The sequence below is a fragment of the Sus scrofa genome, chromosome 1 (assembly GCF_054392235.1).
Source record: "Sus scrofa isolate SSC_HxYL_T2T_F1_AM1 chromosome 1, Sscrofa_HxYL_maternal_Yorkshire_Landrace_v2.0, whole genome shotgun sequence".
NCBI lineage: Eukaryota > Metazoa > Chordata > Mammalia > Artiodactyla > Suidae > Sus > Sus scrofa.
Window position 1 is genome coordinate 16,011,911 of NC_139383.1, and position 60,948 is coordinate 16,072,858.

Consider the following 60,948-nt stretch of genomic DNA (forward strand, 5'->3'; position numbering starts at 1 on the left):
GCCAAGGAGTTCTGCACCCTGGCTTTAAAGAGCCCTATCCTAGCAGTGGCTTCTGGTGGAGTCAATGTGCTAGGAGTCAGGGTGTGCTGTAGAGTGGCCTCCTGGTCCAAGGTGACATGAGAGACAATTCATGAAGCCAAATGTGTGGGCAGAGGGTGACTGATGGTGCAGTATTTCTGGTGTGAGGTCTGGACCACCTGCTGGTGCAGCTTCTTTGTTCCCTGCAGCCCAGCCCATGGCAACTGAGAAGAAGCATCTTTTGTCTTATGACCATTAGGGCCATCTGACCTAATGAGTAGTGGGTTGAGGAGCCCAGATCTCAACGGCAGCTCTGGGCTGCATGGTCACTTGATATCCTGTGGCCAGAAGCCTCACCTCTACAAGGTCCCAAAACCATACCAGGAGCCACTTTTATTTGTTTGCTTATTTATTTATTTTTATTGATGGATTAGGCCCACAACTGCAGCATATGGAAATTCCCAGACTAGGGGTAGAATCAGAGCTGCAGATCTATCCCTACACCACAGCCATAGCAATGCTAGATCTGAGCCGAGTCTGCGATCTACACCAAAGCTCATGGTGACGCCGGATCCTTAACCCACTGAACAAGGCCAGGGATTGAACCCACAACCTCCTGATTCCTAGTTGGATTCGGTTCCACTGCACCACGACGGGATCTCTCTCATGTGCTCGCTCTCGCTCTCTCTCGCTCTCTCTCTCTCTCTCTCTCTCTCTCTCTCTCTCTCTCTCACCCCCTCTCTCTCTTCAAGGCTTCTGGGTTCTGAGAACCAGCTCAGTCTGGAACCTGGGCAGAGGATTCAGACATTGTGTTGGGATGGCTGCTTTCAGCCTCCTGATCCTCCAGCCTTGTGGTCTGTCTCTGTATTTCTCTCCATCAGGCGGGCTGGCTGCCCCTCTGTGGCCTCTGGGAGCACCTCTCTGGACTCGGGCCCTGGCTGGCCTTCCCACCTCTCTGGTCACTGTGACCAGTGCACCTGCTGTGCTCCTGGCATCGAGCCCCTCCTGTGGCATTGACTCCTGCCAGGTTTTCCCATCCCTGTCGCTGCTGGAAGCCCCTGGGGAATGCCCTCTCATGTCCCCATTCCTGCCCTGCAGCAAAGTCAGGCCTGAGCTTCCCATCCGAGCTCTCCTCGTAGCTCCATGGAGTCCTCAGGCTCTCCCGGGGAGCAGGGCTGACCGCACACGCTCCTGCCCTTCCGTGGCATGTTTGCCCTGGCACATTCGCGTCTCTGGGCCTTTCCATCTCCTCCTCTACCAGGTGCCTCAGAAGCTCTGGACTTCCTGTTTCAGGCAGTGTGGACCAGGCCGCCCTCCACTTCTAAGACCCAGCCTAGTGGCTGAGGAGCGGCCTCTCCCTGGGCCTGGCTGAATCCTGAGCCCTGTGACTGCAAACTGTGCCTTGTCCAGCTCCAGGTTCTCTGCTCATCCATCCCCGCTGGGAACCCCCCTTCCTCAGGAGCAGCCCCTACACGCTCTCCATCTCCCTGCATCTTCCTCCTCCTCCTCCTCGAGCAAGGGAGGGGCACTAGCTTAACTGGTGATGGGGAGGGGAGGGCCGGGCATGGCGGTCCTTGCTCTGCCAGCCCAGCCCTTCAGAGATGCCCCGGATCTTTTTCTCTGAACCCCAGGGCTCACTGCATTTTTTAAAATTTTGTTAGAATGTAGTCAACTTTCGGCGTACAGCAAAGTGAATCGGTTATACCTATACATGTAGCCATTCCTTTTCAGATCCTTTCCCCATATAGGTTATTACACAGTAATGAGTAGATTTCCCTGTGCTGTATACTAGGTCCTTGTTCCCACCTATTTGATATATAATAGTGTGTATATATATCAATTCTAACCCACTAATCGATCCCTACCCCCCTCTACGTTTCCTCTTTGGTAAATGTAAGTTTGGATTGGAAATCTTTGAGTCTTTGTAAGTTTTACTGTATTATCTCTATTACATTGAATACATTAGTGATCTCATTCCTGTAATGTTTCTCTCTGACTGACAGACTTGAGTAACTAGGATCCCTTCTAGGTCCATCCACGTTGCTGCAGGTGGCTGAGCAAGAGTCCACTGAGTCTATGGCCTGTGTCCTCTTTAGCCAATCCTCGGCTGATGGACATTTATTGCACCTGCATTTGTCCTTCACAGACTCTCACCCTCTTTGCTCTGACGTCATTGTCAACCCTAAATCCAGAACAGGACCACCATGGGCTGAGGTCCAAGCTCAGGTCAAGGAAAAGACCTTTCTTTACTGTCACTGTGTTAGTGAGAAGCTCAAAGTCTTTGGGCCTCTGAGCCGTGAAGGTGAAAGGCCTGAGACGCAGAGGAAACCACTTCCGTTACACTGGAAATTATCCCAAGCAGCGGTAAGTATGAAAGGGCAAACCTAGAGGAGTCGTCGGAGGGGTCGGGAGCTGTGTGTTGATGAAAGAACTGGAAGCTGGTCCCAGCTGAGAGGCTCGGCAGCCAAGGCGGGACGGAGAAGACGGAGCAGGACGAGGAGATTCGAGGAGAAGCTGAGGAGTGATGGGGGCATTGGGAAGGGTTGTCCAGACCACAGGCTGACCTCCACCCCCGGGGGCAGGTCCTCCCGCCCTGTGGGCAGGGTGATGTGTCCCTGCAAAGCCAAGGGACCCTCTAGCGGATTCTGGCACTTTGGCTTCCAAGGACAGAAAGCCTCTGCTTATTTTTCTTTTTGTCACTGCACCTCTCGGATAGGGTAGATCCCAGGCTAGGGGCTGAATCAGAGCTGCAGCTGCCGGCCTGCTCCACAGCCGTAGCAACACCAGGTCAGAGCTGCATCGGCGACCTATTCTGCAGCTTGGATGCTTAACCCACTGAGTGAGGCCAGGGATGCAACCCACATCCTCGTGAATACTAGTCCCATTCTTAACCCCTTGAACCACAATGGGAACCCCCAAACCGTCTTCTTTTGACTCAGAGACCAGAAACTGGACAGTGGCTCATGCTAGAGGCACAGTGGAAAATGACAGGCCTATGACCGAAGTCACAAATGGAGAGGGTAAGAGCTGCCTGAGCAGGCGGTGGGCCCTGGAATAAAAGGCTGATGTAACAGGTCACAGCCAGTGGGGCTGGAGGGGCAGTTCTCTTGAAATGAGTAGACTTCCCCCAATCTGTGTGTGTGAGTGTGTGTGTGAGAGGGAAGGGACTTCCCCTAATCTGTGTGTGTGTGTGTGTGTGAGAGAGAGAGAGAGAGGGAGAGAAAGTGACTCCTCTGCCAGGAGCTGTTCCTGGGAGGCCCAGGCCCCAGGCACGTTCTCCACCCCCTTTCTCCTCTCACCCCCGGACGTCTCTTGCTCGAAGCACAGGCCTCGGGACCATTCACCATGCACTCCTGCCCAAACATCAGCCAGCGTCCTGATCCCAGAGATTTACCTTGTACTGTTCCCTCTTCCACAATCATTCGTTTTCCCTTTTTTTTTTTTTTTTTTTTTTTTTTGTCTTTTCTAGGGCCGAACCCATGGCATATGGAGGTTCCCAGGCTAGGGGTCCAATTGGAGCTGTAGCTACCGGTCTACACCAGAGCCACAGCAACTCGAGATCCGAGCTGCATCTGTGACCTACACTACAGCTTACGCCACGCTGGATCCTTAACCTACTGAGCGAAACCAGGGATAGAACCTGCAACCTCATGGTTCCTAGTCGGATTCGTTAACCCTGAGCTATGACAGGAACTCTAGAATCATTTGTTTTTCAACTCACCTGTTCTCTTTCTGGAAACGCTTCAATACCCTCTCAAACTCCCTACCACCCTCCTCGCCAGCCACCTCCTCTTCTGTCACAGCAGCAGGGACTAGGTGTTTATAACCCTGGCCTCCCCCATTAGCTGTAGGAGCTGTCTCGGCCCAACCCCTAGACACCAGTGAGTCCAAAGTTGACAGGCAGCAGCAATCTGCACCCTTAGCTTCCCTGGGGCAGGAGGAGCCGAGGAGACACCGCCTCGGAATTGGAGTCTCCACAAGGACTTTCATTTGTGTGATTCCATTTCCAGGCCAGCAACCACGGCCCCAGGCACAGCCCTACCCAAAACCACAGCCATCAGGCCCACGGCCTGGATCAGCTCCGTGACGCTCGCCTGCTCAGTCCGAGCTGGCATCCAAGGCAGACGTCTTTCCACTAACAAGCACTGGGAACAGAACTGAGAGCGACGCAAGGGGAAGACAGGCTGGGGTGGGGACAGGAACAGGGGAGCTTCCAGCCAATTCCAACCCCATGGCCTGAAACGTCTCATCCTCGAAAGGAGACCAGACCAGGCAAGTAAGACTGTGTTAGTCAAGGTTCCCTGAGACACAGAATCATTAGGAGACAGACAAACACACAGACAGATGATAGACAGACAGACAGACAGATAGGTCGGTATTAAGCCTGTCTGCCTGACGACAGGGCATCGGTGGTGTGAGTAACCAGCTGGTCAGAAGGCCTGAAAGGCAGGACACTGGTGACCAAGAAGAGGAGGAGATGCTGCCCCAGCTCCTACAGCAACTTCGCTGTTTCTCCACCTTTCTGTGCAAATCAAGGCCCCCGGACTGGCTGAGAGCGCCTTTCTACTGATTCTAAGGCTCATGTCAGCCAGAAGCACCCGCGCCCACAAGCCCAGAAATAACGTTTCACCAGCTCTAAAGGCGTCCCTTAGCCTAGGCAAGTTGACATGTAAAATTATCTGGACAGAGGCCCCATATTGCTCGACAGAAGTTCCTTAGGCAAGTTCAGTGCTGAGTTCTGATAACTCCTCTGGTCAAAGGTCTGGGAAAAGTACAGAAACTCACACCAAGGTTTATGGCCTGCTCATGCTGTAGGGATTTAGCAAAAGCAAGCCTGACTCAAACCAGATTTTCCCCTTGGGAGGGGCCTCTGCAGTGGGTGCTGTGGAGACATCGGGGATACAAGGAATGGACAAATGCAGCTCTGGGTGAAAGCAGAACCATGGACCACAGCCTGGACACGAGCAACCTGCGTGTCCACTGATGGATGAAAGGGGAGCAAAGTGTGAGATATATGTGTATATCCATGTGCGGATGTGCCTGAATAGTCTCCCTCCAAGAAAGAGAAGGAGATCTGGTCACTTGTGAGAAGACAGAAGGAGCTTGAGGGCGTTAGGCCCAGTGATTTCAGATAGAGAGGGACAAATATTATATTATCTCGCTTATATGGAGACTGATGACAATTTTCCTCTTTTTTTGATTTTTTCCAGGGCCACACCTTGGGCATATGGAAGTTTCCAGGTAAGGGGTCGAATCAGAGCTTCAACTGTCAGCCTGCGCCACAGCCACAGCAACTTGGGACCCAGGCCACATCTGCAACCTACACCACAGCTCACGGCTACATCAGATCCTAAAACCACTGAGCGGGGCCAGGGATCAAGCCTGCATCCTCATGTATACAAGTCATGTTGGTAACCCTTTGAGCCACAGTGGGAACTCCTGAAAATAATTTTTTCAGACCCTCATGGATAGAGAGAACAGAGTGCTGGTGGTTGTCTGAGGTGGGGGTTAGGCAGGGGGGAGGAAGGGGTGAAGACAGTACAAGGTACAAACTTCCAGCCATAAAATAAATAAGTCCTGGGGACATGATGGAGAGCATGGCGACTGCAGTGAAGAACACGGTGCAGCCACCCTTGCGCAGCCCATAGGTCTGACCTGGGTGGGTCCACCTTCATGCAGATTTTTGGTATCCACTGTCCCACGCCATTGGCCATGGCACGCATCTGAAGGAGTCGAATCCTTCTGTGGGTCCTCGGATGCGGGGGGCTGACCATGGGCCCCGAGCATCCCAGGTGGGTCTTGGAGCCAATCCCCGGGGGGAAACCAAGAGACCGCTCTATTCTATCTTCCAACACAGCGAAGAGAGTACATCGCAAGAGGCAAAAACCTGAACTACATGTGTGGTGCTTGGCAATGAGACGGTTCTGGTTTTCCTTTCATGATATATACAAGTACCACATCACTGTCCTCTACACCGGACACTAAGGGCGTGGATGTCACCTGCATCTCAATAAAACATCATTGCAGAATTTTGTTCTATAACCCAGGAGAGATGTAACGGCCTTCACTCTGCCTCAGGTTACAGAGTGAATAAAACCACGCAGTCTGCCAGATTTCTTGTGGAAACAGACAATTTAAGGATCACCTGAAGTTTTACTACCACGTGGTCCATCTGTCAGTCTCAGATAGTATCCTGACACTGTGCATGCAAACAAATGTTTGGGAATTTAAGCAATGAGGACCTTTCTGATTTTGCCCCAGGCCCTCCCTCCTGGCAGGGACCTCCCTGTGCCCCCTCCAAGGTCACTCACCTCCTTCGGTGGGCAGCGCACATCCTCGTGGCACAAGCATCTCCACTTGGAAACGTTGCTCGAATCCCCCCACTCACAAAGCATCAGTATCCAGAATATAGAAAGCGCTCCTGCAAATAAATTGGAACAAGTGTGATTCTCAGAGACACAGGACAAATGATATCAGGACTCAACACTCAGCCAATCAGCCTATGAAGAGACTGAACCTGGCACATCTCACAAATAGTCCAGAAAACTAATCAGAAGGACACTGAATTACCCTCACAGGCCCAAGAAAGCAGAAATTTTTTAAAATATACTGAGAAGTACCACTGGAGTGAGGGGTCAAAAGGGAGAGGGTAGGAAATCCTCCTCAGAAGCGACGTCATTTGGGGGAGAAGCCTCAGGTCGCCTCCAGGTGGCGCTCTGACAGCTTCGGCTCCTGCCTCCCCGCTCCACACGAATGAAACTTCCAAGTAGAAATTGCTGCCTCAGTTTCCAGGGTTGTTTTTTTTTTTTTTTTTTTTTTTTTTTTTTTTCTAAAAAAACAGTTGTTGTGGTTCACAAAAGGTCTTGGCCTCCACTGGCACAGAAATTACTAGAAAAGATATCGCTGTTGACACCACAGATGCCGGCCGGCTTCAGTCCCTTTCATTAGGCGGCAGAGTTCCCCGGAACGAAAATCTTGAGTCTCTTAGGAGAAGCAGGAATGACTGAATTGAGGACTGGAGTCGGGAAAGCTGAGGGGCGGGGAGAAGCGGGTCCAGAAAAGAAAAGCAGCGGAGCAGGAGCAGAGCCCTTGAAAATCGCGGGGAAATCCACGTGGGCTGGCAGGGGCGGGGCCTGGTGACGCGAGGTGACGCGATGCGACTCGCCCCGCGGCAACCTTGCGAAAGAGAATCCCGGGCAGGCTCTCTGCAAAGCGGGGTCGCCTGCAGGATCCTGGTGACGATGGCGCGGACCGCTGGCTTCAAGGCGGGTCCGGTCCTCCTGGAGCTGCTTCTTTGGTTGTGCCAGACGCTAGTCGGTGAGTTCGGGGCTGAACCCGGCGGGGACGCCGGGCGGCGCCCACTGACCCGGCGGGGGAAGGAGTGGCGGCTGGGTTTTGAGAAACTTCAGGCTGGCTTGGGCCCCGCCCCCTCCTCTTTCTCCTTCGCAGGTTCCTTTCCTCCTCCACTTCCCTCCAGGTCAGAAAAGAGGGTAATGCCAGGAGGACGGAGGTGAGCAGGTGATAAATGGACGATGCAGGCAGGAAACGCCAGACAGCAGCCCTCGCAGCCACGAGCCCGCCCCTGGGGAGGTGCGAGCCCCTGGAGCAGGGCGGGGAAGGACAGGCGGCCATCCCCACCGGCCGCGATAGGAACAGGTGGCCATTCTGCCAGGTGGAACCTGAAAGGGTGGGCAGCGGGGGGGGGGGGGGGAGGAAGCTGGGGGGGGAGGTTGGGGGTGCAGAGTAGTGATGGGGTGCAGGGTGGCTGGTGGGGTGGGTGTCCTGGGGATGGAAGCAGTGGGGGAGGGAGTGAAGGCTACGTTTGTGTGGTGGGGGAGCGAAGGAGAGGAGGGTATAAGTATTTGGGGGGAAGGAGGTTGGAGGGGGCATCTAGGGGGTTGGGAGGGAGGGGGATGGGGGGGTCCGGGTGGCATCTGTCCCCAGAACGCCCCATAGGGTCCTGCTTGTGGTTACAATACTCTTTATTACCCATCTCCCTGGGGCCCCAGGAAGCCCAGGACCTCCCACACTTTCCCACCTATGAAGGGGCCCTATTTCCTCTCCCCACCAACTGGCCCCTTATCCCTGGCCTGAGGACACAGTCCAGCAACAGCCTGGGAATCTGACCCACGACTGCTTCAAGCAAAAGGGACTGGAAGCACTTTCCCAAAGTGTGAGGCAGGGAATGAGAGTGAGGTGGGGCCCCACACCTTCATATTGGTACCCCCTGGGGAGCCCCCAGCCTTTAACAGGTATTCATTAGGACAGGGGTTTGCAGGCTTTTTCTCGCAAAGACAGAAGGGAAATCTGTTGCCTTTACAGCCCCCACTGTGGTGGCGAAACAGCAGCCATGGACAAGATGCAAAGCAGTGGGGAAGTAGGTTTGGCCACTGCCCTAGTCTCTGATCTCAGTCCTGGGGGACCCGCCTCCCAGGGAATGGTCCTAGGGGAGCCCCAGCTGCTGGGTGCTGAAGAGCCAGAAACATGCCCTGTGCGGCCTTGTAGCTTCTGGGTGCTGTGAATGGGTCAGGAGCGTGGGGGCGGCAGCTTCAGGCTAAGGCTCCCTCCTTTGCTGTGGGGTGGCTTCCTTGGTCCAAGGAGCACAAAGGGACACTGCCTGAACCATAAGCGTGAGCAAGGATAGTGGTGGTACAACAGTTCTGGTGTCAGATCTGTGCCACCTGCTGGTGCATCTCATTGGTTGCCTGTGGCTCGGCTTATGTCAAACCAGAAAGTCAGTCTATCTTATGACAGCTGACCTGTCTGACCTGCTGATGAGGGGCTGGATGAGCTCATGGTGGGCAGCTCTGACATTCCTTGGCCAAAGGCTCCATCTCTACCAGGGCCCAGAACCAGACCAGGAGCTACACCTAAAAAGTGTGGATTTCCCCACCGCAAGTGGTGTGGCCTTGCTTCAGAACAGGAGGGGTCTGTGCTGCGAGCATCCAAATAGAAATGCCATATACTGTATGTAGCACCTTCGCAACCACACATGCCGCTGAGGTCCTAGCTTCTGCTGGGGATCTGCCTATAACAGGTTCAGCCTTATGCATTTAGTCAAGTATTGTCAGGGGCCAGGTGCCTTCCAAAGATGGGAAGGCCAGAAGGACTTTTGGACTTGCTATGGTAATAAAAGGGCCTTCCTTGCTGGAACCCAAGGAACTCTCTCCCTCCCTCTTTCTCTCTGGCTCTCTCTCTCTGTCACTGCAACCCACCATCCCTCTCTCTCTTGTCAAGGCTTCTGGGTTCTGAGAACCAGCTCAGTCTGGAACCTGGGCAGAGGATTCAGACATTGTGTTGGGATGGCTGCTTTCAGCCTCCTGATCCTCCAGCCTTGTGGTCTGTCTCTGTATTTCTCTCCATCAGGCGGGCTGGCTGCCCCTCTGTGGCCTCTGGGAGCACCCTCTCTGTACTCGGGCCCTGGCTGGCCTTCCCACCTCTCTGGTCACTGTGTCCAGTGCACCTGCTGTGCTCCTGCATCGAGCCCCTCCCCCTGGCATTGACTCCTGCCAGGTTTTCCCATCCCTGTCGCTGCTGGAAGCCCCTGGGGAACGCCCTCTCATGTCCCCGTTCCTGCCCTGCAGCAAAGTCAGGCCTGACCTGCTGTGTGGACACGCTTCCCATCCAAGCTCTCCTCGTAGCTCCATGGAGTCCTCAGGCTTTCCCAGGGAGTGGGGCTGACCGCGCACGCTCCTGCCCTTCCGTGGCACGTCTGCCCTGGCACATTCCCGTCTCTGGGCCTTTCCATCCCCTCCTCTACCAGCTGCCTTGGACTCTCTGGACTTCCTGTTTCAGGCAGTGTGGGCCAGGCCCCCCTCCACTTCTAAGACCCAGCCTAGTAGCCACGCAGCGGCCTCTCCATGGGCCTGGCTGAATCCCGGGACCTGTGACTGCAAACTGTCCCTTGTCCAGCTCCTGGCTCTCTGCTGGGACACCCCCCCCCCCTTCCTCAGGAGCAGCCCCTACAGGCTCTCCACCCCCCCCCCCCAGGACCCGGGTTGGATTCTGCTCCAGGCCTTTCCTCCCATAGCCGACATGGCACGTTCCTAGAAAGGTTAGGTGCTGGTTGTCGCTGGGTGCTGGCCCTGTGAACAGAGCATCATAGGGCGTATCCCGGGATGTGTGGTTTCTTGCCAGGTGGAGGCCTCCTTCTCTTCCTCAAGCAGGGGATGGACGCCCCCCTGTACCTGGTGACAGGGAAGGCCCACAGGGGCGATGCTTCTCTGGCCAGCCCCGCCCTTGCTCTCACAGACTGGGAGGGCAGTGGTGTGTGTCCCTTCTTTCCCAACCCCAATCCTGACCTGTGCATTTTCCTTCGCAGACTCTTACTCTCTCAGCTATAACTTCACCATCAATCCTAAGGCCGGACTAGGGCACCCATGGTGTGAGGTCCAAGGACAGATCCATGGAAACATGTTTCTTTATTATCAGTGCGGTAGCAGGAAAGCCAAGCTCTTTGGTCCTCTGGGGATGAAGGTGAACAGCACCAAGACCTGGGAGAGACAAATGGAAACTCTGAACTACCTGATGGAGGAGCTGAAAAAGAAATTGCTTGACGTTAAAGCAGGAATTTTCACAAAGAATGGTATGTGTCACTCCCTGAGGCAGGAGTTCCCCTCGTGGCTCAGCGGGTAAGAACCCAACATAGTCTCCATGAGGACACAGGTTTGATCCCTGGCCTCGCTCCATGGGTTAAGGATCCAGCATTGCCACAGGCTGTGGCATAGGTTGCAGATGCAGCTCAGATGTAGCTGTGGCCTCAGCTGCAGCTCCAATTCGACCCCTAGCCTGGGAACTTTCATATGCAGCAGGTGCAGCCATAAAAGAAAAAAAAAAGAACTTAAAAAAATAATAATAAATAAGAGTTCCAGTTGAGGCTCAGCAGTAACAAAGCCGACTAGTACCCATGAGGACGCAGATTTGATTCCATGGCCTCGATCAATGGCTTAAGGGTCCAGCCTTGCCATGAGCTGTGGTGCAGGCCAGAGGTGTAGCTTGAGTCTCGTGTTGCTGTGGCTGTGGTGTAGGCCGGCAGCTGCAGCTCTGATTCGACCCCTAGCCTGAGAACTTCCACTGGATGCAGGTGCGGCCCTAAAAAAATCTACATCAATAAATAAATAATACCCGAGGCAGAAAGAGAGCAGATTTTGTAGGAGCAGGAACTTTTCAGGTTATGATAATATTGGCAGTTGGCCCCACCCACGAGCCCAGCATCCAGCGCAGAGCAGGGGGACCAGAGGATGGACGGCAGGTGGGGTTAAGGACTTGTCAGACTAACAGCTGAGCTCCTTCCCACGTGGGGGCAGCCCCTCCCACCCTGCAGGGCAGGATGATGTGTCCCTGGAAAGAGGATGGGCGCTCCGGTGGATTCTGGTGGCTTAGCATCAGTGGACAGATCTGCCTCCTCTTTGATGCGAAGAGTGGAAACTGGACCGTGCTTCGTTCTGAAGGCGGAGTGTTGAAAGAGACACTGGACAGTGACAGAGAGATGACTGGCTTGCTCACCAGGATTCCGAATGGAGACTGTAAGAGCTGGCTCGGGCAAGTCTTGGAGATCTGGAAGAGAACGCTGGAGATGACAGGTACCTGAGAAGAGGGAATGAAGGGGTTGGTCCCTGAAATGAGATCTGCCTGCCCCACCCTTGTGAGTGGGTGTGTGCGTGTGTGCGTGTGTGTGTGTGCGCATGTGTCTGAGAAAGTGACCCTTCCGTGGCCAGGCCTTCTTGGCTGAATAATCAGCACGAGGATGTCCGAACAGCCTTCCTTTCTCTTCTCACCTCCTTCGCCGCTTCCTCGCTGCACATGAACTTGGGTCTTGCTGTTCCCGTATGCGAGGGCATCATTCTGTTTCTAGAAATGGACTTCTTACGCTTTCCTTTTCTGAGACTCGTTTTCTCGTCCTCTCACCTGGCCTCGTGAGTTCAGTCCATCGCTGACACCGGACATGTCAGCAGAGGACTTGTGTGACCCCGTCCTCGTGTGTCCCCTTCCCTCCGTCCCAACAGAAGTGAGGGGTGACACGGAAACCCTTGCTTTCCTCAGGAGCCTTATGAGCTCCTCGAGGCCAGGGCCCAGGCCCTGTCTCTGTTCCAAGCCCAGGACGTGTCCTGGCAGCCGGCACACCGTCGATGGGTCAGAAGTGTCTGCGCTGCAGGACAGCCTGGACAGGAGGGCTGAGGTGCCATCTCCCCGGACCTAGGGTCTGGATGAAGGCTTTCACTCTTGTGTTCCCATTTCAGCACCACCAAGCACGGGCCCAGGCACCCCCCGCTCCCCAGCCACAGCCCTTACCCCCAGCTCCTGGATCCTTGGCAGCGTCCTGGCTTCTTCAGTCTCCCTTCGAATTCTTGGGCAAGTCCTTTAGAGGAGCAGGTACCGAGGGCCGTGTTGAGAGGGAAGCTCGGGTCAGGGCGCCTCGTGTGACGGCGGGAAAGTGAAGGCCCCGCTGCCCCCTGAGCCATCACCCGACCTTCTCATCCCAGAAGTGAGACCAAGCATCTAAGATGGGGGTGGAGGCTCCTCCTGAGAACCGGAATCATGAGAACATAGAGGGATGAAGGTAGCTCTGGACAAGTACTGGGGGGGACTGGTTTCCATGGTTACGGAGGCTGAGATGTCACAAGCTGCTGGCCGCAAGCTGGCAGCCCGGGAAAGCCAGAGATGTGTTTCCAGTCCAGACCCGAAGGCCTGGGCTCGAGGGGAGGCGATGGTGTCTGTCCCGGACCAAACCTGAAGAGCTGAGAGTCAGCGTGCGGGGGTCGAGGCCTGGGCAGAGAGCGGGTATGTGGATGCGCTGCCCTCCACCCGCTCGCCCCTCCCCGCCCCTGCAGAGAAGCACAGCAGCCTGGCCCCATCCACACAACGCGCCTTCTGTAACCACGGAGGCCAGCGAGCGGGGCTTGTGTCTGTGCAGAAACTCTGTGAGGATCAAATTAGAAAGAGAGAGCTCAGTATACTCGGAAGCAATATACTAGCATTAGTTCAGATTGGATGGTGGATGTGTTGTAGTTAATTGTGGTTGTTAATGATTTATGATAACCTATTTATCACAAGATTCACTGACACCTCTCAGGGCCATTTTCACCCCAGGTGAAAGGTTTTTCTCAGAACCAGTCTGACCTCGGCTTTCCCAGGCCAAGCAAGTCCTTTTGCTGCTTCAATAGCACTAAGGACGCTGCAGGTGTGTGGGGTTGGATCCACTGTGGGCAGAGGAACCAGCGCCCCGCAATGGCACACTCCACACACCTGCCCCAGGGTCAGGAAGCAGCCGCCTTCCTTCCCCACCTCCCAGGCCACTCAGAGATCCCGCCCCCATCACTCTGCAGTTCCTCGCATGCAAGGAAGTAAGATTGGCCCCGTTATTTCCCCTAGGTTTCTTTTCTGAGATGTTTCACCTCTGGTGTCTGCCACTCTGCTGTGGACCTGAACTAAACAGGGCCCTCCATCTCAGCTCTGGAGGGCAGCAAAGCACTGCCAGAGATGCTGGCTGTCCTCCCATTATCTGATGGCCACTCTTTCTTGATAATACAACTCAGGTGTAGGGGCAGGACACTGGACTTGGCATCATTGCAATGCCCCCACCCCAGCCATTTTCCCTGCAGATCAGTATAGCTGTTGAACAAGGGTCTCATCAAAGGCCTGACAAAGGAATCACTGGGAGGAAGCTTCTTAAAGGACCTCTGGTGTAAGCCCTTTCCCCCTTCCTTACTCTCCTTCCAGATCCTGAAATAAAGACCTGACGGCAGAGTTCCCCCTGTGGCACAGTGGGTTAAGGGTCCAGCTGTGGTATAGGTTGCAGAGGCAGCTCAGATTCAATCCCTGGGCTGGGAATGTTCATACACCAAGGGTGCAGCCGAAAAAGAAAAAAGAAAAAGAGAAAATGTCTTGAGCTCACAAAACCACCAAATTCTTCCAGGAGTTCCCATCATGGCACAGTGGAAGCGAATCTGACTAGGAACCATGAGGTTGCAGGTTTGCTCCCTGGCCTTGCTCAGTGGGTTAAGGATCCAGTGTTACGTGAGCTGTGGTGTAGGTTGCAGATGCAGCTCGGTCCAGAGTTGCTGTGGCTCTGGCGTAGGCCTCAGCTGCAGCTCCGATTTGACCCCTCGCCTGGGAACCTCCATGTGCCGCAGGTGTGGCATGGGGAGCAGGTGTAGGGCGAGTGGCCTTGGCACAGACACAGGCTTGGACGTCAGAGCTCAGCCTTAGTCCTGTGGTCAAGGAGGCCCCCTGCAGGTGGCAGCCTAAGGGGTACATTCTCAAGGTCAACCAGCAAAAGCCAGACAAAGCCCTCAACTTTAGAATGCTTTTTTAAATGTTTTTATTTAAGTATAACTGACATACAACGTTGTGTTCATAATTTCTGTTGTACAGCAAAGTGATTCCAATATATGTACGTATATACATATGTTCTTTGACATATTCTTTTCCATATGGCTTTTCATAGGGTATTGATTCTAGTTCCCTGTGCTATACAGTAGGACTTGTTATTTCTGAATTCTATGTCTAATAACTTGCATCTGCTAATCCCAAGAGAATGATTTTTTTTTAAATATGTGTATTCTGTGGAAGGAAAAATAATTTTCTCCCTACCCTTCCGAGTTCTTGATTGTGATAAAAGGCAAATGAACAAAAGAAAAGGAAACAAATTTACTGATATGTATATCTCATATATACCTGAGAGAACCCAGAGGAAAGTGTGTAAACTCCCAAGTTAGCTTAGAATTCAAACTGAAATACCACCTTCATCGGGAAAGCACAGGGAATACGGCCAGCATTTTATAACATCTATAAATGAAGTAAAACGTTTTAAAATTATCAATCACTACCTTGTACAGCTGAAACTTAGTATGTGCATCGACTATACCAACATTTTTTACATGTTTAAATAAATAAATAAAAATTAGTTTACATCACACACACAATACTGCCTGAGGAGAGAAAGGGGACAGAGAGGGCTGCAGGCTGAGGGGAGATCAGTGATTTGGGGACAACGAATGGCCCCTGCAAGAGCAGCTGGGAGGTGAGGCAGCACGTGACAAAGCTGCTCTGGGTGTGGTGTCAGCTTCTAGTCTCCTCTCGGGTGAGGTGTCCGCCTTCCTCTGGTCCCACTTCACAGATGAGGAAGTCAAGGTGCAAAGACTGGCTGCTCGAAGCCCGGGGACCCTGTGCTCTGTTCTCTCTGGACGCGTCTGGGGACACTGACTCCCTGGCTGCCGCGGGATCCTTCACCAAAAGAGCCCTTGGGCCTGTGCGGTGGTTTGCGTCTCTCTTTGGAACTACAGCCTCCCAGGTCTCAACAACGGTGACCAGAGCCCCATGAGCGGGCAGCCTGGTTGCTACTGGACTGTAGCTGGGCCTGTTCTGGTGGGGGCTCATATGCCTGGCAGCTTTTCTAACTTTGGATGTGCATGGAATACATTCCCATGGATTTGTGAAGAAAGCCAGGAAGGTGGCTTCTTGGAGCACCTGAACTGGAGAGTCTCTCCTATTTTCTTTCTAAAGTCATGTGGTATCCGATAGACATCTCTCTTTTTTTTTTTTTTTTTTGGTCTTTGGTCTTTTCAGGCAGGGCTGCATCTGCAGCATATGGAGGTTCCCAGGTTAGGGATCGAATCGGAGATACAGCTGCCAGCCTAGGCCACAGCCACAGTAACGCCAGATCCGAGCCGCATCTGCAACCTACACCACAGCTCATGGCAACACCAGATCCTTAACCTGCTGATCAAGGCCAGGGATCGAACCCAAAACCTCATGGTTCCTAGTTGGATTTGTTTCCGCTGCGCCACAACAGGAACTCCCCAGTAGATATCTGAGCAGAAACCCAACCACACATGATACCATACTTTTTGACTATTGTCTGAGCTGACACAGCCTTGGTGAAGCTGAGGAGTTGGTAGCTATTTGTTACACAGCAATAGAAACAAATGCATATACTTTTAGGCCAAGGAGAAAAGTAGAAATGGAATAATTTCATGCTTAAAATAATTTCCCGTGTACTAGCTTAGGCGCCGTACTTTTCAAATTATATTTTTTTTCACTCCCTTCATATTTACAATGGAATACTACTCAGCCATAAAAAGGAACAAAATAATGGCATTTGCAGCAACATGGCTGCATCTAGAGATTCTCTACCATGTGATATCACTTATATGTGGAGTCTAGAACATGGCACAAAGGAATCTATATACAAAACAGAAACAGGATCACAGACATAGAGAAGAGATTTGTGGTTGCCAAAGAGGAGAGAGAGAGAGTGGGATAGACTGGGAGTTTGAGGTTAGTAGATTCAAACTATTATATTTAGAATGAATAAGCAACGGGATCCTACTGTACAGCACAGAGAACTATATACAGTCTCTTGGGAAGGACCATGATGGAATATAATATCAGAAAAGGAATGTATGTGTATATATATGCATGTGTGTGTATGTGTGTGAGAGAGACTGGGGCACTTAGTGGTACAGCAGAAATTGGCACAACATTGTAAATCAGCCATATTTTAATTTAAAAAAATTCAAGGTAAAAAACCCCTGAAATAACAAAAGTTGTGAAGAAAAAAGTGTAAAGGTAATTTCATCTTAACATCCAGAAGTTAGCATTATTAACCATCTATTGAAGCTTGAATCTGTCAAACAGAGTGCTGGGTAGATTAATAATACCTGACTTGAGTGATATTATGTATGTGTATATGTGGGTATAAATATATTTTATGTATATGTGTAAATGCACACATGTATTATAGTGATAAATACATTCCATTCTGTTCTACATGTTTGCATACACACTGTTATATAAAACCAATTTTATAATCTGTTCTTATAAAAATTTGGGAAAACTAAAAACATTTTTTGTTCCCCCCAAATAAATAAATAAAGATAAGAAATGCTTGATTTCATTTCCCCAGAAGCCTTGTACTCATCAAATGCTATGAGAATTAGAAATACAGCCATTTCTCTAGGTGATTTCTCTCTTACCAGAGAGCAAAGGATACAGCCTGAATTTTGACCCTGGGCTAAGCCCTAAAGTGCCAGGAAGACTGGATGGAGGGCGTGCTCTCCAGCTATTTCCATTTCAAAAGGTCTGAGGCCCAGTTCTACGGACCGTCTCTAAATCAGAAAAGCCCGGCTGGGGGTCACGGGAGAACCTGGCCCCTGGAGAGATTGTGTCTTCACAGCAACAGAGTCAAGGTGGAGAAAGGAGAGAAATCCATTTTCCGTGTTTCTCATCTCGCACACAGCTTCAGGGTTTGCTTGCCTGACAACTTTGCGCTGTCTTGCATCAAGTGGCCCCAGTGGCAGGAGCTGGAACATGGAGCCACATAGTCATTCTCCATTTTGAGTAAAGGCGATTTGTCCCTGATCCAGGGCACCTTGGGAGCACATTCGAGATAAACCTAACAAGCATGAGTATTTAAAGTCCATGAGAAAGTGACTGTGAACCCAGACAAATATATTTCATTAAACCAAAGTTAATGCTTTCCTAACTCAGAGTTCCCGCCATGGCTCAGCGGAAACAAATCTAACCAGCATCCATGAGGACACAGGTTCAAACCCTGTCCTCGCTCAGTGGGTTAAGGATCCGGTGTTGCCATGAGCTGTGGTGTAGGATGCAGACGTGGCTCAGATCCCTGTTGCTGTCACTGTGCGGTAGGCTGGTGGCTACAGGTCCGATTTGATCCCTAGCCTGGGAACCTCCATATGCTGCAGGTACAGCCCACAAAGACAAAAGAAGAAAACAATATTTTTATTTAAAGAGTATTCCCAACTCATCCCTCTTAACTGGATTCCTATATTCATTCTTCTAACGGGATCCTGTAGCCATTCCAATTCCATCTGACACGAGGGTCCCGAGGAGAAGAAAATTGAGGGTGTGATGGGGTTCAGAACATGCTACCCCGTAATACCACACCTCAATGTCTTCAATATTTTGATATGAAGGATTTTGAGAAAACAGCAGAAGCAGGAAAGTTGCTCTCAACATTCTCCACCTCCTCCCCTGAAAGAGATCCAAAAAACCCTCCTGGGAGAGGTGCCCCCCCCCCAGATCCAGAGGAAGGGAGCACCCTTGTCTCAGGGGGACTCTGAGAAGAAGCAGTTCCCCGCAGTTCACCACACTGACCCATAGTCTGTGACCATCATATTTCTACGACTGTTCACGCTTCATCAAGCATAGCACAGAAATACTCGCGTGTAACTGAGTTTTCATTTCCTGATGCAGTCTTCATGCCACATCAAACGTACATTGAATACTTTTGCACACTTTTCCCCCACTAATCTGTCTTTATCAGTTTAATTTCCAGACCCAGCCGGGAACCCCAGCAGGGCTGAGGAAACATTTCCTCCCCTCACCTCCAGAAGCACCCCCAAGCATTCATGGCCAATTGATTTGGGGGGGGGGTGCCCGGACAAGTCATGGGCAAAGAACCGTGTTTTCAACAGATGGTGCTGGGACAACTGGAGAATCACTTGCAAAAGAATGAGGTTGGCCCCTGCCTGACACCGTGGACATGAACTCAGAATGGATCTAAGACACGAGACTATGCATGTCTTACAAGGAAACACTGAAGTATATCTTTGTCTTTGGGTTTGGTAAAATCTTCTTAAATACACCACTCACCACAAATGACAAGGCAAAAAATAGACTAATTTCACTTCCACAAAATTAAAAAAAAAAAATTAACGCTTCAAAGTGTTCCTTGAACACCATCAAGAAAGTGAAAAGAGGGAGAGATGGAGTGGGGATTTGGGATTGGCACACGCACACGAAGGTATATGGAATGACGGTGCAACGGGGACCTGCTGTATGTGGGAAATTACAGTAACTCTGGCTCGGGTCGTCAGTGTCAGAAAGTGAGACACGGGGACAAGGAGAAATCTCGACAAGGCGCTTTACTTCTGCAGAAGGGCGCGGGCCCTCCCAAAAGTGTGCGCGCCAAACGAAGGACCCTCCCCTCTTTATCCCCAACGCAGGTGATGCACCTGCCCCCTTCCCAGGGGTCAGGTCGGGGCGCACCCTCTTCCCGGTTGGCTAATTTGAAACACATTGTTACTGGGAGAAGGGGGAAAGGGGAGGGGTGGGGGTCGCAGGAAGGCGAAACCGGAGCAAAATGGAGTCACCAAGATTTCCTTTGATAGAAAAGACGTTGTGTTACTTTCCACATGTAGCGCACAAAGCATTCTACTTAGTATTTGGTGATAATCTATGTGGGAAAAGAATCTGAAAGCGAATGAATGTCTGAATCACTTTTTGTACAGCAGAAATTATCACAACCTTGAAAATCAACAATACCTCAATAGGGAGTTCCCGTCCTGGCGCAGTGGTTAACGAATCCGACTAGGAACCATGAGGTTACAGGTTCAATCCCTGGCCTTGCTCAGCGGGTTAAGGATCCAGCGCTGCCGTGTAGGTTGCAGATGCGGCTCGGATCCCTTGTTGCTGTGGCTCTGGCGTAGGCCAGCTGCTACAGCTCCGATTAGACCCCTAGCCTGGGAATCTCCGTATGTCTCAGAAGTGACCATAGAAAAAAGGCGAAAAGACAAAAAACAAAAAACAAAACAAAAAAAAGTATACTTCAATAAAACTAAAATACAAAAGAAAATTCAAAAGGTGAAAAACAACCTACGGAATACGAGAAAATATTTGCAAATATTTGTGGTAAGTGACTAGTATCAAGAATATATAAAAACTCACGCAATTATATAAAGGCATTAAATTGAAGCAAAGAATTTGAATAGACACTTCTCTAAAGTATACAGATGGCCAATAAACACTTGAAAAGGGCTCAATATTAGTCTGGGAGGATGGGCTTGGAAATGCAAATCCAAACCGCAGAGAGCTAGTTCTTGTGCATAAAAAGGCAGATAGTTGAAAGCACTAGCGAGGAGAAACCCGTGCCCCCCTCTAAGGCTGGGGCTGAGTCTGTGCAGATGGGGAGTATTTTGTTTGAGCGCAAGGGGGGCACCTGAGGCTCAGAGATTGCGACCAATCCTTTATTTAACATGGGTTTACCTCGGGAATTTCACAAGCGAATCACATGCAGGTTAATGTCGCTTCATTAGCCTATAAAGAGATGACATATTCTACACAGAAATGGTAGATAAACTACAATAATGTTCTAGGCAAGTGGAGATGACAGAAATAAAGTCCAAAGTCAGGTGAAGTGTATCTTTTATTTGACGGTTCCTCGGGAGCGGGGAAATGCCGGCTTGACCAATACCGGGGTTGGGTAGGAGGGTATCGGTTGCTGACTTTCGCCCGCCAGCGTGAAATGAAAAACAAAACCCCTTTGTGGCCGAATGAGAAGGCGCAAGGATTGCAGACTGGCAGGTTGCACGGAGGAAATGTAGGAAGTTATTCGACGACGACGAGTGCCTCGCCCAGGTAGGGATAGCTGTCCCTTCTCTTCCTGAGGCTGCTGCACCTCTTTGATTCCCGTGCCCACCTGGAGGAGCCTGGCCCAGGCAGAAACAAGCATGTCAAGACCTCCAGGAAGCTAGATCTGCTTTCGCCCACACTGAAATTCTAACTCTCGCTATTTATAGTGTAAGGGTCCCTCTGTCACAGCGGCTTCTCCACATGTTCTCATGACCGGCTGCCAGAGGAGCCCCGTGGGACAGCTATTCCTACCTGGGCGAGGCAGTCATCGTCGAGTAACTTCATAAGCTGCTAAGGGCTTGTGAACCGCAACGGATGAGATGACGTTATCCTGACACATCTTACATCATTCTTGTTTCAAAACAGCTTTTCTTCTAAAACCAGCTTGTGGGTCTTTGTCATAAACAAGTGGACTAGGGAGTTCCCTTTGTGGCTCAGTGGAAACAAATCCGACCAGTATCCATGAGGATGCGGGTTCCATCCCTGGCCTTGCTCAGTGGGTCGTAGATCCAGCGTTGCTGTGAGCTGTGGCGCGCATCGCAGTTGCAGCTTGGAACCCCCCCCCCCCGCCCCCGTGGCTGTGGCTCCCATTGGACCCCTAGCCTGGGAACTTCCATATGCCGCGAGTGTGGCCCTAAAAAGCACGCGCGCGCGCGCACATTCCCCCCCCCACACACACAGACAAAAAACTGGATTAAGACAACTTAAAGTCATAAGCAAGTGGGAATTGTCCAGTGCAGCAGCAGGTTAAGTATCTGGCATTTCAGCGGCTTGGGTTCAGGTCCCTGGAACTCCCTATGCCCCCAGCAGCTGAAAAAGAAGAGAAAAGAAAAGAGCCTTAATCTGACCTGTGAGATAAGATGCAGCCAATACACAACACAGCCTCAGTGTGGGTGGCAGTGTGAAGTGAGTAGTTGGGATGGATGTGGGCTGCGGAATACCTGTGCGGTCGGTGGTGAGTGCTCAAGTTCAAGATCGGAGCGCGATAGAAGAGCAGCGCCCTAGAGAGGGTGGGTGGTGTCCTGCTCCCGATGACCTGTTCTGGCCTTGATCACAGACAATCTAGAAAGTCATCACTGTGAGATCAAAGGAGCTGAAAGGGGGGAGGGACAGACAGAAGAAGAATTTAGATGACCGGTGCCAGGTACTTTTATTTTTATTTTATCTATTTATTTCGTCGGACTGACACGGAGTCCATCCGAGAACGACTGATTTGTGGTGGCTGCCAGCTCGGTAGGAAGCAAAGTCGGTTTCGGAAGCGTGGTGGGGGGTAGCAGGGTAGACAAGGCAGGCGCCGCCTGCGGGTTCGGAAAGTGGGAGTAGCGAACTGTGACGTGCGCCCGACTCCTCCCGCCGAAGGGAGGTCGGAAGGCGAGCTGTGCCCTGGGGACAAGTTCTAATTGTCCGGCGAGAGAGGAATCCTCCAGAAATAGCTCGTCTGTCCAGTCCCCGCCCAAAGTCCTGCCCAAGTGGGAAGGAGGAAGGAACCGGCGCGCTCGCACCATGAGCACTTCGAACTCAGAGACGCCGACACCGGATCCCTCCCTGAGCGTGGTCTCTGAGCGCAGAGACCTCGGCCAAGGGGCCGCTTTGCAGCCGCAGCCGGGGACGCCAGAAATCGAGAGACGATTAAGGGGTGGAAACGGAAACCCCGAGGAGGGAGTTCTCGGAACTTTTCTCGTGGATCCAAACACCTACGATCTCCTAACCCGTGAGGGCAGCACTGGGCGGACACACCCCGACGGGGATGCTCTTAGCCTCCGGGAGGCTCTAGGCGGGCCCCAGGCCTCCCGGGCGGAGGACCGCGCCCCACCGACCGCAGGCCTCAGAGCCCAGAGACGGGTGAGCAGGGAAGGAGAGGGCATCGGTGTGTGTTAGACCTCAGGGCAGATCGCCTCCGGGGGGGGTCCTGCTCTTATCCCGCCGTCCCAAAGTCGCCGGCTGCGAGACTGGGGTTTTTGGCCCACCTGAGCGGCGGATGGCGGGGGTGAGGGGCAGAAGGTGGGGGTGGGGAGAGTGCGAAGGTTGGGGGTACCTCTGGGGAGGAGGTGGTAGGGGCAGCAGGTTGAAATTTATGCAGCTTGGCTTTGGCCGAGCTTCTCCCAGGGGCTTGGAGTGTGCGTATCAGCTCTGGCGACAGCCCTGTGGGTGTAGCGTATCAACTCCAACAGCTCTGTGGCCGCAGTGTCTCAGCTTTTACCTGGTGTGAGCATGGAGAGTTGGAGAACTCAGGTTTATGACACAGCCGGGCTCAGTGGAGATCGCTCTCCGGAGCCTGAGCCCCGAAGAGGGGTTTCACAAGGCTTTTATGGGCTACCCCTTGCCGGTCCGTGCTTGGCTGGTGGGACCGGAGTGAGGTCAGGCAAGGTAGTAGATGCAGAAACAAGTTTACAGAAGCAGGTGTGTGGAGGAGGGGTGGTGGGGGCAGTTGGCTGGACTTGGCTTAGTCCTCATGGCCGGGGTCTCTCCGTTCTACCTTTTCATGGGGCCATTTTCTCCTACGGGAGGAGTTTGCAAAGTTCAGGCGAACTGACGCTGGTAATAACCAGAACCTCGGCTTTTGTTCAGTCTTGGCTCCAACAGGCTGGTTGGACCTACTGTACACTCACCTTTGAGGGCAGGCCAGGTTCGCTGTGTCTGCAATGAGTCGGATTAACACTGGGCTGTGCTTGGTGAGAGTGAATCTTAATTATTAGAGAGAAAGTTGGAGAGGTTAGGAGTGGGAGACTGGAGGTGGGAGAAAATCTGGGCACACAGACCAGGAGATGGGAGCCCTGGCCACTGGAGGAGGCCAAGGAAGCGGTGGGAGGAGCAGCAGGAGAGGACGTCAGCGGGAAGGTTTGGAAGAGGAAGTTGCGGGGCGGTGCGGGCTGGGGGGCGGAAATCAGGGAGGGGGAGCTCACAGAACCTCCACAGTGTAGCTCACTCTGCAAAGGGGGGTGGGGTGGGGGAGGGGTGGAGGAAAGTTAAGTGAATTTTGTTTTTAAGGTCTTTTTTTTTTTAATGAGGAATTACATTTTGCAAACTTGCAAACTTGCAAAACGTCCCTGGTCTAATTGTTTTTTTACATTGTTGTACAATAATAGGGCTTCCTCAGGCTTGGACAAAAGACTTTGGAAGGTACTCCGTGGTGGAAGTGTAGACACAGCCCAGGCTCCTTTTTTCTGGCTAGTCTCCTGAGACTGCTGCGGGGAATGTCACTGACTCACACTACAGGTCTACTTTTGCTGACACTGCTGCTGCTGCTAAAACCCGGGGAGACTCTGCGCTGTGAGTGTCCTGGGATCTGGAGACCTGGCAGGCGGGTGGGGGGGTTCCTGGCAGGTGGTTGCCTGTCCACCTCTTCTTAGGAGGACAGTGATGTCACTTACAGCCAGTATTCAGGGACCCAGCCTAAAGCACTGTCCCTGGTCCTATGTTCATGCGACAGCTCTCCCTGTCCTGACAAGTGCCACCTTCTATCCCCAGAAGCCTTTCCTGAGTACCTGGACCCATTATGAATGTAGCATATGTGCCATGGTGTCTTTTTTCCCTTTTTGAAACTTTTGTCTCTTCATACAAATTTTAAGTCCCTGGAGGATAATTATGTTATACTTTTGGAACCTCAGTTGTTACACGGACTAAAAACATTTGTCAGGTGAAGCTTCCTGGTAACATTTTGTATATGTGTTGGGATCATAGTGGCCTCCCAGCCTCTCCCTAAACCTGAGACCGTTAAAGGGGAGGCAGGACAAAGGCCACAGCAGCCACAGGGAGACCCCACATGGAGACCCCACCTCTGCAGCCAGGCCCTTCAGGGGGGTCTCCGGGGACACACCTGTGCTTTTGTCTCACAGATGCTCACTTGCTCTGCCTCAACTTCACTGTCACATCCGGACAGCCCTGGTGTGAAGTCAAGGGCTCAATGGACACAAAGCCTCTCCTCCAGTATGACAGTGACAGCAACCAGGTCACAGCTTCGGGCCCCCTGGGGGAGGAGGTAAATGGCACCAAAGCATGGAGCGACTTGACTGGAACCCTGGGAGGAGTGGGCCGAGATCTCAGGATGGTCCTGCATGTGGTCAACCTGGGGACAGAGAAGACCACGGGTGAGTATGGGGAGGGGGTGGGGGACTGGGGACAGTGAGCAAGGGAGGGGAGCACAGAGCCCATGTGGGGAAGGGGTGTGATGGGGAAGAATGGGACACTGGTCCCACCTCAGAGTCCCGGGGACCTGCTGGGCAGGACACAGGCCCCTAGACTGCAGACACATGAGCCCTGGGGGAGGAGGGACCCTGGGGTCGGGATGACTCTGTGTGTGGGGTCGCAGGTCCTCCCCAGCTGCAGGCCAAGCTGTGCTGTCAGCTTGAAGCAGAGCGAGTCACCGCTGCCTCCTGGGACTTCAGCCTCGATGGGCAGACGGCCCTCCTCCTTGACGCCATGGACATGAACTGGACACTCGTGAATCCTGGAGCCACAGGGATCAAGGAGCATTTTCAGAAGGACCAGGACCTGGCAGAGCATTTCAGGAAGCTCACAGTGGGAGACTGTGGTCACTGGCTGAGGGAATTCCTAGGACACTTGGAGAATGTTCCGGAGCAGGAGCCCACAGGTAACGGAGCAGGTGTGAGGTGGTAGGTCTCTTCCAAGGTCCAGTGCCTGCCCTTGTGTGGGTTGAGCACCTATGTGGGTTTAGCTGAAAATATGAAAATATGATGGATGGATGGATGGGTGGATGGATGGATAGAGTGACTGATTTCTGATTTCTGTCTGGAGGTTCAGTGATGGGAGTAGGATAGGATTTTCCAGAATCTTCCTTCAGGAGCCTCCTTCCCCATTAAGCAGTGATCCTGTCCCTTGCACTGTCAGATGGTCCCCAAATCTACATGTGTCCTTATGCTTCCCCGCCTTGTCTCCTTCCTCTTGCTCTGATCCTTTAACCAGCTCACATGTCACTGAATGAAGCCCTCACCCCTCTTCAGACACAATTGAGCACCCCCAGTTCTGTCCTCCTCAAATGTCTCCCCACAGTGAACATGTCCACGAGAGCGTGATAATCAGACGGACGTCTGCTGTCCCCTCCGTGGACATATGAGCTCCGTGAGCACAGGGCACAAGCCCTGCTCATCCTTCTACTCAGTGTCTGCACAGAATGAGTCAGTACCTGTGGGGGGACATGCGCTGTGTGGGGACAGTAGGTGCTGAGGACGGTGTCTTCTCAGGTTTGACAAGGATTTTGCTTTTCTCTTTGTTTTAGAACCACCGCTGGAGCCCTCAGATAACCAGCAGTTACCAGCACGGATCATTCCCCGCTCAGGCCTAACTGTCACTACCATCGTCATCGTCATCAGCATCGTCTTTGGCGTCCTCTTCTGCATCGTCGTCATCGTCGGCATCCTCGTCTTCATCATCAGGAGATGTGATAGGAGATCAGGTACCACAGCAGGTGAGAAGCAGGCTGGCCTCCGGCTCCTGGGCAGCGCGTGTTCTGGGAAGGGCTTAGGAGACCTGAGCCCGGCTCTCACCCAAGCCCTGTGCACGGATCCATCTCTACACAGAAATGATGTGCTTCTGTGTCTTGAGCCCCACTCTGCACAGAGGGGCTGGGGGTTACTGGGCTCTTGGGGCAGAAGGGGCTGGGGAGGGGGGACAAGCCATGTATCTATTACCTGGGGGGCGGGGACAGGCAGGGTCTAAGATGTCAAAAGGCTGGGGTGGGTGTGGCTGTGCCCAGGATTCCCCCAATCCTTTGATGAAAAAACGTTTTATTCTCTGATGAGAGCGTGATTTAGCTCCACAACTTTCCCAATGTTCTAACAGCTGTTCCATCATCTGGTGTTTCTTCTCTGGACCAACCCGTGGTGGCAGAGACTGAGCTTTGAGGACAGCCTGGCTGCTGCATTATTTTCTACTCAGCGGTGGGTTTCCCACGAAGCTAAAGCACCACTCACTTTCCATGACTGTAGATGGGCTCTGACAAGGTCCTGGCTCACAATGTATTAATGTGGTCATTTTGAAGAATTTGCAAAGGTAATGTAAGTTAAAGAGAAAAAAAGTTCAGTCAAGTACATTGAGTAAATTAAAACGGCCAGTTTCACTCTGACGCTCTTTCCGTCGGACTTTCCTCCATGTGAGGTGGAACTGGAGTGCCTGGAGGTTGTTTTTTGTGATGTCGTTCAAAGGCAAATGAGTTAGGAATGTACTTACATGTTTTAACGGGACATATTTTATGTGTTCACACTCACTTTTATGCTCTTAGGTCCGGAATTGTGTTCCTCTGAACGTACAAGGCCTTTATAGAGAGTCATAAGTTTGGAGGTCCCTCTTGGTTCAGCAGAAACAAATCTCACTAATATTCATGAGGACGCAAGGTTGATCCCTGGCCTCACTCAGTGGGTTAAGAATCTTGCATTGCCATGGGAGGAATATAAATGCAAAAATTCTTAACAAAATTTTCTCATACTGAATCCAACACATAAAGATCATACCCCATGACTAAGTGGCATTCATCCCAAGTTCGCAAGCATGGATTGGCATACCAAAATCAATCAGTGTAATACACCACATGAACAAAGAAAAGTAATAAAACCACATGATCAGCTCAATAGATGCAGAAAAAGCTTTTGGCAAAATTCAGCATGCATTCATGATAAAAACTCTTACCAAAGTGGGTATAGAGGGGCCATATCTCAATATAATAAAAGCAGTTTAGGACAAACCCACAGCCAATATACTACTCCATGGGAAAAAATCTGAATGCCACTAAAATTTGGAACAAGACAAAGGTGCACTCTTTCCACTTTTATTTGATATAGTATTGGTAGTTCTGGCCACAGAAATCAGAGAAGAGAAAGAAAGAACATGTATCCAAATTGGGAGAGAAGAGGTAAAATCCTCATTAAATGCAAATGTCATAATACTATATATAGAAAACCTTAAGGACTCCAGACAGAATCTACCAGATCTGAGCAATGATTTCAGCAAAGTAGCAGGATACGAGACTAACATTCAGAGATAGGTTGCATTTGTGTATACTAACAAAGAAGTATCAGAAAAGAAATGTAAAAAAAACCCAAATACTTTTCAAAATTGCACCAGAAATATAAATACCTAGGCATAAACCCAATCAAGAAGTGAAAGACACTGAGAACTCGAAAATAGTAATAAAAGAAATTAAACAGGATACAAAGAAATGGAGAGATATCCCATGCTCTTGGATTGGAAAAATTAATACTATTAAAATGGTCAGACATTCCCACTGTGACTCACTTGTAACAAACCCGACTAGTATGCAGGAGGACATGGGTTTAATCCCTGGCCTTGCTCAGTGGATTAAGGATCCGGCATTGCTGTGAGCTGTGATGTAGGTTGCTGACTTAGCTCGGATTCGACTTTCTTTGGCTGTGGTGTAGGCCAGCAGCTGCAGCTCCAATTTGACCCCTAGCCTGGAAACTTCCATATGTTGTGGGTGGGGCCCTAAAAAAAAGAGAAATGGTCATACTACACAAAAGCAACCTACGGATTTAATATGATCCCATCAAATTGCACATGACATTTTTCACAGAACTAGAACAAGTAATACAAAAACTTATAGGAAATCATAAAAGGCCTGAAATTACCAAAGCAATCCTGAGGGTGGGGGGAGGCAGGGGGCATAACTCTTCCCATGCTTCAGATAATATTACAAAGCTACAGGAATCAAGACAGTGTGGTACTGGTACAAAAAAGGACATACAGACCAATAAAACAGAATAGAGAACCCAGAAATAAACTCAGACACCTAGAGTCAGTTAATCTTCCACAAAGAAGGCAAGAATATAAAATGGGAAAAAGACAGCCTCTTCAGTAGGTGGTACTGGAAAACCAGGACAGCTGCGTGTAAATCAATGAAACCAGAACACACTCTCACACCATGCATTAAAAATAAACTCAAAATGACTTAAAAACTTAAACATAAGAGGTGACACCATAAAACTCCTAGAAAAGAACATAGGCAAAAAACATTGTCTGACATACAAATGTTTTCTTAGGTCAGTCTCTCAGGGCAATAGAAATTAAAAGAAAAATAAACCAAAGGGACCTAATTAAACTTAAAGGCTTTTGCACAACTAAGGAAACCATTTGAAAAAAAAAAAAAAAAAAAAAAAACGCAAGAAAGAAAGGTAACCTACAGTATAGAAGAAAATAGCTGCAAATGATATAACTGAAGAGGGCTTAATCTCCAAAATATACAAACAACTCCTACAACTCAACAACAAAAAGACAAACCACCCAATTGAAAAATTGGCAGAAGACCTAGATAGACATTTCTCCAAAGAAGACATACGGATGGCCAGCAGGCACATGAAAAATTGCTCACCATCACTAATTATTAGAGAAATGCAGATCAAAACTATAATGGGGTACCACTTCACACTGGCCAGAATGACTATCATTAGTAAGTCTACAAATAACAAATGCTAGAGAGGATGTGGAGAAAAGGGAACCCTCCTACACTATTGATGGGAATGTAAATGGGTACAACCACTATGGAAAACAGTATGGAGTTTCCTCAGATAATTAAAAATATAATTACCATATTATCCACCAATGCTACTCCTAGGCATGTATTCGGACAAAACCACAATTCAAAAAGAGACATGAGCCCACATGTTCATAGCAGCACTGTTCAGAATAGGCAAGACATCGAAACAACCTAAATGTCCATCAACAGATGTATGAAGATATGGTATATATACTCAATGCAAGACTACTGAGCCATGAAAAAGAACAAAATAATGTCATCTGCACCATCATGGATGCAGCTAGAGAGTCTCATACGAACTGAAGTATGTCAGAAAGAGAAAGACAAATTCCATACGATATCGCTTATACGTGGAGACTAAAATATGGCACAAATGAACCTATCTACAAAACAGAAACAGACTCACAGACATGGAGAACAGATTTGTGGTTGCCAAGGGGGAAGGGGGAGGGAATGGGATGGACGGGGAGTTTGGGGTTATTAGATGCAAGCTCTCACATTTAGAATGGATAAGCAATGAGGTCGTCCTGTACAGCCCAGGGAACTACACCAACCTCTTGGATAGACTATGATGGAAGATAATACAAGAAAAAGAATGTATGTATATGTATAACTGGGTCACTTTGCTGTACAGCAGAAATCAGTACAACATTGTACATCGACTATACTTTAAAATAAATAAACTCAGTGATGCAGTGGATGCAATTATAAATACACTGTACCTTTTGTTTCCATTAAGAACCTCATGAATGTTTATTAAAACTCCTGTATTTCCAGGGCACAAATGTTCTATGACCTGATTGGGAAATAGGGTGTTTTCAGAGGTAATCTAACTAAAGAGCATGTCATGCTGGATCAGGGCGGGCTCTCATGCATTGAATGATGCCCTTATAAGGAAGAAAAGTTCAGACACAGAAGGAAGAGGAAGCCACAGGAAGACAAAGACAAAACCAATCCCAAGTGAGAACTGAGGCAGGCGATGGAGCCACATGACCCCAAGAATGGCTGCCATCCAGCAGAAGCTGGGACAAGGCAAGGAAGGCTTTTCCCACGGAGCCTGCAAGGGACAGAGTGCTGCCAACACCTTGCTTTCAGACTTCTATCCTGTGCAACTTCACAGGAATAAATTCTGGTTATTTTAAGCCACCAAGTGTTTTTTCTAGAAGGGCTTCACTGCCCCAAGACACCTGGCTGGGACTTAGGCTGCATTTTCAGCCGTAAAGGAAACTGGTGAGCAAGCAGGAAAGGCAGGAGACCAGTTTTAGGAAAGATCCTAGAAAAAGACCCAAGTACTTCTAGAAACTTGACCTGCAGCAGAAGTGACAAGAAGTATCAGTGAATGGCATGCTGATCAACACATGGCAAAGGGATACCTCTTAATCACGTACCTAAAAGGGGATTTCTATTTAACAAAAAATAATTTTGGCTGATTAATGCATGAATACCACTAGGGTCTTAAAAGATGATTTTAAAAAATGACCTGGGGAATTCTTGGGACAGTGGGAGAAAATAGTGGAGCTGACAGGTGAGTGACCAGGTGCAGAGGGAAGGGGGAGAGATGGATAGAACTTCCAAGTTCGTCCTTCCTTAGGGGCTCTCCCTCCACCCTCAGCTGCCGCCAGCATGTCCTTGTGTCTGAGAGCCACTCTGTCGCACAGTTTAACACATCTTCATGTTAAACTCCCCCTGCAAATCCTGGTGGGCTGTCCCCCTCCTTTCTGGATCCCATTGGCTACACTCACCCTGCCACCTGATGCCGAGCCCTCTCCTCATAAAGCCAAGCCAAGCTGACAAAAATGTCCTTCTTCCCACACTCATCGCTTCAGGAGGACAAGCTCTGAGTTCCAAGGGGGGCTGCCTGTCATGGGCCAGTGGACAAGGCTTGGGTCTCTCCCTGATTTAGACCTAGGTGGTGGGTGGAACACGAGACCCTGAACTGTAGCGCAGAAGGGGACAGAGAAAACTCCAACCTGATTCAGAGCAGCATCCCTACCTAGCAGAGTCCATGTGGTGAGTGGGGAGAACCCCAGATGTGGGAGCCCTCTGGCTTGGGTGGGGCAGCTACCCAGTGGGGTCCTGAGTTCCGAGTCCTGGGAAGAGACTCACTCCTGTGCCCAGGGCTGAGAGTGGGATCCTTGGAAGGAAGCAACTGGAAGGGTGTGGGCATCCCTATGCCCTAGGGTGGGCTCCCGGCTCCATATCCCGGGAGAGAGTGTGGTGAGGCACTTTAGACCCGGGGCTGGAGCCTAAAAAAGGAGAAGGCGCTGGTGCGGGTAGGTTCTAGGTAGCCCCCTAACATGCCTGGCTGGGCCCTGGGGCAGAGGCCTGGCAGCCAGCCTCTCGGCAGAAACACCTTGAGGTGGGTGGGCTTCCTCAGTGGGGACCGGGTCAGAGTGCAGGTGGGAGAGTGTGCATGAGAGGAGGGGGCAGAGAGAGGAGTGGGTGTGTGTGACACTGTGACACTGATTCGTGAGGAGGAAGGTGAGTGTGAGGGAAGACCGGGGAGGGTGTGCTGGCCGTGTGGGGGGCAACACCACTGGTGTGTGACAACATCAGAGGGGTGTGTGTGTGTGTGTGTGTGAGAAGGGCGCAGAGTGTGTGGAGCTGGACAGTCAGGGTGGAGCGTGGGTGTGGAGGGACGCGTGGAGGGTGAAGGCGTGTGCGTGATGGTGGGGGCTGAAGTGCAGGATTGTGGGGCCAGGAGGATGGCGAGCGTGTGTGAGACCCGCGGCGGCAGGGGCCACAGGGGCGACCTGCTCCCTCTGACCCGTCCCTTCTCTGGGCCTTGATCCTACAGCCTGGAATCAAGCCTCACTGCATCAGGGTTGCCAAATGGGCAGGGACAGCGTGGAAACCGACACCCTGTGTCCCTTTCCTTTTCCTAAGCTTGGCCTTCAGGAATCACCACCTAAAATAACTGCCTGGTGGCAGGTGCAGCTGAGGGTACCTGCATTCATTCACCTGCTTATGCCTCACCCTGCTCTGGGGCTGAACTGGTTGTCCTCCCTGCTCCCAGGGAGGGAGCCTGGGGACTCTGAGCCATCACAGTTCCTTGCCCTCCACCCTACAAAGCTCAGGGCACAACCTCCTGCTGGCACAACAGGTGGGGTGGGCACCAAAGGAAGGGGGTGTGGGGGCTGGGCAGAGGGAATATGGGGGGGCAGCAAATCCTCCACCAGGCTCTTTCCTGTTCCCCGGTACTGTCTCCCCACTTTCCTCTCACCCCGCATCCCAGGGGGCTCTTAGCTCCCCCACGTCCATCCAGATGCCAAGGCCCAGCAACCAGGAGCATGCAGACGAGGCCCCCAGCCCGGCCCTTAGACACTCAGCACTCACCAAGTGCCTCCTGTCCTGCAGCAGCTTCAGCAGCAAAGTGTGACTGAGGAGCCTGAGCAAAGACCATGAGACCTCCCTGGTGATGGCTGGGAGCCTTTTTAAAAAACCTGACCATCCCCCCTGGCCCCGCCTCTGGAAATCCAAGACCAGCTGCCAGAGCAAAAAGTTCTTCCAGGTGTCTAGAAAGCATTTTCTAGGCTAGAGGCCACCCTACTGCCAATCACCTGTATCATAAACTTTTTTTACTTTCTGCCAGCGGCTTCTTTTTTTAGCTGGGCCGATAACTGCTGAGCTCAGGCAGGACCAGGTATTTTGTCATCTCCCCTCCCCTGCACTTCAATCCATAGGGGTGGTCCCTCTCCTGAGCATTTGTCAGGGCTGCTGTCCTGGCATCAGCATGTGTCCCCAGTAGCATCCACGTGGATGTACCATCAGAACACCAGATGGTTAAGCAGAGGCACCAGTGAGGATGGGGGAGGGGAGGACACTATGTCTGGGGACCCCCCCACCCCCCTCCCCCGCTGCCAGTCCTGCCCTTCAGAGGAGCTGTGCCTGGGATCACAGACACTCCGAGTCACGTGGCAATGGTGAACACGCACTGGGCAGTCTGTAGAATTGGCCGGTCTTCCTGAACCTCAGAGAGTCAGAGGGGACTGAGGATTCAGGGATGAGGATGCTGGGACCCAGGGTGCAGGCCCCTCTCTCTGCCCACCCAGCCCTACAGAGGTGTCCTGTGGTGTCCTGGAACCTGGGGACCTGGAGGGGCCTTTTCTCCCCACCCAGCCTTCGTCTTAGCGTTTCTCTCTCAGGTGCTCCCTCTCTTTGCTGCATCTTCACCCTCCTGTCTGCCCAAACCTGGACAGCCCGCCTCATTTACACGTTCCCCCCTCTCTTTTTTCTCCTTGTAATTGTATTCCAGAAATAAGAATGTTCATCCTTTGGCTGATTGCATCTGTGTACCTGTTCATATTGCTTTGCTGAAAATATTTCTTATAAACCAGTTAAATCCAGAGACTTGATTAGATTTAGGTTTTATTGATTTATTGATTTTGTTGGAGGAAAAGCCAAAAGTCCTTCTTAGTTGGTGCTATAAATAACCCATTATGTGATCTGAGCCACATCTGTGACCTACACCACAGCTCATGGCTACGCTGGATCCTTAACCCACTGAGCTAGGCCAGGGAGCGAACCCATGTTTTTGTGGACACTAGCAGCATTTGTTTCTGCTGCACCACAATGGGAACTCCCTTGTTGTTTTTCTTTGATTTAAACAAAAGAAGTTCGTAGATTAACCATTATGTGTATTTCTTTTGTCCACATTTAATTTGATTTTTGTTTTATAGGCACCCATAAAACAGCTGCTTATAAGGAGGGAGCTCTAAAAAGTCACTGTTTAGAAGTTTCTCCAAATTAAAAGATCCATCATTTGACCATTAATGAAATATATATCAATAGTGATTCAAGCCAATAAGACGCAAGACCCTTCCCCATAAGAGAGTGAGGAGGATGTCACCTAAGATCCAGAGAATTTACTCTCAAAAGTAGTGTGGCAGAAATCAAGTTTTCAAAACATGAAAGCACGCACACACACACACACACACATACACGCAGACACACATGCACACATGCACAGAACACCCTAAGAAGATCAAACAGAACATTTATATCTCAAAGACACAGGAAGAGAAATGCAAGTTCACCCTAGAAGTCTTCTGCTTAAAATCAGAACCACATAATTCAGGATTCCTCTCCTAGGCATATATCTGGACAAAACTACAATCTGAAAAATATATGCACTCCATTTCATTGCAGCACTATTCACAATAGCCAAAACTTGGAAACAACCTAAATGTCCATCAACAGATGACTGGATCAAGAAGATGTGGTACATATGCAGAGTGGAATACTACTCAGCCATAAAAAAGAACAAAATAATGCCATTTGCACTAGAGATTCTCATATTAAGTGAAGTCAGTCAGAAAGAGAAAGACAAACACCATATGACATTACTTACGTGTGGGATCTAAAATATGGCACAAATGCACCTATGTACACAACAGAAGCAGACTCACAGACATGGAGAACAGACTTGTGGTTGCCAAGGGGGTGAGGAAGCGAGTGGGATGGACTGGGAATTTGGGGTTATTAGAGGCAAACTATTACATTTCGAATGGATGAGCAATGAGGTCCTACTTTATAGCATAGAGAACTGTGTCCAGTCTCTTGAGATAGATCATGATGGGGGATGATATGAGAAAAAGAATATGTGTATGACTAGTCACTTTGCTGTACAGCAGAAATTAGCACAATGTTGTAAGTCAACTATATATTTTTTTTTAAAGATATACTGAAAGGGGGAAAAAATCAGAACTCTGAACGGATAGTTTTATCAAGCGAGCTTTTTAAAATTATCTGGTACGAAATACAAGATCTCCCTCATTTTTAGGATGAGATTTCCTTTAATTCCCAAATATGTAAGCACTTAGAAGGTTTATATATATATATGTATATATATATATATATATATAATTTTTTTTTGTCTTTTTGCCTTTTCTATGGCCGCTCTCTGTGGCATATGGAGGTTCCCAGGCTAGGGGTCCAATCAGAGCTGTAGCTGCCAGCCTACACCAGAGCCACAGCAACTCGGGATCCGAGCTGCATCTGCAACCTACACCACAGCTCACGGCAACGCCGGATCCTTAACTCACTGAGCAAGGCCAGGGATTGAACCCACAACCTCATGTTTCCTAGTCGGATTCGTTAAACCCTGCACCACCACGGGAACTCTGTTTTTTTAATATTAAAAACAAAATTGTTTATTAACACTCAAAACATATCACTTCCTGATTGTTTCATACCGCTTTATTGTTATCTGTGCTCTTGAGGTTATTGACATCAATGCATCTCGATGGTAAAAATGCTCTATGGTGGTGGGCTATGGCACGTCTCTTCCTAAGGCCACAAGTACTTATAAGTTTTGTATGCATATAACCTGGCTGGGTTATTCATTATGGGCTGATAATCTGTCATTCCTTTTTCCTTTGTTTTGAAATATTTATTTCTGATTCTGAGGTTGGTTTACCAAAATAAGAATTGCAAGTGATGCTTATGGGGTGGGCCAACGTGCAGCTTGGGAGCTTAACGCCTCTAGATTTTCCACCCAGAGTTGTTTCAGCCTCCTCTTCCCTGTCTCAGGGTCTCTACCTCGGTGCTCAGATTGCAGAATGGCCAGTTGTTAGTGGAGTCCCTCCTTGAGTAGGTTGTTAATTACAATGAGTGGGTTTCCCTATAGGGACAGGTGCACAGTGTGAGGTCTTGCCTCTGATTTCAGCGAGACAGCAGTGAGTGATGGCTTGGAGTGAGATCTTAATTCCCTGCTCAGGAATGGAACCTGGGCAGCCTGGGTGAAAACCAGGAATCCTGGCCACTAGACGAGTTAGAGGATAAAAGCCGAATTGCCCTGATTCTTGCCCTGTGTTAAAAGCAAGAATGTTTCAAGGAGGCAAAGACTTTAAAACAGGTACAAACTTTATTATTAAAAACACAATACAACACTTGGAAAAATACACAGAGAACTGGTCTGTTTATCTCAGGCAGAAGCAAAGTAGTAATACACACTCAAAGGAGCGGGGGTGAGGTCATCCCCCTGAATGGGGAGCATGCCAGAGAGGTAGCATAAAACACTTATATAGAACAGTTCCTCTAGGTCTTTGCTTTCCTTTGGTCAATTACATTGTTTTATCTTTTGCGCCTGATCAGACCCAGGGCCCTCCCCAGTCTGCATGTGCATCTTTTGGCCAAGATGGATTCCAATGCAAGGCACAGTGGGAAGCTTATCTAGACTTATCATGGTCTGGCATCCCTTCCCTTTCTGACCCAGAAGGGTCTCTCTTCACACGTGTAATTGGGGTGTCCCTGACCCAAAGATGGGAAGTACATGACCTCTTGGTCTTTTGCCCCAGCAGGGCTCAGCCCCTCCTCTGATCCTGTCATTACTATTGTTTGACAAGTTCACAGAAGACAAGTATCAATTGCTTGCCTTGTGCCTGTTGTCACTTCTGTCTGGAAGTATCGCTATGTAAATGTTTATCTGGGAGCCCAATTATCTCCTGCCTCAGGAAGTGTAAACAAGAGGCTGGTTGTTAAAAAAAAAAAGAGAGAGTTCCCATCGTGGTGGGTGGAAATGAATCTGACTAGGAACCCTCGGGTTGCAGGTTCTATCTCTGGCTTCGCTCAGTGGATTAAGGATCTGGTGTTGCTGTGAGCTGTGGTGTAGGTCACAGACGCAGCTTGGATCTGATGTTGCTGAGGCTGTGTTGTAGGCCAGTGGCTACAGCTCTGATTCCACTCCTTGCCTGGGAGCCTCCATATGTGGTCCTAAAAAAAAAAGAAAGAAAGAAAGAAAAGCTTATAAGACTCCTATAAAACTAAAATCTGTTGATTGGATCCTAATGAAAACTAAAGTGAAAGGCATAAAAGTTGGTAAGATTAAGATAAAAGTATATAAAAATTGGTATGTTTAGGTGAGCTTTATAAAAGATGTTTACACAAGTTTTGTTTAATCACACTGTGCAACAGACACGTCACTGAAGAACCCTTCCCCTGTGTGGTGTTGAAAGACAAAGGTGGGTAGATCTGCCCCCAGGAAATACTAGTTAAACACACTCAAGAAAACCAATAGGGTGACCTGAGCCACACGATAAAGAAGAAAACTGGGAACTAATAATCAGGGGCTAATAAAAATAGTGGCCTTGTTTGGAGTTTAACTTGTGAACCCAGAAAGACAGTCTTTGTTGAATGCCTTATATAAGTTTTTGAAGGTATAATAAATTAAACTCTAAAGTCTAGAACATAGAACTCTTACATTTCAGTTTTGTTAGAAATCTTCTCACTGATACAGAAAAGCAAATTTTCTAAATATACAGTTGGGCAAATCAGTCTTTTAATATGGCTTAGGTGACACACCAGTTCTTTGGAGAATTAAAAGCAAAGCCCTTTGTCTTACAAATCTCTACACACCAGAAATGTAAATACAGGCCACAATGACTCAGCCTAATTAGCTCAATCAGGAAGAAGCTAAAACCAAAGGAGAAAGAAAAGGAAGAAATGCGATGTCAACTCCAACTGCTGGAAAGCCTCCCTCAGTTGAAAATCAATTCACAGCCTCCTTAGAATCTCTATCAATGACAAATACAAATCTTAAAAGTCTTTTCCACAAATAGCAAAGGCTTAGTCATCTAAGCCAGCAAATTTAATTTATCCCAACAGTTTTTTGTAAACTAGTAAGTTTATAATGTAATACCTGATTCATAACTAAGCTTTTTTATTCATTGAAGCCATGAGATCTCTAGTTTTGCCTCTTTAGATGTCCATGTATGCATTATACGTATGAGATGTGTCTACCTCTGGAAGAAATTATTAAAATTAAATTTATAGAAGATCCCTATTTAATTCACTTAAGCATTTACAGGAGTTCCCGCTGCGGCAGCAACTTAAGGATACAGCATCTTCTCTGCAGCAGCATGGATGTGACCCCAGCCTGGTGCAGTGGGTTAAGGAGCCAGTGTTTCTGCAGCTGCGGTGTAGTTCACAATCACAGCTCGGATTTTGTCCCTGGCCCAGGAACTTCCACAGGCCATGGGTGCAGCCAGAAAATAAAAAGTAAGTGTTTGCAAACTAAATATTTCTAAATATGAATAAAAAACCAGCCAAAAATGATTTTCAGGTTCACGTAAATTAGTAAATTTTCAATATTAAACTGATATTTGGTACTAAGATTAATTTAAATTTATTGATCTGTCTTTGGAGTCGTTAACATTAAGCATAATATTTTTATTGTACTTAGGTTTTTTGGTTTTTTTCTTTTTCTTTTCTAGGGCCGCACCCTCGGCACATGGGGAGGTTCCCAGGCTAGGGGTCCAGTGGGAGCTGGAGCCACCGGCCTATGCCACAGCCACAACAACTGGGCAACTCATGGCAATGCTGGATCCCCAACCCACTGGGCGAGACCAGGGATCAAACCCGCAACCTCATGGTTACTAGTCGGGTTTGCTAACCACTGAGCCACAGTGGGGACTCCTATACCTAGGCTGACTAGAAGGAGATAAGATCTTGTTATATCTGCTATAAATTTGTCAGCAAGAAAAATAACTTGGTGTGATAAAATTCTTATAAGTAAATTAAATGCAAATGAGCTAAGCCTTTGGGTGAACCCTTTATAAATAATTATGTTTTAGAAATGTCTACTTGAAAATGATCTCTCCAGATATTTGGTAACTTGAAATTCTAGAGTTGTGCTAATTTAGGTTAAATAGTAGAAGTTTATTGAATAGCTAGGTCATTTTCAAAGAAAGTAAGAAAACAGAACATTAATTGCTAAACAGACTTAAATTTGCCTACATGCGAGATGGAAACTAAAGATGTTTAAGTTAATTAGACAGATGTCTCGTAACACACTGAACAAAGAAATAATATGTTTCATGAGGCTATCTGATCAGGAAGTACTGCTATGACAATTACTTCACAATTTAATTTAATTAATTACATTTAATTAATTTACAATTACTGCTGTCAGTTTTTGCTTGAGATTAAGGGAGGTTTTTTTGGTTGGGTTTTTGTTTGTTTGTTTATCTTTTTTAGGGCTGCACCTGAGGTATATGGAGGTTCACGGGCTAGGGGTGAAATCAGAGCTGCAGCTGCCAGCTTACACCATGGTCACAGCAACTGCAGGATCGGAGCCACATTTGTGACCTACACCACAGCTCATGGCAAAACCAGATCCTTAAACCAATCAGCAAGGCCAGGGATTGAACCTTTGGCCTCATGGATATTAGTCAGGTTCGTTAACCACTGAGCCATGACTGGAACTCCGAGATTAAGGATTTTGAAGGTTAAAATCATACCACGCAGTTAAGGTTACTAGAAATAATAAAGAAAAAATTTCAGTATACAGTAGGAAAGTAAGATGTGTGTCGTAAACAAAAAAATATATAAAAGATGGAATTGCATGTTGATCCTTAGAGTTGATTGTTTTTAGATGGAAGAATTAAGGGACAAAATAATATGGATACCGGAAGTGAGGGAAGCTTTGTGGAAAAGAAATACTGAAAAAACTGTCTCGTACATGGTGAGGATTGACTAAATTTAGATTAAATTTAATGAAGTAAATGGATTTTGTTGTTAAAGGTAAGCTAGTATAAGACTTGGAGTTTAATTTGCTTTCTCTATTAAGAAAATACATTTTTCTTGGAATGCTGCTTTTGGTAACCGATTGTGTGAATTTCTGTGCCTTTAGGGTATCTGCATTTTTTTTTAATCTTTGTCATTTTAGTTAGGTAAATATACACTGTTTCACAATGACCTGATGTGGTTTAAAACATTCTGATATTTTTAACAAACTTCCCAAATATCAACTTCTAACTAAAGTTCTTTTAGCTCCAGCTAACTCTGGGAAGCTTCAAAGGAAGCCTGAGACATCTCAGAAATATTAAATTAGGTTTATTTCTTGTGTTAAATAACTTGAAAAGCATTGTCAAGTGATTGAAATGAAACTTAGGTTGTAATTGTCATTGATATAAATATTCCAAAATTTATATGGGACTCCTAACATTTGATCTGCCCTGATAGAATGTTATCAGTCATAATTCTAGTTATTATCTTAAAATGTTGTATGTCACAGAAATATCCAAATTTCTTAACAGTTGTATTGTAAGTCAAATCTTTAACCATGCCTTTCTTTTTTTTTCTTTCTTTTAAGGGCCACACCTGTGGCATATGGACCTTCCCAGGCTAGGGGTGGAATAGGAGCTGCAGAGCCACAACCACAGCAATGCCAGATCTGGCTTCGACTGCCACCTACAGTGAAGCTTATGGCAACGCTATGTACTTAACCCACCAAGCCAGGCCACAGATCTAACCAGCTTCCTCATGGACACTGGTTGGGTTCATCACTGCTGAGCCACAACAGGAACTCCTTTTAACCATGCCATTTTAAGTTCTGTCCCTTAGAAACAATAATTAGTTTACATTGATGCTTTTACAAAATGAAGATCTTCAAGAAGACTCCTAAAAAGGATTTCAAATATATATATATATATATATGTATAAAAGCTTCCGATAGCCTTTAGATAATACCACTGAACTGGGTAACAAATGGCAAAACTCTCATGGAAAACCTGATGACTTCATCCAGATCAACAGGAATTAACGACATGGGACTGAATGAACCCATGAGTATCATTTATAACTGTGTCACCCTTTGGGAGAAAATACACTGGATTTTGATCTTGGTTTTCCAGAGAAACCTTCTCTCTTATGCCATGACCTACAACACGTTGATAAAGTACACCTCTGTAAACAAAGATGAAACATTTATCTTTTTCTCTCTACCTAATCCTTTCAGAATCTGATGTCTTCAGCTGGCTCTCCCGTGAACTTGATAGTTTTTTGCAACCAGATTACAATTTATACTAATCATTGTTTAACTTGTTTTTGTTTCCAAATTGCTTATGATTTTATCTCCCTGTGGCACTATGACTTTGTGACTAGCTGTATTATTTATATTCTATCTATTTCATAAGACTGTTGCCTCTTACATTACCCAGTGTGTAACCAGGAGTCCAACAACATTGATGATGACTAAACATCCTGAGAAAATAGATCACACTTAAAACCATAAATGGAATAAGTGTAATATTGTAATTCTAAGCGTGGGAAGAAGCAACAAGGGAAAACATTTCCTGGATCATACTAAGCTAGTAAGAAAGAGGATCCAGAGATTTTAAAATTATCCACAGGGCCTAATCCAGAAATTAACACCTGAGTGGGAAATCAACACCTGAGTGGGAAATTAACAGAATCTTCCCCTGATTGAGGAAATGAGCCTTCCTAGCAATGTTTGACCAAAAACTGATCGTGAAATGTTTCCCAAACGCTTGTTGAATTTTGGATCACAGGGGGGGATTGTGAATAAAAAATATTGCCTGCCATGTCAGTGAACAAAGGAGGTTGCAGCCCTGACGCCGTCACATTACAACTGTGGATGGTGAGCCCAGTGGGAACTCAGGATGGAGACAAATGGGCTGCCCACTGCCAAGCTCCAGCCACTGCGATCACCCCCAGCTGTGCGCCTTGAGGGGATTCAGGATGGAGAAGAGCAAGACACCGGTCCCTGAGAGCTGAGGTGCATATCAGAGGGGTGACTTCTGTGAGCCCAGACTCTTGCACTTTCCCATACAGAGAAAAGTCCTAAATTCCTTAACTTGGACATTTGGTTTTCTTCCGATGTTCCAATCAACTGATCTCTTTGTTGTAAAAATTTCTATATATCCTGGCCCCTCCCACCCCACCCCCACCACCAGTCTCTTCGGAGCAGTCCCTCAGAGTGATCTGAGAGACCTGTCTCCCCAGCTTGCAGTCCTCAGAATGTCCACCAAATAAAACATAACTCTCAACTTTGAGGTTGTGCGTTTTTTTTCAGTCAACAAGGTGCAAGTACTGGAGGCAGGCAGGTTGCTCAGAGAAAACTCCTAACACATTTATGCAGTAACAAGAGCCCCATTGAGGAAGGAACAGATGTCCCTTCTCTCCCTGAGGCGGCTGCACCACGTAATTCCAATGCCCACCAAGAGTAGCCTGGCCAGGGAGAAGCAAGAATCTAAGAGCTTCGGAAGGCGAGAGCAGAAAAGGGTAGCTTTAGCCCGGACTGAAAGCCTCCAATAGTCCGCACACACCCTCAGTATTTATATAAAGTCTAAATGTCCTTTTGCCACAGTGGCTTCTCCACACAGTCTCATGACAAGCCCCGAGCAGGGTCCCTCAGCTGCTCCTAAGTGCTTATGAACCACAAGGGTGGAGACACCACCCTGACACCACGCAGGCACGTCATTCTCGTAGCAAAACATCTTTACCTGTAAAACCAACTTTTTTGTCTTTATCATAAACAAGTGCATCAGAACAATGCCGTTTAAGTCATAAACAAGTGGATTTGAGAGCAGATCAAACCAATAGACCACAGAGTCAGGGCGGGTTTCAGTGTGAAGTGAGGGGTGCAGTGTGCGCTGGGAGAAGACCTGTGCGTCTGTGACCCTGGAGGTTCAAGGTGAATGTGGGGACCACTAGAGATGAGGAGCAGGGAGGGAACGTTGCCAGAGAGGGGAGGGTGGTGACCGGCCCCCTCCGACTTGTCCTGGCCTTGATCACAGGCAACCGAGAAGGGCTCTGAGATTAATGGAACCAAAGTGATGAGAATAAATTAGACGGCCGGGGCCATGTGATTTAACTATTTACATGGAGTTTCAATGCACCCTATCCAAGAATGACACCCTGTGGCAGCTGCCAAGTCCATGGAGAGGAATGTTCAGGCAGAACTTGGACGGCAGAGAAGGGGCGGGGGCTAGAGGCCCTGGAAATAAAGCCCAGCCCTCCTGTTCAGTCCCCGCAGCGCCCAACACCCTGCGCAGGTTGGCAGGAGGAAGAAACCTGTTGATCTCAGCCGTGCATCCCCAGCACTGCCCAGCGCAGAGACCTCGCTCACGCGACCCCGCGTGCCTCCCCGGGCGCGGTCCCCACGTGCACCCACCTGGACCCAGGCGCTTTTTCGCAGCCTCGCGGGATCCCGCTTCCCCCAGGCTGCTCGGAATGCCGCCGGCCCAGCTGAGAGAAGACTGAGGGATGGGAACCGAAAACCCCGAAGAGGGAGTTCTCGAAACTTTTCTTCCGGGTGCAAACACGGAAGATCTCCTGACCCGTGAGGACGGCACTGGGGGACACCTGCAGACGGGGACCGTCCGAGCCTCCAGGAGGCTCTAGGCGGGCCGCAGGCCTCCCGGGCGGAGGACGGCGCCCCACCGACCGCAGGCCTCGGAGCCCGGAGACGGGTGAGCAGCGAAGGAGCGGGCATCGGGTGTGTTAGACCTCAGGGCAGGTCGCCTCCGGAGGGTCCTGTCTTATCCCGTCGTCCCAAAGCCACAAACCCCGAGTTCTGGCCCAACCTTGAGCCGCGCGGCTCATTACCAGGGCGGGAGCTGCTCGGGGTAGGGTGGGGCAGCTGCCGGGCGATTCTTGGGCAAATGCCCAGACTCTTTGCTTTGAGCTAATTCCTCCAGTACCCTAGGAGGTGTCTGCGACATGCAGGTGAGCAGGGGTAATCACCTCCCGGGCTTTTCTTGAGTCCTGCCTCCAACAGGCTTGCGGGGTCTTGGACACCCCCCTCTGAGGACAGGCCAGGTGCGGTCTGCCTGCAGCTAGTTTGATTAGCGCAGGGGTGTCGTTGGTGAGAGCACGAATCTGAAGTATTCAAGAGAAAGAGGAAGAGGGTAGGAGTGGGAGGAAGATGGGAACACGGAGGGGCTGAGGGGAAAGGGCGCAAAGAGGCAGGGAGGAGGCAGAGGAAGGTGGAAGGAAGGCGGGAGGGGAAGCTGGCAGTGGATTGAGGGCAGAGGAGCTCGCAGGAGCCAAAACAGTTCTGTTCACACCACAAAAAGACTTTGGGGTCTTTTTTTTTTTTCTTTCGGGGTGGGAGGAGGCACGAGAAAGGTTATTCGAAGTAAATTTGTCTTTTAAAAAATGAGTAATTAGAGGAGTTCCCGTCGTGGCTCAGCAGTTAATGAATCTGACCAGGAACCATGAGGTTGTGGCTTCGATTCCTGGTCTTGCTAAGTGGGTTAAGGATCTGGTGTTGCCGGGAGCTGTGGTGTAGGTCGCAGATGCGGCTCGGATCCCACGTTGCTGTGGCTCTGGCATAGGCCAGTGGCTACAGCTCTGACTAGACCCCTAGCCTGGGAACTTCCATATGTCGCGGAGCTGCCCTAGAAAAGGCAAAAAGACAAAAAAAAAAAAAAAAAAAAAAAAAAAAGTCATTAGAGTTTGAATACTTGAAAATTACTCCCTTGGGATAACCGTTCTTTGCATTGTTTTACGATAGGGCTTCCCCAGTCTTGGACTGAAGACTTTGGAAGGTGCTCCGTGGTGGAGGTATAGACACAGGCCAGGCTCTGTTTTCAGGCTCCTAAGAGTGCTGGGAGGAGTGCCACTGACTCACATGACAGGCCTTCTTTTGCTGACACTGTTCCTGCTGGAACCCGGGAAGACTATGGGCTGTGAGTGTCCTGGGATCTGGAGTCCTGACTGGAAAGGGGAGGCTGGGAGGGGAGGACGGGGGAGTGGGGACTGCAAGGGGGAGGGAAAGGGCTCCACGCAGGTGGTGCCTGTCCACCTGCTCTTAGGATGATGGTTTAGCCCAGGACGTTACTTACACTCAGTGTGTTGGGACCCAGCCTAAAGCATCCTTATCCTGTGCTCATATGGCAGCATTCTCTGTCCTGACAGGTGCCACCTTCTACTCCAGGAAGCCTTTCCTGATGACGTGGGACACATGAATGTAGCGTGTGTCCTATGGTGTGTGTGGGTGGGGGTGTGTTTATTTCCACCTTCTGGTGAAAGTCCGGTTTATTCACATAGATTTTAAGTCCCTGGAGGACAGACAATGTCCTGGATTTTTGCCAGCTTAGAAACTGGCACCCAATACCAAAAAGAAGGCAGATAAATCCTCCTTGCAACAGTATTGGGACCTGAGGGATCATGGTGGCCTCCTGGCATCTCCCTAAACCTGAGGCCGTTAAAGGGGGGGCAGGACAGAGGCCACAGCAGCCACAGGGGGACCCCACGTGGACACCTCACCTCTGCAGCCAGGCCCTTCAGGGGGGTCTCCGGGGACACACCTGTGCTTTTGTCTCACAGATGCTCACTCGCTCTGCCTCGACTTCGCTGTCACATCTCAGTCCAGACCCGGACAGCCCTGGTGTGAAGTCCAGGGCTCAATGGACACAAAGCCTCTCCTCCAGTATGACAGTGACAGCAACCAGGTCACAGCTTCCGACTCCCTGGGGAAGAAGGTAAATGGCACCAAAGCATGGAGCGACTTGACTGGAACCCTGGGAGGAGTGGGCCGAGATCTCAGGACGGTCCTGCCTGACATCCAGCTGGGGACAGAGGAGGCCAGGGGTGAGTATGGGGAGGGGGTGGGGGGCTGGGGACAGTGAGCAAGGGAGGGGAGCACAGAGCCCATGTGGGGAAGGGATGTGGTGGGGAAGAATGGGACACGGGTCCCACCTCAGAGCCCCAGGGACCTGCTGGGCAGGACAGGGCAGGTCACAGGCCCCTAGACTGCAGACACATGAGCCCTGGGGGAGGAGGGACCCTGGGGTCGGGATGACTCTGTGTGTGGGGTCGCAGGTCCTCCCCGGCTGCAGGCCAAGCTGTGCTGTCAGCTTGAAGCAGAGCGAGTCACCGCTGCCTCCTGGCACTTCAGCCTCGATGGGCAGACGGCCCTCCTCCTTGACGCCATGGACATGAACTGGACAGTCGTGAATCCCGGAGCTACAGGGATCAAGGAGCAGTGGCAGAAGGACCAGGACCTGGCAGAGTATTTCAGGAAGCTCGCAGTGGGAGACTGTGGTCACTGGCTGAGGGAATTCCTAGGACACTGGGAGAATGTTCTGGAGCAGGAGCCCACAGGTAACGGAGCAGGTGTGAGGAGGTGGTAGGTCTCTTCCAAGGTCTAGTGCCTGCCCTCGTGTGGGTGTGAGCACCTATGTAGGTTTAGTTGAAAATATGATGGATGGATGGATGGGTGGATGGACAAAGTGATTTCTTGGGGGTCTTCCTGTCTGGAGTCAGTGAATTCATAGCATAGAATTTCCCAGCATCCTCCTTTCCAGCCCACCTCCCTCAGCACAGGAGCCCCCTTCTCCATTAAGCAGAGATCCTGGCCCCCTGCACTGCTACATGGTCCCCAAGTCACTGTGCTTCCAGGCCTTCTCTCCTCTGTTGCAGCGATCCTTTTTTTTTTTTTTTTTTTTTTTTTTGTCTTTTTTTTGCTATTTCTTTGGGCCGCTCCCCCGGCATATGGAGGTTCCCAGGCTAGGGGTCTAATTGGAGCTGTAGCCACCAGCCTAAGCCAGAGCCACAGCAACGTGGGATCCGAGCCGCATCTGCAAGCTACACCACAGCTCACGGCAACGCCGGATCGTTAACCCACTGAGCAAGGGCAGGGACCGAACCCGCAACCTCGTGTTTCCTAGTCGGATTCGGTAACCACTGCGCCACCACGGGAACTCCGCAGCGATCCTTTAATCAGCTCAGATATTATTTCTTCTGAAGCCCTCACCCTCCCCAGACATAATTAAGCACCCCTAGTGTTGTCCTCTTTAAAAAGTGTCTTCACAGTATGGGTTTCCCACCCTGGCTCATCAGTAATGGACCTGACTGGTATCCATGAGGACACAGGTTCGCTCCTTGGCCTCACTCAGAAGGTAAAGGATCCAGCGTTGCATGAGCTGTGGTGGGTCACAGATGAGGCTCAGACCTGGCGTTGCTGTGGCTGTGGTGTAGGCCAGCAGCTACAGCTCTGATTAGACCTCTGGCCTGGGAATCTCCAAGTACCAAGGGTGTGGCCCTAAAAAAAAGCCCCCACCCCAAACGTCTCCCCACAGTGAACATGTCCACGAGAGCGTGATAATCAGACGGACGTCTGCTGTCCCCTCCGTGGACATATGAGCTCCGTGAGCACAGGGCACAAGCCCTGCTCATCCTTCTACTCAGTGTCTGCACAGAATGAGTCAGTACCTGTGGGGGGACATGCGCTGTGTGGGGACAGTAGGTGCTGAGGACAGTGACTTCTCAGGTTTGACAAGGATTTTGCTTTTCTCTTTGTTTAGAACCACCGCTGGAGCCCTCAGATAACCAGCAGTTACCAGCATGGATCATCCCCCGCTCAGGCCTAACTGTCATTGTCGTCCTCGTCCTCGTCATCATTGTCCTCATCATTGTCGTCGTCATCAGGAGATGTGATAGAAGATAAGGTACCCCAGCAGGTGAGAAGTAGGCTGGCCTCCAGCTCCTGGGCAGCGCGTGTTCTGGGAAGGGCTTAGGAGACCTGAGCCCGACTCTCACCCAAGCCCTGTGCTCGGATCCTTCTCGACACGGAGATGATGTGCTTCTGTGTCTTGAGCCCCACTCTGCACAGAGGGGCTGGGGGTTACTGGGCTCTTGGGGCAGAAGGGGCTGGGGAGGGGGGACAAGCCATGTATGCGCTCCTGGGGGGTGGGGGGCGGGATGGAAGAGCTGGAAATGGTGGGGTGAGATCTTATTCAGGATTTCCCTGGTCCTTTGATGGATACATCTTTTGTTCTCTGAGGGGAGCATGATTTAGCTCCACAACTTTCCTAGTGATCTAACAGCCGATCTGTCATCGGATGTTTCTTCCTTGGACCATAAGAAGGTGATCACGTTCAGCCGTCTCATGGTGTCAAAAACTGACCCTTGATGAGGGCATGACTTCCAGTCTAATATCCTCTCCTCTACTCAGAGGTGGGTTTACCAAGAAGCTAAAGAAGCTTAAGCGTCCGAACCCCTCGCTTTCCGTGGCTGCTGAGGGGCCCTTACCATGCACTGACCCAGTCATGTTGAAGACTTTCCAAAAGTGAGACATTTGCTCACAATCACTCAGGACTGCTGCTTTTACTCTCACTCTTTCCGTCACACTTCCCTCTGTATTAAATAGAATCCAAACGTTTATTGGCATTTTGATGACTTTGTTAAAAGGAAAATGATTTAGGGTTATACCTAGATGGCTTAATGAGATATATTTTATGTGTTCACATTCATTTTCATGTACAATTACCTCACTACATGCCTTTTTGACCACATTGTGTTCTCTTGAATTCATATGTTAAAACCTCAGGAAGGCTTGTTGAAACCACCCAATTGGTGGTATTTTGAAACAAGCCAGTTGTGGTTTTGTGACATAATAAGTACATATTTGGTCTTGTCTTGCTTCTTGGCACAGAGTTTCTAAAACCCACAGATTTGGTGTCAGAACGTTCTGAGAATTAAAACAAAAAGTAACAATTTTCCTTTAAAGACCTGGCAGGCTAATCCTCATGCAGAAACCACAGTCAACTGTGCTAACTGGCCAGAGGTCATGACACAACCGCATGAGGCTAGAGCTTGAGTGAATGAACATGTGGATTAATGTATGTTTTAGCATTCTGACACGTTCACACATACACATGTACCCAACACACACCAAAAAGGATGAAGTGTGATATATTCACAAAGGGAACATTACAAAGCAATAAATAAAGAATAAACTACTGCTACAAACACAGGATGCCTTATAAAGGCAAATGCCAGACCCAAAATAATACATACTCTATGGTACTCTTTTTAGTTCTGTTACCTATTGTAAAGTTTAATTGAATTATTAAAAAGACATTCTAAGCTTGATTCTGAAGCTTATCACAGTAATTGATTTTTGAATGGCAATCAGATGCCCCATGACCTGCAACCAGGAGATCAGGCATATAGGAAAAGACAGCATTTAAAAGACTATCTATGAGTTCCTATTTTGGCTCAGTGGTAAAAAAAACTGACTAGTATCCACGAGGTCATGGGTTCAATCCCTGGCCTTGCTCAGTAGGTTAAGGATCCGGCATTGCCATGAGCTGTACTGGAGGTCGCAGATGTGGCTCAGGTCCCATGTTGCTGTGGCTGTGGCATAGGCTGGCAACTGTAACTCCAATTAGACCCCTAGCATGGAAATTTTAACATGCCGCAGGTTTAGCCCTAAAAAACAAAAAATAAAATAAAATAAAAGACTACCTACAACCTAGAATGAAGGACACCTACCAGACACTCATAATTACCTCATGCCCAGCAAAACCAAGAAGAACTGACTCTTGGATGACTCTTTCCCACTTATATTGGGCCACCGCACTGGACCAGCCTAGAGAGAGGACTGTTGACCTCAACACCTTCTTAAAACAATGCTCAGACAATGGAGTAGCTATGCCCGTGCCAGGACGAGAAGACAAGGACGTCAAAAAAAGCTCTCTCGAGATGCCAGACCTGACCCAGATGATTGTTTATGCAAAGTGCTTTCTTAATTTCTTAGACTTTTGTGTATGAATCATGTGTTTGTTTGTTTCCTATCAGGAGTACAATCTTGTACAGATTCTAACATTAATTTCAAATTTAATTAAGATTTTAAAATTCATCGAGGTTATCGGGTTTATGGTCAGTTACCTATCTCCAATACTTCTGGGTTACTTTGGCGGATTTCTCCACACCGAGGTTATAATTGGATGGCCCTTAGGAAATTTATTCAGGAAGAAAAAATTATGGTTCTGTTTGGGCAGCTCTTGCTAGTGCTACTTGGGACTCCCTCACTGGGCCCGCCAATCATACTTGCTCTGACCATGACCAAGAATAGGAATTTTCTTTTATCAAGCTCAGAGCAACAAGCAGCATTTCAGTCAAAGAATATAACCTCCCTCAGCTGTGGAATGGATTTATGTGGCTAACACAGGGCTATGGTGGCTTAGGTGTACCACCCCCCACCCCCCCATGCTGGAAACTGTTCAGCCACACCAAGGATGATGAGCCTAATAACACTAGGAAATCTGACTGAAGCCTTGCCAACCGTGCCCTTGCATCCCTTCCCTTCAAGATAAGCAGTGATACAGAACAGACCTAAGTCAGACCTCCCGAGGATACACTGACCGGGCCACATGTAATGGAAGTCCTTAGCTTAAGTGCTTACTTATGACCTTTCTAGTACTACGAGCTATGAAACCAGACCTGGCCCTGTGGGGCTCCTGGGTGCCAAAGCCTTCCTGTGTCCCCCATTTCTTGTTCTTAGGAAATGGGCCTCTTCAGCCACCATAGCCTTCCCTGAGTTCCTAGGAGCAGGTTGAGGCAGTTGCTGTCAGAGCAGGAAGGGGAGGCAAAGACGAGGGAGGAACAGTCAAGCAACAAGAGTGCAGCCTTGGGGGCAGGATCCTGGTTCTCTCGCAAGGGATATGCATACTAATATAGGCATCTTATACACCTAAGAGAAAAGGTATATTCCTCATGCTTCTTTTTGACATGAATACTTAAAAATGAATGGATTAGAACCCTTCCTTGGCCTTCTCCCTGGCTTTTTTTTTCTTTTTTTTCTTTTTGCTGTTTTTTTTTCTTTTGTCTTTTTGCATTTCTTGGGCTGCTCCTGCGGCATATGGAGGTTCCCAGGCTAGGGGTTGAATCGGAGCTGTAGCCGCTGGCCTACACCAGAGCCACAGCAATGTGGGATCCGAGCCACATCTGCAACCCACACCACAGCTCACGGCAATGCCAGATCCTTAACCCACTGAGCAAGGCCAGGGATCGAACCGGCAACCTCATGGTTCCTAGTCGGATGCGTTAACCACTGAGCCATGATGGGAACTCCTTCCCTGGCTTAACTGAACTCTAAACACAATCACCCCTAAGCTAAAGATTAGGCACCCTGAGCACAATTGCCTGTGAATTAAAGATTATTAGCACATGGCGCTTTTCAGAAACTTTGCTAGTTTGTTCTAATCTCTGATCACTATGCCCTTTTCACAGGTATTGTTCTTCTGGGCAGTAACCCAGAAGGCAGCCATCAGGATCAAGCAGAGATCTGCTGACGACAGCTCTGAGGACGAAGATTCCTCCAAAGAAAGAAGGATGCATGTTGCAGGTCTAAAAAGACGGAAAGAAAGAAAGAAAGAAAGAAAAGAAAGAAAGAAGAATGCATGTTGCAGGTCTAAAGAGACGAAAAGAAAGAAAGAAAGAAAGAAAGAAAGAGAGAGAGAGAGAGAGAGAGGGAGGGAGGGAGGGAAAGAAAGAAAGAAAGAAAGGAAGGAAGGAAGGAAGGGAAAGAAAGAAAGAGAAAAAAAGAAAGAAAGAAAGAAAGAAAGAAAGAAAGAAAGAGGAAAGAAGAATGCACGTCTGCCCCAATCCTGATTCCTCTCTGAAAACCTGTTTTTCTCTTTTTTACTATAAAACTCCTTGCAATTCTTTCTAAGGAAGGGGGGGGCACAGTCCAGTCCTTAAGGCATTAGCCTTCTGTGACCCTCCTTTGCCTAGCAAAGTGATAAAGCTATTTTTTTAGTTTTTCCCAAAAATCTGTCTCTGCGTTTCAATTCGGCACCAGCAGACAGAGGCCTAATTCTGGCAACAGCTATACTGCATGGATTCTGCCTGTTTTACAAGATTGTGCTTTCTTGCTTTACCCACTGTATGACTGAGCCTCTGATAAAATGATGACCAGGTGACTTGAAGCAGCTGACCAAATGCATAGTTCTGTATAAGATCAGTGATTGTAATAGTGTAACTCTAGATTTGGGAAGAAGCAAGAGGAAGTCTTTCCCTGGACCATAACAGACTAGTAAGACAGGTGGTCCAGAGACGTCTGGCTGCAGGGTTTTTGTTGTTGTTGTTTTTTAAGATATATAATGATTTTTATTTTTTTCCATGATAGCTGGTTTACAGTGTCTTTGGCTACTGTTAATAGGGCCTAGTCCAGTAAGAGCACCTTGCGTGGCCTCTCAGTAAAATCCTTGCCTCATCTAGGAAGGAGCATGCCTAGCCCCAGGGACCAAAATGGTCAGGAGATGCCTCACAAACTGTGGTTGCGCTTATGGCCAGGAGGGGGCACTGCAGACCAAAGAATGTTCCTTGCCATCTGGCTCTCCAAGGACTAGATCACTGGTCATTTCCATTGCGGAGCTCCAACACACCCTGAAAGAAGTTCAAGGCAGAGGTCAGGCATGAGACTCTCTGTGCTCTGGGGAAAATTGGGAGAAGGGGCCTTCTGATGGTTACATATTATTCAGGAGCAAGTGTTATGAACCCCGTTTCTTCCATCTTCTCATGCCTAGAAAAGCACTGAAGTCATTAACAGAGACATCTGCTTCTCCTGACTAGAGCAACCTTGCACCAGGATGTGTCCTTGATGGCATGTACCTGCTTCCCCAAAATCACACAGATGCTGACTTCGCCCCCCGACACCGCTTCAGAGCAGTTCCTCAGAGCTCTCTGTGAGGCTGTCTCCCAGGCTATAGTCCTCAGTAAGCGCCCCCCCCAAAAAAAAAACTTAAGTCACAGCTCTCACATTGTGTGGTTTTGTTTCTGTTTCTTCATTTGACACGTTCCCTGATAAATTTCGGATCACACTGCTGAGCTTGGTAGGAAATTAAGGAATCCCAATGGAGATCCTAACAGCTTCATATAACTGCTAAAAGGGTTGGTTACCCAGTGAACTGGTGAAAGTGGTTGTAATTGTTATGGGTTTTGCCTGGAACATTACTGGTTTTCATCTGAGTTTTCCAGATACAACTCATAGGTTCCCAGGAGGATGGAGACAGACTCCCCCATCCCCCAAATGTGGCTGTTCCCCGTGGAGACCTGCTGTGGACACTCTCTCCCGGAAAGCAGATGCTCAAGTTGGGCAGCCAGAAACGATGCCCTCAGGACAACAACGGTCTGCAGAGACTAACCACCCCTGAGCATTTACTGCCCTCTCTCAGGGACTCAACCCCTTGCCCCTCCCTTGACCTTCCCCTCCTCCTTCTTCATTGCTCCTGTCTCCAGCTCCCTTGTCATAAACTCCAGCCACCGATTCCTGCCACAGATCCTTTAAAAGCCTGGCGCCTCCTCACAGTCAGGGCTGGCACCATCTTGACCTCAGCCCGTGCCCCTCTGATGCCTTCATGAATCTTTCTTTCTTTACCAACTTGGCTTTGCACGTTCCTCTCTTGGCAAACCTAACAAAAAGGAAACAAACCCTTCTCCTCAAGCTACTTATGACAGAACCATTTGATAAATGACACCTCTGTAAGTGGAACTGAAACATTTCCCTTTTCTTTCTATCTGATCCCTCCAGAAACTGGAAGTACCATAGTTACACAGCAGCCTCATCAGGGAAATAATAGAGCCTGGATCCTCACACTCTGGGGACCTCTAGAGGAGAGAAATCCACCCAGACAGAAGCTGAGGCATGCCCTGGGCAAGGCTCTCCTGGCTTAGGGAGTCTTTGAAAAGTTCAGTGTGAAACATCTTGTGAAAAGTTCCAGCACAGACAAGTTAAAAGAGCCTGTGTTATGCATTAAACAGATGTATTTTGCAAACAAGTTAGTCTTAGTTTAGCTGTATTTGGTAAAAGTGAGGGTAATTTTAGAGAGAAAAAGATGTTGTTTCAGTGGCCATTAAATTGTAGCTTTGTTAATTGAGGTGCGTATTTACTGTCTCAGACTCGCCTCCCAGATAGCTCCTTGCTGGTGTATTACATACTTGTAGAATTTAATTGAATTGTTCCAAGGACGCTCTAAGTTTGTTTCTGAAGTCACAGAAGTCTATCTTTAGATGACCATGAGATGCCCCATGACCTGTGACCGGGCCCGATCAAAATGGAAAGTCATCGTGTAAGTCATTCTTTTGCCCTGAAGTTCAAGAGGAAGAGATATTGTCTCGTGAGGTTGTCACAGAGTGTAACTACTGTGTGACGCTGCTTGCCTAAGTCCACTGCTAAAATCATGCGTACAGAGTTTGTGCTGCCGTTCAGTATAATTCACCAACTGCAGAACTTATGGCATGTCTCCCTATCAACATTCCTCAGTTTGGTTATGATATCCGATTAGTTGTCCCCGACATAGATAACCAGGCACATGGTTCTCGAACAACGAAAAGGAGGCCTGGCACTAGGGGACATGATGAACCAGGGCAGCAGCAACCACACTGGCATCAAAGGACAAATACCTTGTTCTACCGGACGAGTTGCAATCAAAAGGGGAAACCATGGGAAAGTCTCCACATAATGAGGTGCGGGGAAGGCATTCGGGCTCTGCCTGTTTTGTCTGAAACTCTGCTGACCAGAGTGGCCTGTTTGGTGGCCTCTCAATCATTGGTTGTACCTCGGCTTTGGCCACGGAGGAGGGAAAGGACATTTGAAAGTCAAAATGGAATAGCCGTGCTTCAGTCCTCCAAGGTGAAACCAAGTGGCTGATGTGTGGATGTGATTTCAGATATGTTCCTAAATTGCTGAAACCTTGAATTTCCTGGACTCTGCCAGACTCAGGGATGACACTAGCCTTTTGTTTTGTTTTTTGTGTTTTAACCAGAAAGGTTACTTTATTTTATTCCTTTTTCTTTTTTTGGCCATACCTATGGCATGTGGAAGCTCCTAGGCCAGGGATCAAGCCCGTGCCACAGCAGTGACCCACCAGGTCCTTAACCGGCTGAGCCAACAGGGAACTCCCCACCAGCCCTTCTCATAGCAGTGTCTGGTGGCAGCTGGCCGTTGCAACTATATGGTCTCCTGTTGTAACGTGAAGTTTTTTAGAGAATGAAACGGCTTTAGATCAGGTGTTAGCAGAAAAAGGAGCTAGGTCGTGATCAATAACTCTAGCTATGTGTATGTTAATATGATATTAAAAGAGCGAAAACCTGCTTAGATGAAGGAGAGAGAAATTTGGACACACAGAGAGGAGGGGGGCAGAAAGGAGGGGTGTGTGTCTGTGTGTGACACTGTGACACTGATTCGTGAGGAGGAATGTGAGTGTGAGGGAAGACCAGGGAGGGTGTGCTGGGCGTGTGGGGGGCAACACCACTGGTGTGTGACATCAGAGGGGTGTGTGTGTGTGTGTGTGTGTGTCTGTGTGTGTGTGTGTGTGTGAAGAGTGCAGAGTGTGTGGAGCTGGACAGTCAGGGTGGAGCGTGGGTGTGGAGGGATGCGTGGAGGGTGAGGGCGTGTGTGTGACGGTGGGGGCTGAAGTGTGGGAATGTGGGGCCAGGAGGATGGCGAGCGTGTGTGAGACCCGCGGCGGCAGGGGCCACAGGGGCGACCTGCTCCCTCTGACTCGTCCCTTCTCTGGGCCTTGATCCTACAGCCTGGAATCAAGTCTCACTGCATCAGGGTTGCCAAGGACCGAAAGATGGGCAGGGACAGCGTGGAAACCGACACCCTGTGTCCCTCTCCTTTTCCTAAGCTTGGCCTTCGGGAATCACCACCTAAAATAACTGCCTGGTGGCAGGTGCAGCTTTGGGTACTTGCATTCATTCACCTGCTTATGCCTCACCCTGCTCTGGGGCTGAACTGGTTGTCCTCCCTGCTCCCAGGGAGGGAGCCTGGGGACTCTGAGCCATCACAGTCCCTTGCCCTCCACCCTAAAAAGCTCCAGGGCACAACCTCCTGCTGGCACAACAGGTGGGGGGGGGCACCAAAGGAAGGGGGTGTGGGGGCTGGGCAGAGGGAATGTGGGGGGCAGCAAATCCTCCACCAGGCTCTTTCCTGCTCCCCGGTGCTATCTCCCCACTTTCCTCTCACCCCGCATCCCAGGGGGCTCTTAGCTCCCCCATGTCCATCCAGATGCCAAGGCCCAGCAACCAGGAGCATGCAGACGAGGCCCCCAGCCTGGCCCTTAGACACTCAGCACTCACCAAGTGCCTCCTGTCCTGCAGCGGCTTCAGCAGCAAAGTGTGACTGAGGAGCCTGAGCAAAGACCATGAGACCTCCCTGGTGATGGCTGGGAGCCTTTTTAAAAAACCTGACCATCCCCCCTGGCCCTGCCTCTGGAAATCCAAGACCAGCTGCCAGAGCAAAAAGTTCTTCCAGGTGTCTAGAAAGCATTTTCTAGGCTAGAGGCCACCCTACTGCCAATCACCTGTATCATAAACTTTCTTTACTTTCTGCCGGCTGCAGAGGAAATGAATCTGACAAGGAACCATGAGGTTGCAGGTTCGATCCCTGGCCTCGCTCAGTGGGTTAAGGATCCGGCTTTGCCATGACCTGTGGTGTAGTTTGCAGACTAAGCTCAGAGCTGGTGTTGCTGTGGCTCTGGTGTAGGCCGTCAGCTGAAGCTCCGATTTGAACCCCTAGCATGGGAACCTCCATATGCTGTGCGCACGGCCCTAAAAAGAAAAAAGACAAAAGACAAAAAAGAAAAAGCCAACAAACGCTCCAATTCTACCTAACACACAGGGAAGTGTGACAGAAAGAGTGAGAGTAAAAGCAGCAGTCCTGAGTAATTGTGAGCAAATGTCTCACTTTTGCAAAGTCTTCAACATGACTGGGTCAGTGCATGGTAAGGGCCCCTCAGCAGCCACGGAAAGCGAGGGGTTCGGACGCTTAAGCTTCTTTAGCTTCTTGGTAAACCCACCTCTGAGTAGAGGAGAGGATATTAGACTGGAAGTCATGCCCTCATCAAGGGTCAGTTTTTGACACCATGAGACGGCTGAACGTGACCACCTTCTTATGGTCCAAGGAAGAAACATCCGATGACGGATCGGCTGTTAGATCACTAGGAAAGTTGTGGAGCTAAATCTTGCTCCCCTCAGAGAACAAAAGATGTATCCATCAAAGGACCGGGGAAATCCTGAATAAGATCTCACCCCACCATTTCCAGCTCTTCCATCCCGCCCCCCGCCCCCCAGGAGCGCATACATGGCTTGTCCCCCCTCCCCAGCCCCTTCTGCCCCAAGAGCCCAGTAACCCCCAGCCCCTCTGTGCAGAGTGGGGCTCAAGACACAGAAGCGCATCATCTCCACGTCGAGAAGGATCTGTGCACAGGGCTTGGGTGAGAGCCGGGCTCAGGTCTCCTAAGCCCTTCCCAGAACACGCGCTGCCCAGGAGCCGGAGGCCAGCCTGCTTCTCACCTGCTGGGGTACCTTATCTCCCATCACATCTCCTGATGACGATGACAATGATGAGGACAATGACGACGAGGACAAGGACGACAATGACAGTTAGGCCTGAGCGGGGGATGATCCATGCTGGTAACTGCTGGTTATCTGAGGGCTCCAGCGGTGGTTCTAAAACAAAGAGAAAAGCAAAATCCTTGTCAAACCTGAGAAGTCACTGTCCTCAGCACCTACTGTCCCCACACAGCGCATGTCCCCCCACAGGTACTGACTCATTCTGTGCAGACACTGAGTAGAAGGATGAGCAGGGCTTGTGCCCTGTGCTCACGGAGCTCATATGTCCACGGAGGGGACAGCAGACGTCCGTCTGATTATCACGCTCTCGTGGACATGTTCACTGTGGGGAGACGTTTGAGGAGGACAGAACTGGGGGTGCTCAATTGTGTCTGAAGGGGGGTGAGGGCTTCGGTCAGTGACACGTAAGCTGGTGAAAGGATCAGAGCAAGAGGAAGGAGAGAAGGCGGGGAAGCACAAGGACACATGTTGATTTGGGGACCATGTAGCAGTGCAGGGGGCCAGGATCTCTGCTTAATGGAGAAGGGGGCTCCTGTGCTGAGGGAGGTGGGCTGGAAAGGAGGATGCTGGGAAATCCTGTGCTATGAATTCACTGACTCCAGACAGGAAGACCCCCCAAGAAATCAGTCACTCTGTCCATCCATCCATCCATCCGTCCATCCATCCTGTTTTCTCTCTGCTTTTTAGGGCTGCACCTGTGGCATATGCGGTTCCCAGGGAGGGGTCCAATTGGAGTTACACCTGCCGGCCTACACCACAGCCACAGCAACGCCAGATCTGACCCATGTCTGTGACCTACACCACCGCTCACGGCAACGCCCCATCCTTAACCAACTGAGTGAGGCCAGGGGTCAAACCTGAAACTTCACGGTTCCTAGTTGGATTCGTTTCCGCTGTGCCACGATGGGAACTGCATCCATCCATCCACCATATTTTCAGTTATACCCACAAACGTGCTCACACACGCACGAGGGCAGGCACTAGACCTTGGAAGAGACCTACCACCTCCTCACACCTGCTCCGTTACCTGTGGGCTCCTGCTCCAGAACATTCTCCCAGTGTCCTAGGAAGTCCCTCAGCCAGTGACCACAGTCTCCCACTGCGAGCTTCCTGAAATACTCAGCCAGGTCCTGGTCCTTCTGCCACTGCTCCTTGATCCCTGTGGCTCCGGGATTCACGACTGTCCAGTTCATGTCCATGGCGTCAAGGAGGAGGGCCGTCTGCCCATCGAGGCTGAAGTGCCAGGAGGCAGCGGTGACTCGCTCTGCTTCAAGCTGACAGCACAGCTTGGCCTGCAGCCGGGGAGCACCTGCGACCCCACACACAGAGTCATCCCGACCCCAGGGTCCCTCCTCCCCCAGGGCTCATGTGTCTGCAGTCTCGGGGCCTGTGACCTGCCCTGTCCTGCCCAGCAGGTCCCCGGGGCTCTGAGGTGGGACCCGTGTCCCATTCTTCCCCACCACATCCCTTCCCCACATGGGCTCTGTGCTCCCCTCCCTTGCTCACTGTCCCCAGTCCCCCACCCCCTCCCCATACTCACCCGTGGTCTTCTCTGTCCCCAGGTTGACCACATGCAGGACCATCCTGAGCTCTCGGCCCACTCCTCCCAGGGTTCCAGTCAAGTCTCTCCATGCTTTGGTGCCATTTACCTCCTCCCCCAGGGGGCCCGAAGCTGTGACCTGGTTGCTGTCACTGTCATACTGGAGGAGAGGCTTTGTGTCCATTGAGCCCTGGACTTCACACCAGGGCTGTCCGGGTCTGGACTGAGATGTGACAGCGAAGTCGAGGCAGAGCGAGTGAGCATCTGTGAGACAAAAGCACAGGTGTGTCCCCGAAGACCCCCCTGAAGGGCCTGGCTGCAGAGGTGGGGTCTCCATGCGGGGTCCCCCTGTGGCTGCTGTGGCCTCTGTCCTGCCCCCCCTTTAACGGTCTCAGGTTTAGGGAGAGGCTGGGAGGCCACCATGATCCCTCAGGTCCCAATACTGTTACAAGGAGGATTTATCTGCCTTCTTTTTGTATTGGGTGCCAGTTTCTAAGCTGGCAAAAATACAGGACATTGTCTGTCCTCCAGGGACTTAAAATCTATGTGAATAAACCGGACTTTCAACAGGAAGGAAGCCACCATAGCATCCATGATACATTCCTAATGGGGTCCACGTACTCAGGAAAGGCTTCCTGGAGTAGAAGGTGGCACTTGTCAGGACAGGGAGAGCTGTCACACGAGCACAGGACCAGGGGCTACTCTTTAGCCTGGGTCCCCACACACTGGCTAACATCCTGGACATCCAGTCCAGCTAAACGTAACTGTCCTCCTAAGAACAGGTGGACAGGCAACCACCTGCCAGGAGCCCTTCCCCCGCCCCCCAGCCAGGTCTCCAGATCCCAGGACACTCACAGCGCAGTGTCTTCCCGGGTTCTAGCAGCAGTAGCCGTGTCAGTAAAAGCAGACCTGTAGTGCGAGCCAGTGACATTCCCCCCAGCAGTCTCAGGAGACTAGCCAGAAAAAAGGAGCCTGGGCTGTGTCTACACTTCCACCTCGGAGCACCTTCCAAAGTCTTTTAGTCCAAGCCTGAGGAAGCCCTATTGTTGTACGACAATGTAAAAAAACAATTAGACCAGGGAAGTTTTGCAAGTTTGCAAGTTTTCAAAATGTAATTCCTCATTTACAAAAAAAAAAAAAAAGACCTTAAAAACCAAATTCACTTAAATAACGTCCCCCACTCCTCCCCAAACCCCCTTTGCAGTGTGAGCTACACGGTGGAGGTTCTGTGAGCTCCTCTCCCTGATTCCCCCAACTTCCTCTTCTAAACCTTCCTGGTGCCCCATCCTTTCCTGCTCCTCCAGCTGCTCCCTTGGCCTCCAGATGCCACGGCTCCCATCTCCCGGTCCGTCTGCTCAGATTTTCTCCCACCTCCAGTCTAGTCCCACCCTTAACCTCTCAAACACTCAACGTGAGCAATTTTAGAAGAAAACATTTATGGCTTCATCTCTAAAGTTCACATAGGATTGTGCCCTCGACAGGAAAACATGATCATGTGTACAAACAAAATAAACCAGGGTGTTCCCCTTGTGGCTCAGGGGTAACAAACCAGACTAGCATCCATGAGGACACAGGTTCAATTCCCGACCGGCTCAGTGGGTTAAGGATCCAGCATTACCATGAGCTGTGGTGTAGGTCACAGATGCAGCTCAAATCTAGTGTTGCTGTGACTGTGGTGTAGGCCAGCGCTGTAGCTCTGATTGGACCCCTAACCTGGGAACTTCCATATGCCACAGGAGTGGCCCTGAAGACAAAAATAGCATAAAATAAAATAAGACAAAACAAAACCAAATAAAACTAGCAGAAAAGAAATAACCATATGGGTCAGGTCTGGCATTCTTGGGACAGCTGTTTACTGCTTATGTTGTCTTATTTTTGTCCTGGCATGGGAGTGCCTTTTTTCTTATTAGAACCTCCTTTTTTTTTTCATTTTTTTTATTACTCAAATGAATTTATCACATCTGTATTAGAGCCTTCTTTTAAGATCACTTTGAAATCAGTAGTTCTCTCTATGGACTGGTCCAATGCAGAGTCCCTTCTCCAGAGAGAAATATAAATTTAAGAGTTAAGTTTCTTCAGTCTCCTTGTGCATGAGGCACTTAGGAATGCCTGATAAGGAACCTTTTATCTAGGTTGGCAACAGTCTTTTAGATGATACTTTTCCAAGTATGTATAATTCTCTGGTTATCATGGGGTATCTGAGCCTCACCCAAAATAGATTATAGCAATCAGCTTCAAAAATGAGCTTAGAATATTTTCTTAATAATTCAAACTTTACAATAATGTAACATAGCAGCAAAAACTACTTGGGAGGTGAGTTTTAGACAGTAAACCCTAACCTCAGTAAACCAAACTAGAATTTAATATAAATTGAAACAATATTTTTCTTCAAAATTACCCTTTTTTAACATTATGATAAAATATTATTCAAAAATATTTATTGTAAATGCTTTTCTCAGTGAGATGGTTAGTGCTTTTTTTTCCCATACATCCATGGATAACTATTACTTTCTCTAGAATGAGAGTGGGTTCAGTATGAATTCTATCTTTAATTTTTTTTTAATTTGGAATGTTTTTAATGAATTTAATTACATTTATAGTTGTACAACAATCATTG

At 49.3% G+C, this 60,948-nt stretch overlaps 4 protein-coding genes across 5 annotated transcripts; 3 read left to right on the plus strand and 1 right to left on the minus strand.

The window, feature by feature from the left end:
- The first annotated feature begins 7,161 nt into the window (after window positions 1-7,161).
- On the plus strand, window positions 7,162-16,910 carry LOC102166801 (UL16-binding protein 1). Its single transcript, XM_005659148.4, has 4 exons — window positions 7,162-7,335; window positions 10,340-10,603; window positions 11,325-11,600; window positions 12,258-16,910. The coding sequence occupies exons 1-4, from the start codon at window positions 7,173-7,175 to the stop codon at window positions 12,380-12,382; spliced, it is 828 nt and encodes a 275-aa protein (XP_005659205.3). The 5' UTR covers window positions 7,162-7,172; the 3' UTR covers window positions 12,383-16,910.
- A 4,842-nt stretch (window positions 16,911-21,752) lies between these two features.
- On the plus strand, window positions 21,753-50,782 carry LOC146405940 (uncharacterized). 2 transcript variants are annotated; one of them, XM_085015741.1, is made up of 6 exons: window positions 21,753-22,236; window positions 23,481-23,664; window positions 24,231-24,482; window positions 24,704-24,985; window positions 25,631-25,819; window positions 50,663-50,782. In XM_085015741.1, the coding sequence occupies exons 1-6, from the start codon at window positions 21,898-21,900 to the stop codon at window positions 50,722-50,724; spliced, it is 1,308 nt and encodes a 435-aa protein (XP_084871867.1). In that variant the 5' UTR covers window positions 21,753-21,897; the 3' UTR covers window positions 50,725-50,782. The 2 variants fall into 2 exon arrangements, with proteins under 2 accessions (XP_084871867.1, XP_084871864.1); XM_085015738.1 differs by lacking the exon at window positions 50,663-50,782 and adding an exon at window positions 26,194-29,609.
- Window positions 42,991-50,819, plus strand: LOC100521647 (retinoic acid early transcript 1E). Its single transcript, XM_085015748.1, has 6 exons — window positions 42,991-43,110; window positions 44,157-44,331; window positions 44,972-45,235; window positions 45,467-45,748; window positions 46,951-47,106; window positions 50,663-50,819. The coding sequence occupies exons 2-5, from the start codon at window positions 44,274-44,276 to the stop codon at window positions 47,091-47,093; spliced, it is 747 nt and encodes a 248-aa protein (XP_084871874.1). The 5' UTR covers window positions 42,991-43,110; window positions 44,157-44,273; the 3' UTR covers window positions 47,094-47,106; window positions 50,663-50,819.
- A 5,918-nt stretch (window positions 50,820-56,737) lies between these two features.
- LOC100521998 (retinoic acid early transcript 1E-like) lies at window positions 56,738-59,313 on the minus strand. Its single transcript, XM_013992491.3, has 4 exons — window positions 59,187-59,313; window positions 58,332-58,595; window positions 57,819-58,100; window positions 56,738-56,887 (listed from the first exon to the last, which is right to left on the minus strand). The coding sequence occupies exons 1-4, from the start codon at window positions 59,260-59,262 to the stop codon at window positions 56,745-56,747; spliced, it is 765 nt and encodes a 254-aa protein (XP_013847945.1). The 5' UTR covers window positions 59,263-59,313; the 3' UTR covers window positions 56,738-56,744.
- Between the last annotated feature and the right edge of the window lie 1,635 nt (window positions 59,314-60,948).

What these genes read in the sequence shown, in the direction of transcription:
- LOC102166801 (XM_005659148.4), top strand. Translation starts at nt 7,173, where the DNA reads ATGCGACTCGCCCCGCGGCAACCTTGCGAAAGAGAATCCCGGGCAGGC. An exon ending in AGGAATTTTCACAAAGAATG is followed by an intron (nt 10,604 to 11,324) that starts GTATGTGTCACT and finishes ACGTGGGGGCAG; the next exon opens with CCCCTCCCACCCTGCAGGGC. An exon ending in GAGAACGCTGGAGATGACAG is followed by an intron (nt 11,601 to 12,257) that starts GTACCTGAGAAG and finishes TTCCCATTTCAG; the next exon opens with CACCACCAAGCACGGGCCCA.
- LOC146405940 (XM_085015741.1), top strand. Translation starts at nt 21,898, where the DNA reads ATGAGCACTTCGAACTCAGAGACGCCGACACCGGATCCCTCCCTGAGC. An exon ending in ACCCGGGGAGACTCTGCGCT is followed by an intron (nt 23,665 to 24,230) that starts GTGAGTGTCCTG and finishes TTTGTCTCACAG; the next exon opens with ATGCTCACTTGCTCTGCCTC. An exon ending in GAGATCAGGTACCACAGCAG is followed by an intron (nt 25,820 to 50,662) that starts GTGAGAAGCAGG and finishes CCCTTTTCACAG; the next exon opens with GTATTGTTCTTCTGGGCAGT.
- LOC100521647 (XM_085015748.1), top strand. Translation starts at nt 44,274, where the DNA reads ATGACAGGCCTTCTTTTGCTGACACTGTTCCTGCTGGAACCCGGGAAG. An exon ending in ACCCGGGAAGACTATGGGCT is followed by an intron (nt 44,332 to 44,971) that starts GTGAGTGTCCTG and finishes TTTGTCTCACAG; the next exon opens with ATGCTCACTCGCTCTGCCTC. An exon ending in TCTGGAGCAGGAGCCCACAG is followed by an intron (nt 45,749 to 46,950) that starts GTAACGGAGCAG and finishes CTCTTTGTTTAG; the next exon opens with AACCACCGCTGGAGCCCTCA.
- LOC100521998 (XM_013992491.3), bottom strand. Translation starts at nt 59,262, where the DNA reads ATGTCACTGGCTCGCACTACAGGTCTGCTTTTACTGACACGGCTACTG. An exon ending in ACCCGGGAAGACACTGCGCT is followed by an intron (nt 58,596 to 59,186) that starts GTGAGTGTCCTG and finishes TTTGTCTCACAG; the next exon opens with ATGCTCACTCGCTCTGCCTC. An exon ending in GGGGACAGAGAAGACCACGG is followed by an intron (nt 58,101 to 58,331) that starts GTGAGTATGGGG and finishes GTGGGGTCGCAG; the next exon opens with GTGCTCCCCGGCTGCAGGCC.